Raw genomic sequence first — 64,491 nt, 5'->3', positions numbered from 1 at the left:
ACACTCTAAGTTCAAACAAGATAAATCCGCATCACTAAACATTCCGAGATCGAGGATTGTCACAAAGCGTCCAGCCGCGAAAGCCGCTCTCTCTGCCAGGACAAATAATGCAGTTTCATATATTACCATGAATTGTGGCTTTATCATGAAAGAATTGGTCTTCCCTTCATTCCAGGCCTAACAAAACAAAAGTACAAATCAATGCAACAGCATGCTCCACCAAAACAAGCCTCATAAAACACACTCCGCTGTCATGCTCGACCTTTTACCACGTCCAGATTCGCGTGTGACTAATCGCACATTATTGGCTAGTTCCCGGAGACTTTATCGCACTCTTTGACACACAGCTTAAGCGAGACAAGTTCATGTCCCGGTGGCATTAACAGGACAAAGGGCTTTCAAGCGTCGGCTAAACAAATGCGCTTTAATCGGGAACGCTTTGTAACACGAGCCCCGTGCGCCTGTGACACCCATCGTCCTCCCAGTGTGTTTTCACAGCATTGATTAAATCAAGTCTCCAGCAATTACATCACGTTTTTTAAAAGAAGGAGTTTGGCCTTTAGCAGAGCGCGAGGAGCTTTAATACAAGCCCGAGCACCGTACTGGGTTTACCCAAATATTTTCTCAGTTTCCAAGGGTAACCTTAACTGGACGGAGAGAACGAGCACCCAGGCGAAATGAGGCCCAATTAGCGAGGGACGGGACCTGGCCCATGCGGACACGCAGGGTTTAATCGGATAGAATTAATAGCCGAGGACGTGTCAGCTGTCGAGCTTACACTAGAGCTGAGTCACGTATAAACACCGGCGTGTTTACCATACCTAACGTTAAAACGGGAACAACAGAAAAGCCAGAAAGCGTCGATCCCGAGTCGTATAATCCTGTAATGTCTGTTTTTTACCTTGAGATTACAGTGTGTATAAAGAGGTCTGTGTGTGTGTGTGTGTGTGTGTAATACACCCAGAGAATGACACCCTGGCACGAGTGGACGCTGTTCGAACGCTGTCCCTTTCGAAGCCCACACGCTCCGGCGTGACATCACTGGGAGACTATTTGGCAGGCAGGCTGATGCCTGTGCGATGTGTAATGGAAGAAGTCGTCGTTGTGTTGGCCACAGTGCGCAAACGCACATCTGAAAGCTGTTATCAGCTCCAATGACATCAGCCCCTCTTGGCCTCTGCTTGTGCTGATCTCATTTGTCCTGTCCATTCACTCGTTCACAGTGTTTGTGTGTGAACGTGTGTGTGTGTGTGTGTTCAGGTCAGACCACTGGGAGGGAAGTAAAGCCTAAAACACCTCGTCATTAAGGGGCATCATTTCAAAATAACCTGTCATTACGGACAATCTTTCTCTCGAAGTGTTGCACGTTTCGTATGAAAAAATAAAAAAATTAAATACAGACAGCATCACTATTGTTATCTCCAGTCTCTCTTAGGGATAAGGAACCGAGCGAAGCCCCTGAAAGACGCATTTGAAAAGAGGAACTCAATGTCGCCTTCATGAGCTTGCCCACAGGCGCAGGCTGAGATGACAGACTGATTTATAGCACTTTGACTTCAGAGACTTCAGTATCAAAAAAAAAGAAAAAGAGGGGGGGGGGTTAACAAAAGCAGGATTTATGGAGCGGAAATTTAGGAGGAAACTGGAGATGAGATAATACACAAATGACTACACGACTCTTCCAGAAATATCCGCATATCTTCGTGTTAATTGTGCTGATTAATCACAGGGGCACTGAGCAAAGAGTCTGCGAAGATATGACACAAAACACGTCAGAGCCAAAGTTGAAGTCGAACCGCTAGCTAGAGAAAAGGAAAATATACAGGGACAAGCAGAAAGATTGAGGATCCTGAGGTAAAAATAAACAAACAAACAAATAAATATAAGGCTGTCAGAAAGGAGCAAAAATGTGCAACTCCAAATCTCTGGCTCATTTGAAACGTTTTTCATTTTCAAGAGACTTTTTTGTTTGTTTGTTTTGTTTGTTTGTTTGTTTTTTCATAAAAAAAAAGCTGAAAATAATTAATAATTATGTATGTATGTTTGTATGTATTTACTTATTTATTTATTTATTTTTGTTTTAATGTAATTTAATTTATTTATTGTTGTCTAATTTAATTTAATTTAATTTAATTATTTTTTATTTTATTTTATTTTATTTTGCATAGAAAAAAAGCTCATTGAGATTAAAAATCTCTTTTTAAGAGCGACAGCAGCCATAAATACAACGTAATCGACAGCACGATGAGAAGAATATCAATATTGGTCTTCCACAACTGAATCAAATCAAAGCATCTGCAGCCAGATGTTCATGTTTCTAAATCATTTATTGTCACTTTTTAGATCTCAGAAACTTTACAATTTAGTTCAATGAAATGACTTGACTTTGAAACTTCTAGTGAAGTGAATGGGTTAATAATGAAACTGGGGCTGAGGAACAGGAAAATGAAATATGGAAGAAAAGATTCTGCATCCAGTCAGCTTGTTACCGTATCGCTGCAGCAGTTTTCTCAGAACAGAGCGCTTTACCGTAACACGTGAGGAATAAACCACTTGGGGACGTGCCGTTATAGGAAATTAATCCACGACACAAAGCAGAGTTCCTCTCAGCACTCCAGTGTTGATTCTTTTCCAATAAAAATATCCTGTACTCCTTTTATCCGTCAGCAATTTGCCAATGAATACAACATCATTTATTTCTCAACGTGTACTTTTTATCCGTTTATAGTTACATCTAATATTGCTGAACATCGATGCGACAAGCCAGAGCTATAAACACGCCTTCCTCTTTTTTCTGTCTTAAAAGGATAATTAGACAAAAAATTCAATTTTTACTGAGATACTGACACAGCTGCTAATTTTTATACTGACTCTTAACACTTAAACCAGTGATTCTTACACTGACTCTGATACTTAACACGGACTCTATTACTAACTCTGATTCTCATACTGATCCTGACACTAACTCTGAATCGGACTCTGAGTCCTAACACTAACTCTAATACAAACCCTGATTCATATACTGATTCTGACTCTGATTCTATTACTTACCCTGATTCATATACTGATTCTGACTCTGATTCCTATATTGATTCTGTCACTGGATCTGACTCTGATTCCTAACATTGACTCTATTACTAACTATGATTCTTATATTGATTCTGACTCTGATTCTTAACACTGACTCCGTTACTAACTCTGATTCTTATACTGATTCTCTCACTGATTCTGACTCTGATTCCTAACACTGACACTATTACTAACTCTAATTCTTATACTGACTCTGATTCTTATACTGATTCTTATACTGACTCTGATTCTTATACTGATTCTTATACTAACTCTGATTCTTATACTGATTCTTATACTGACTCTGATTCTTATACTGATTCTCTCACTGATTCTGACTCTGATTCCTAACACTGACACTATTACTAACTCTAATTCTTATACTGACTCTGATTCTTATACTGATTCTTATACTGACTCTGATTCTTATACTGATTCTTATACTGACTCTGATTCTCATACTGATTCTTATACTAACTCTGATTCTTATACTGATTCTTATACTGACTCTGATTCTTATACTGATTCTTATACTAACTCTGATTCTTATACTGATTCTTATACTGACTCTGATTCTTATACTGATTCTTATACTGACTCTGATTCTTATACTGATTCTTATACTGACTCTGATTCTTATACTGATTCTTATACTGACTCTGATTCTTATACTAACTCTGATTCTTATACTGATTCTTATACTGACTCTGATTCTTATACTGATTCTTATACTGACTCTGATTCTTATACTGATTCTTATACTAACTGATTCTTATACTGATTCTTATACTGACTCTGATTCTTATACTGATTCTTATACTGATTCTTATACTGACTCTGATTCTTATACTGATTCTTATACTAACTCTGATTCTTATACTGATTCTTATACTGACTCTGATTCTTATACTGATTCTTATACTGACTCTGATTCTTATACTAACTCTGATTCTTATACTGATTCTTATACTGACTCTGATTCTTATACTGACTCTGATTCTTATACTGATTCTTATACTAACTCTGATTCTTATACTGATTCTTATACTGACTCTGATTCTGACTCTTACTCTATTACTAACTGATTCTTATACTGATTCTCTCACTGATTCTGTCTCTGACTCCGATTCCTAACACTGACTCTATTACTTACTCTGGTTCTTATACTGATTCAGCCATAAATACAACATAATCAATAGTAGAATGAGGAGGATATCAGTATTGGTATCTCAATATCAAAAAAATAAATCGCAGCTTGTGACATTACAGAGAAATCCTCCCTCCTGAAGACTTTCCTGCTACTATTACCGACACTGGAGACTCCTTCCTTAAATCTCCTTACAGAAAACTACCCGGTAAAGGTTTTTTTAAACCCTGTGAATGCTGTAACTATGGAAACAGGAACGTATCAACATGCGCATTTGTAGGAACTAGTCTCCGAGCTACCATTATAGAAAACTAACCTGACCAATCAGAATGGAGAATTCAGCGGCGTTGTGATATAAATCATGACATTATATAATATCACCACGTCGCCCAGCTCTAGGCTGTGTACATATACAGGTAGCAGGTAGGCAATTGTTTGCTCTTAGACAGTAAATTGCCTGTATCGGAGCATTTCAGGTATTGCAACATATATTTTCCGCTGCATGATAACACACAACGTCGAACCAAACAAGAGCAGGCGACGCCGTCTCCGTCGCACTCTGTCATTACGAGCCGGATCGTGGCGTGACGTGCGTCTGTCACGGCCGCGAAGGAACGAGGCGAATGCACAGGAAAAAAAAAAAACACCCAGAAGAGCAGAAAGCTAGTCATTAACGTTTTTCCTGCCAGCATAGCGTGCGCTAACGTCCGCTCAAGACCAGTCATCAGCCTCACAGAAGCCTATAGATGGCACAAGCACACACAACATCCTTTAAAATGAAAATGATATAAATAATATAGTAAGCTAGTCATTTCTAATTAATATTTTTAAGCGTTTAGATTGCGGTCATTGCTTGCAACATTAACACCATGTTCTTTTTTATTTTTAGTAAAGTATAGGTATAAAATACAAATATATATCTTACATTTAAAACAATGACAAATCCTAGCAAAATAATTGAATAAATGTCTTTATTTTTTTTTTAAATACGTTTTAATTTTAGTAACTTTTCCCGTGTAGCTATTTAGCTATTAGCTATTATTAATACACTTCTTCCAATACTTTATAGTTTCTATAGTTAATCAGGGACATGTGCAGAGAACAGATAGATGTGTATAAACTACGTAACGTGTTTTCTGCTAGGAGAAGTTCATTTACATTGATGGAAGGAGACTCCAGTGTCAGCGTTTTAGTACCATAAACCCCTAACGTCGCATTTTCCGACAAAAAATATAATCAGGATGGCTACAACCAGCAGCCTATAGATGGGACAAGCGCACACAACATCCTTTAAAATTAAAATGATATAAATAATACAGTAAGCTAGTCATTTGTAATTAATATTTTTAATATTGTTTAGATTGAGGTGATTATTTACGGCATAATGTTCTCTCTCTCTTTTTTTTTAGTAAAGTATAGGTATAAAATACAAATATATATCTTACATTTGAAACAATGACAAATCCTAGCAAAATAATTTTATATAAAAAAAAACGATTTAGTTTCCCGTATAGCTAGTTAGCTATTATTAATACACTTCTTCCAATACTTTATAGTTTCTATAGTTAATCAGGGACGTGTGCAGAGAACAGATAGATGTGTAAAGACTACGTAACGCGTTTTCTGCAAATTTATCTGCGTTGATGGAAGGAGACTCCGGTGTCAGCGTTTTAGCGTACCATAAAGCTGCAATGTTGCATTTTTCGGACAAAAATATAACCGGGATGGAGAAGTTTACGCTTTCCACTAACTGGAAAACATGCTAAATTTCTTTTGTCTTATTCATTTAACGAAACACGGTGAAGGAAGAACCGTTTATAGCTACTATAACGGAAGGGAGAACGGGAACTAACTTTTTTTGTGTTCCCCGACGTTAAACGTTAAAGGTAAATTGATCAAAAGTATGATAAGCTTTGAATGCAGCATTTTTTTAGGGCTGGGATACAAATTCTTTAGCGCAATACTTGGAAGCTCATGGAGCGCCTGAACTGAATGAAGTGGCTTTTCAAAATTCCTCGCTATACACAAAGCCTCGTCGGTACAGGAAGAAGCCAAGAAGTGTGCAAAGGAAGTGCTCATTATGGCATTTCTATGCCCACCAGCAGCAGTTTGGAACACAGCCAGCATGGCACAGAAGTCTCAGCCTGAGTCAGCCTTACTGCTGCGTTATCTTTCACTGATCTATCACGTTTCTTAGACTTGAGATGAATGAGGACTACTTATGCAAATCGCATGCAGATAATATTGTTATGACCGCCCTCACAGCCGTCATGCTAAAACACCCTCATGCACACTTCGCACATACACAAAACAAAACAAACGAAATGACCGGCTTCTCCTGAGAATTCATCTTCACTCGTTCACCTTATAGGAAGTGAAAGTTTTCGCCTTTAGGCCAACACTAGTGCCAAGAAGCATAGGGGATATTTATGTGTGTTTTCATTTTACATTTACTCATCTGGAAAATGGTTTATGAAGCGATTTTTATTTCTCTCTTCGCGGGGGTTTCCTCTGGCTTGTATACACCACTATGATTATTACTATTATGGCATTATTACTGTGACAAATATATTTGAAATAACAAATTCTATTATACATAACAACATTACTATTAGTATTGGTAGTATGTGGTTACTATTTATACAACTGAACATCATTATGTCATGATTACTATCACTGTTATGTCACTATTACCATCATTCATCAGTCATTACTACTTATACGCCATTATAATTCTTACTACTGTCATTATTGTCATTAATAAAATTACTATTAAATGCCATTATCACTCTTACAATTATCGTTGTTGTCATGTCATTGCTACTTATATATATACACTATTAGACGTCATTATTACTATTGCAACTATATGTCATTACTACTTATAATAGTATATGTCATTATTACGCTCAGTACTATATGTCATTATCATAACTATTAACATTGCTATAATGTCATTACTACTTATACTATCAGATGTTACAGTTGCTACTATATGTCATTACTGTCATTATTACCACTACATTATGTCATTATTACCAATACTGTGAGCACAGATATGAAGTCATTGATATTTACAGTATATATACTATTAGACATCATTATTACTCTCACTACTATATGTCATAAGTGTCATTATTACTATTACCATTGTATGTCATTATTAGCATTACTATTAGAACTGATGTAAAGCCATAGCTACTTAGAATAGCTGTATATACAATTAGACATCATTATTACTATTACTACTATATGTCATTACTGTCATTATTACTCTCTGCTATATGTCATTACGATAACTATTAATACTGCTATAATGTCATTGCTAGCTATACTATTAGATGTCAGTATTACTATTACTACTATATGTCATTACTGTTATTATTATTATTACCATTATATGTCACTATTACCATTACTATTAGCGCTGATGTAAAGTCACTGGTATATATACTATTAGACATCATTATTACTATTACCACTATATGTCTGTCATTAATACAATTAATATTAAATGTCATTATGACTATTACTATCAGTGTTGATGTCATGTCATTGCTCCTTGTATTACAGTTATGTCATTATGATCCACACCAGATTATGTTATCGCCATAACTATTAGTAATGCCATAATCCCATTACTGCTTATACTATTATATGTCATTATTACTCTGTACTGTATGTCACTACTGTCATTACCACTTATACTCTTTTATGTCATTATTACTCTCTACTATGTCATTACCATAACTATTAACTATTATTGCTATAATGGCATTGTTCTTCTGTTATTAGACATCATTATTTCTATTCCTACTGTATGTCATTATTGTCATTAATCATATAAATCATTACCATTACTATTAGTATTGCCATTATGTCATTACTACTTATACTATTATACGTCAGTATTATTATTCCTACTGGATGTCATTATTGTCATTAATACAATCACTACCATATAAATCATTATCATTACTACTATTATGTCATTACTACTTATACCACTATATGTCATTACTGTCATTATTACCATGACTATTAGAGTAAATGTACTGTGATTGCTAATTACATATACCATGATACGTCATTATTACAACTCACTAGAAAACATTACCATAACTAGTAGTATGGCTATTATGTCATTACTGTTATTATTACAATTAGATATCATTATTACTCTTATAACTACATGTCATTATTACTATTAGTAGTGCTATGATGGTATTACTACTATCACCAGTTTATATATATATATTTTTATACCTCATTTTTATACGCCACTTCTGCAATTACACATAATGGTTGCCAGTATTGCTCATGTTGTTAGTATTTATAGTTTAGACGTCATTATTAATACTACTAATACTGTCATACGTCATTATTATAATTACAGTAGGTTTTTGCTATTATGCCATTACTACCATTACCAGTTATTTATTTATTTATTAAATTTTTACTGAACATTTAAATTCTTAAAATGCATTTTTTAAAACTATTTTTCTGTCGTATTTTAGCTGTTCATTTTGGATTGCTGTCTTATTACAAATTGCACCCAGATTTCATTATTTACTCATTTTATTTCGTGTAAATAAAGCTGTCAGTTACAGGGTACACCGCCTTTTCTTTTTCCTCAAGAGCGATGAAAAGTGTTGCAAAGTGTTTTCTGTAAAACACAACCAAGAAAGTACATTCATATGAAGCAGGTTTCTTTCAAGGTAACGCGATACAATATGATGTACAGTGCTAAAAGGTCATCGAGATAGCAGAAAGCTCACATGTGCTCAACATAACCACAAATTCTTCGAGGCCTTTCACTTCAACATTTACGTGCTCTACTGTAAATGTAGATGAGCTACAAAACCTCACCAAAACCGTCTTGATAAAGCAAACCCGCGGCAGTTTCTTTCACCTTCACACACCCTCACACCATCTTTTCTGAGAAACGCTCGAAGTTTGAGTGCTGTGCGCGCGCCTCCACACCGACATCACTAATTATCAGCCTTTCCCTCTGACAGTAACGCCGTCTGTTTGATGGTGTTATCGGCGGTAATTCCTGGTGTAGGTGGGTATTACTGTAATTAGGTGTCAATAGAGACATGCAAATTAATATGTGATAAACCGAAATAGCACTGGCAAGCAGCTAATCTTCCCCATTTCCACCCAGTCGCTTCAAATCGCACGGATTTAGAGATTTTCGACATTTTTAGTTCAGATGGGAACAATTATCGAGCAGGATTTTTCGAGAATCTCAGAGTGAAATAGGTCACGCAGGAAGGAGCATTCTCTATATCTCTTTCTCTCTATCTCTCTCTCTCTCTCGGTCTTTCTGGACGAACTCCGCCAAGCTCAGCCTACTTCCGCATGATCCGATCCTACCTACATTAGGGCTGAAGAAACGTTCGTTAGTTTCAGCTGAGTCAGTTGACTCTGATTTCCTCTTGTTTTGTGGCCCTAACCCAAGAACAATAAAGTATATGAGACACAAGTCTACAGCCATTGCATTTACTATTATTTCTTATTATTATTTATCATTTTATTTACAGATTCCCAGGATCCATACATTATGCTGAGGATTACCCAAGATGCACTGAGAATGTATGTTAAACCTGTTTAAATATATATATTAAAATCCCTGTTTGTTTCCTGGGTCAGGTTTTAGCTGAGTCCAAACTTCCCTTTTCTGTTTTTTGTTATTACTATTAATATTATTATTAATGATTTGTTGCTAAATAAGAGCTAATTCTAGGTACGAGGAACACATTATTTAAAGGGTACATATTTTGGGCCTTCAGAAAACACTTTATTTAAACTATGCCTGATTTCTGGATTTCATGAACACACTTCGTTTGAAGGTATCGGGCCTTCGTGACACATTCATAACACCTCATTATACATTCATAACACACACACTAAAGAATTCCAAAAGGCAACGGGCCTTTCACATTCAAAACACTTTATTGTTATTATTCATAACAGTGTAATTCTGAAGCAGCGCTAAATTCATACAGTCACGTCATTCATTTGAAGGGAACCTACTTTTGATGTTCATGACACAGTCATAACAACTTATTGAATGACTACCTACACTGGGCTTTTATAACACATTTAGAACACTTGATTTAAACTATACCTACTGATAGTTATTTATAGCACATTTATAAATATTTATTCAAAAGATTACAGGATACCTAAATTGGGCCTTCATAACACACTTGATTTTAACCTACTTTGGGTCTTCATAGGACTTTATTTAGAGGGTGCCTACTTTGGGCCTTCGTAATACATTTATAGATACTTTATTTGATGGATATTTATTAGGTTTTTATAACACATTCGTGAATCTTGCATTAAAGGTACCTAATTCGGGCCTTCACAACACATCCAAATCACATGGATAAAGGAAAACATGCATTTGGGATTGTTAATAAGAACAAACTAATATTTTAAAACAGATACCATGATAATAATGATAATTAAAGGTTATGATCGATTTGTGCATTGGTATTAATGTAAGTAGAATTCCAGAAATAATATAAACGATTTAAGAAAAGAGCTTATTGTGTTATACTTCCACCTTGTGGTGGAAAGCACACGTGTTTCCGTGCTTAGAAAAGCAACAGGGTTTCACAGCTCCATCTGACTCACCAGTCACTTCAGGTAAACTGTACATCACATCTGCTGGCAAAATAATCCCCACCAAAGTAAACATGATTAAAAATGCAATTATGAGCCAAAGAAAAACAACAAAAACAATGAGTAGGGCTTAAAAGGAAAGTCCCTCATTATGCCCTGAAAGGACTTCTTCAACAGGTGGTTACTGGCGCTGGTTTTTTTTCCCTACGTCAGTGAAACTACAAAAAAACGCTGCTGATTTGCATGCAGCATCATCCTCCTCTGTGAGGTAAACAATCATCCATGTATCCCACTCCTTGCATTATTATGTCACATGCACTTCATCTCAGCTGTCGATTCATCTTACTGTAACACATGAATTTCCCTGTTTTTGTCATACACACACACACACACTCTTTCTCATTCAACTCCACGTTCTGAAAATAAACAATGGAAAGATTATAGCTTCTAGAACTGTAATGAGTATGAATTCATATTTCTAGTGACAGGAGACATCGCCTACCTGTCCTGCAGATCAGTTCAGCACAGGTGAAGTGTATTTCCATTGAGTCCTAATTGCATTGAACTGACCTTACCACGCTCTGAATCTCCTCTAGTAGTAGTAGTAGTAGTAGTATGTGGAGCTGTTTACACCTGTCAGTAAACACGGTACCTCTTGAGTGTCACGTGTATCCCTAGTACACTACGTTTCCTGTTTAGTTCTGTATCTCGTCTTCCTGTTTACACCACAATCACAAACCCACCAGCCAGACACGAAGCCACAAAGGACTCATGCTGAGGCGAGAAGAAATTGTCTAGGAATCTAGTCACTATAAGTTGTTTAAGATGCAGGTTGTGAAAGTTTAGTGTTGATTATGGGTCAAATAAGCATCCTTGTGGAAAGATCTGCAATGATTAAACACACACACACACACACAGAGAGAGAGAGAGAGAGAGAGAGAGAGAGACAATGATGGTCAAATAGTCATCACTGTGGAAAGATCTGCAATGATTAAACACACACACACAGAGAGAGAGAGAGAGAGAGAGAGACAATGATGGTCAAATAGTCATCACTGTGGAAAGATCTGCAATGATTAAGCACACACACACACACACACACAGCATTACAGTAGAGCTTAAATATTTGAGGCATTTATTAAACATTTGTGATGTAATTAAAATGCACCTTTACTTATTATATTTGTATAACACATATCACAATTACATTTATTAGATTTCGTATGTTTATCTTCTTTCATAATAATAATAATAATCGTGTCCGAATAATCAGAAGAAACTACGCCACAACACAAGTAACGCACCAATCAAAGCCCGAGATTCACTGTCACGTGACCAAACGCAGCCATCTTAGAGCCTGGCAAAAAAAATATAAAAAAATAAAACACGCCACCGACGCAGGCGTGCGCGTGCGCGGGGAATTTCACGCATGCGCACTAAAAAGGTACAGCGAGTAACAGTTCTGTTATGAGACGGGACGAATTAAACAAACAAACAAGCTATTTTTTGTGTTGTTGTTGTTTTTTAAAGGACTGTCTTCAAAACCCTTTAACAACGCCGATTTCTAAACAATGGTGCAGTCCTGTTCGGCGTACGGATGTAAAAACAGATATCATAAAGATAAGGACATTTCGTTTCACAAGTAAGTCGGACTTCACGAGCTCACCGTCAGAGAGTCGATGCGTCTCTTTTCTCTCTTTTCAGATATAAAACAAAGAGGAGGGGGAAAAAGAAAGGAAGAAATGGACACCAGGCATCCCGGAGCCGCAAACTCTGTACATCTTGTCCTTTCCTCGTGACGTGTGCTGGCTTACTCACCACTTTCTCATTATTTCTCCTCGGGTTCAATCCCAATTCCTCCTTGCCAAGTGCACTAGGTGGACTAAGGTGTGTAACAGACACACGCCCTAGTGCACTCACTGTTCAGGTGGGAGCTGTTTGGGACTCAGCCAAGACAATTTCTGTACGTCTGAAGCTTCATTATTGTCACATCTTCTCTCCTTGTGCATGTGGCTTTCCTCAAGGTTTCATCCAAGCTTCCAGAAGGTGGATTGGTGACTCCTTCCTCTTCTCATCCAGGGTTTTTCGAGTGCATACAGACCAGGCTCAAGGGTTTACTTATTTATCACCTAGCAATTCAGAACTACTTTAACACCCGATGCCACGCCGGAGCTCTGAGGATCAGGAGATGTTTGCTCCTGGTCCAGCGCTGACTTCCTCTTCTATCCTCGGGAGCACTGGAATGCACCCAGTTCCTGACAGGGCAACCTGTCTGAAGCTTCCAGTGCATGTCAAAAAAAATCTCATTTATTGTCACATCTTCTCTATTTGGGCATGTGGATTTCCTCCAGGTTTCATCCAGACTTCCTAAAACATGTCAGAATGTGGATTGGTGACGCCGTGAACTGTCCTTAAGATGACTTCCTCGTCCGGTCCAGGGTGGATACAGGCCAAGATCAAGTGTTTACTGTCCATATAACAATTCAGAACTACTTTAACACCTGATGCCACATCAGAGCTCTGAGGATCAGGAGATGTTTGGTCCTGATCCAGCGCTGACTTCCTCTTCTGTCCCGGGAGCACTGGAATGCACCCAGTTCCTGACAGGGCAACCTGCATGCTTACATTCACACTTAGGGACAATGTAGTCCAGTCAAATCCACATCCTGGCATGTTTTTGTGAAGTGGAAAGAAACCAGAGAACCTATAAGAGTCCCACACAGACACTGAAGAACGTGGGAAACGTCCCACAGAACCCTGGAGCTCTGAGGCGATGGCGCTACCTGATGTACAACGCACAATACAGAGTATATAAAAAAATAGGAGCTTCAGGCTAGTTTAGTCTCCGATCAGTTAGACGGAGAGTTTTGAGACCTTATAATATAATATATTTTTATTTCTTTCCCCCCCCCACATAGATTCCCTCTGGCGAGACCCGACCTCTGTGGGAAATGGGTGGCGGCGATGAAGAGGCGCAATTTCAAACCCACCAAATACAGCAACATCTGCTCACAGCACTTTACCAAAGACTGCTTCAAACGCGAATGCAACAACCGGGTGCTGAAGGAAAACGCCGTGCCTTCACTGTTCAGTTTGACTAAGCTACAAATGAAGGTATAATATCCAGATCACCATCCTTTTCAAAACACCATGTGATCACACAGGCTTCAACGCTAGCACTCACCTAGCGCTCCGATTGGTCAGGAGGTGTTTATTCAGTTTCTATAACAGCGTCTCATATGGTACTTCTGTCCAGTCTTGGGTTTGCATTAAAGCGCTTGTTCTGAAACCTTCGTTTCCATAGTAACTGCTAATTCACAGCGGTTTGGTGATGTACGTGCGAACAGATATAAAGAAATATGGTGACGTTTATTTAACGTTATTGGAAGGAGTCTCCAGTGGCAGCATATTGTTTTCTGACCACAGGAAATCCTTCCGGCGTCCGTCCTTCGCTCTTACTCACTAAAGTCCACTCAAGGTTTATTTATTTTTTTGTCTTTACTTATATTAAATCTGTATTTTTACAGTGTTTGCATCATATATGTTCAGGCGCAAAAGTTAGCGCACCCTTAAGACAATCGATGTCCAAGCAGAAAAAGTAAATAAATAAGATATTAGAATTAAAATATTAATAAATCAAGAACTTCAGCATTTCTCTTTTGTGACATAATGGAGACAATTAGTTAATTTTTTTTTATTAGTTTTTATCTTCAGTTATTTTTTCTATTATAACCAAAACACAAGGATGTGAAAACTTTTGCACTCCATTATTTATTTCAGTCAGAAAGGGTTCAACTTGTACGCTGTCGGTCATCTTTCAGGCTCAGTCGCCAGAGGAAGCCATCACTCCAAATCCGAGCTTCTCCCTGCCTCCACCCATCACACACATGCCGGAAGCTGACGTCCTGCAAACCTCACACCCCCGACCCTCCTCTCCAACCTCCTCCAGCTCCGTCCCAGCTCCGTCCCCGTCTCCGTCCGCCCCTCTGAAAGAGGAGGATCCCCTGAGAGCGAGCGCCTTCGTCTCCTGCGACCACAACTACACGGTGGACGACATGGTGCAGCAGAAGAGGCGGGTGGAGCAGCTGGTGGAGCAGCTGAACAAACTGCGCAGGAAGCTGAAGACGCTGCGGCAGAAGTGCAGGAGACAGGAGAGGCAGCTGGAGCGCTTCCGAGCCATGGAGGAGATCTCCAAAAGCGGGAACGACCTGGAACTCGGACAGAGCTACGTCATCCTGCCCAGAGAACTCCTCAGCATGAAAGGCATCCACACCGTCGAGGGTTTGTGAGACTTTGTGAGAGTCCGGTTTGTGTTTCACCGATTCATCGAGTGCCATAATGGCCAGGTCTTTTTTATTATTATTATTATTATTATTATTATTATTATTATAATTTTTACATTATAACACAAATTATTTCTGTTGATTCGACGTGTCGCAGCATATCTCCTTGAATGTAACACAGCATTAGTGACGAAGCTCGTCAGAGCCGTCTCTCGAAAGACTCCAATGTTACCTGACACCCCAGGAAGCTCCACCCGTTTAAGATGTTAAACGAAGTCTATCACAACAGGTTCGACTCGATCCAAACGATCAGATAGGTTTAACGTCGACAAAATATTTTGGGCCACACACAAAGGGCTGGAAAGTTTCAACGAAAAAGAGTAGGCTTTCAACAAAGGGATAATGATGCTGTTCAATGATGGCGTGTTTAATTAGAATTTAAGTGATATAAATGATCATATAGACAGTGATGAGATTTTGATAGTGATAAAAAAAAAAAACAGATAGAGGATAACTGTCGCACTTTATCTTCTTCAGATCAGATCTGGAAACAGAGATCATGTTTTCTTTTTTAATATCAGTATTTTTATTATTCATTTTGCTTTATTTCTTGAATTTGGTGTTACTGAGTTCCAGGATATATCCACATTTTATTTCTAATAATCGGCCTTTTTTTTTTTTTTTACTAGTAATATAGATTATAGACTTATTTATTTAAAAAAAAACATGAAGGTTGCAATTTTTTTTATTACTATTATTATTAGTAGTAATAGTATATTATTTTTTATTTTATTTTATTTTCCCTCCCCAATCCCCTTCCTTAACTTCACTTTCTATTACTTTAAATAATCCATTCCTTTATATACTTGACTACAAATCATGACTCCACCTGCCTTTCTGCTTAGCTTTGTGTTGATTTTATAAATACGTCACTGCTTCCTTTGTCAAATACACCGATCAGGCATAACATTATGACCGCTGACAGGTGACGTGAATGAGACTGATGATCTCCTCATCATGGCACCTGTTAGTGGGTGGGATATATTAGGCAGCAAGTGAACATTTTGTCCTCAAAGTTGATGTTAGAAGCAGGAAAAATGGACAATCGTAAGGATTTGAGCGAGTTTGACGAAGGGCCAAATTGTGATGGCTAGACCACTGGATCAGAGCATCTCCAAAACCGCAGCTCTTGTGGGGTGTTCCCGGTCTGCAGTGGTCAGTATCTATCAAAAGTGGTCCAAGGAAGGAACGGTGGTGAACCGGAGACAGGGTTAAGGGGCGGTCAAGGCTCATTGATGCACGTGGGGAGAGAAGGCTGGCCCGTGTGATCCGATCCAACAGACGAGCTACTGTTGCTCAAATTGCTGAAGAAGTTAATGATAGAAAGGTGTCAGAATACACAGTGCAGGACGGGTCAGGGCTGTTTTGGCAGCAAAAGGGGGACCAACACAATATTAGGCAGGTGGTCATAATGTTATGCCTGATCTGTGTACATTATTACATGTTCACTTTAAATAGGTCACAGTGCCGGTTTTAGTCCTTTAGTATTTGTTGTTTGTTTGAGAACTTTGTCAGTTTGTGCACATACATGGACCACAACATGGACCTCGTCTACTAACCTCTGTTAAAAAAAAAAAAATCTACGTATAATTATCTGTTGTGGTTGAAACAATCAAGCGATTGAAACACGTTTTGTCTTAAAGGAGCGGTTTGTCATTTTTCTGGCCCAGTAATCATTTCCTAATTGTATAAACACCATAAATCTATTAGTTGTAATATCACCCTTAAATAATCCTGAAGATTTGTTTTGTTTTAAGCTTATGTTTTAAAGTTTTCTGGCCCTGAAATGAATACAGATGAAATATTTTGTGTGTGTGTGGTTTTTCTTTAATATAAAATGCAGCTTCTCAGGCATTTGAGGGACATGTGATGAGATTGAACAGGCAGGAGATGGCACTAAAATGTTACAAACCGCTTCTTTAAAATGATGCACAAACCCACCGGAGTTTGATAAATATGATGTTTTGTTTTTCTGTTTTTTCTCAGATGTAATACTTGACCTTTAGCTATACTTTGAGATCCCATATGCTGGAAAATGCTTCACGATTCCATAGTGTGTGTGTGTTTCTTTTCTTAATATATGGCTGGACTGTAGCGACATGCTGACCGGAGAACATTCTGGATCTTCTGCCTGATATGAACTGATTAATAAACATCATGATTTTTTTTTTTGAACGGATGATTTCACACTCATCTGCTGGGACACTTAACTTTGCATCTCCGAGAGCTTTACCTGTGCTCCTGACGCTCATTTACACTTACTGCTTCTTTAAAACCTTTGTTACTGAATGAAAGCCATACACGTACACGTCTACTTGATCTTGGCGTAGGAGATGTGGTTTGAATCACAGCTGCCTTACCGTCTCTGTGCAATCTCTCAGTTTGGACTGACTCAATACACCATGTGGTCATCTCCACTTCCTGTTCTTCTTCCTGGTGCCAATTATTTCACAAAGCACAGAGCTCCATGATGAAGACATGCATGTGTTAATGCTGGAGTGGTGGAACTCAACTGTCCTGCACTGAGCCCTGACCAATGATCACCTTTAGAATGAACTGGAACACCGACTGAACCCCAGACCTCCTCACTCTTACAACATCGGTGTCTGATGCTCTTGAAGACAGATCCCCACAGCTACACCCCCAAGAAAAGCCTTTCCAGAAGAATGACATGCATTACAACAGCTAACAAGACCATCAACAAGTACATACAGTGGAACCCCGGCATACCAATGCCCCTCACTTACGAATTTTCACCTTAAGAATCGAAATTTTAGTAGGTGATTATTCGGGCGTTATTTTGTTACCATTTTGGTGGCGTGGGTCTTATGTTCTATTTTTAGCCCAAGCTTGGTGGCACGACTTCCTGTGAGGACCCTTGACATGGAATGCTTGGCTTGGGTCAGTTCTTTGTAAGCAGCCATACAGTTTACATACACTTCGTATCGGTCATATTGTTAGGCAGCTGGAACGGATTGTCTGCATTTACATTATTTCTTATGGGAAAATTTGTTCCGCAATACAAATTTTCACCTTAAGAACTCGCTTCCAGAACGAGTTACATTCCTATGCCGAGGTTCCACTGTTACTTTTGTGGCTGCGTCCCAATTCGCTTACTTATACTATGCGCTAAAAGTGTGCACTCTTTTTTTTTTTGTGAGCTTTTTCTTCATTCGTTATTTCTTATATAATTGACATTTTATCAATTAATCCCACCTCTCTAAATACATCCTACATACAGTCACAAAGCTCCTCCTCCTTCACCAAGGCACTGTAGGTAGCTGATAAAGCGTCCATCGATCCAACAACTAGAAAGACTCATTACTACGATTTTTTTGGGATGCACTTCTTTCTGATCTGTTTGGTAGGAGATTTGGGATGCAGTTGATGGTCAGGGATGCACATACTTTTGCTCATGTACATATACAAGTCTAAATATTGATATACTTTAATATATTTTCATGTTACGTTAAGCTTTGTAACTTACAGAGGTTATAGTACTTGTTTTATTTTAGAGCAGCGTTAAGTGGTACAAAACAAACAAATAATAGAATCAGAAGTCAAATAACCGAAGGGGAAAGGACGCTTTCTGTGTGTTATATGAGGCTAGTCGATTTATTAACCTCGGATAATCTGGGCAGTAAGTGACGGCCGTTAGCTGGCGCCATATTGAGGCTAAAATTTGTTGCAGTAATCACTCGCGTTTCTGTTTTCTGCTACAATTTTCCCTTCAAGGGAACAAGGGGTCCTGTAAGCACTGAACGTGTCTTGGTGAATCAGTGGTGGAAAATTATTCGATTTTTAACACTAAATAGTGTTTGAGACAGCGACTTTTTCCCCCACTTTTCACTTTTCTTTTATTCCAGCTCTTTTTCAGGACTTTTCCATTCAAGCCGCAATCACAGAACCGGGTGCTAACAAAAGAGAAGTTCTCAGTGTGTGTGTGTGTGTGTGTGTGTGCGCTCTTGATGAATGCTCTGTCTTCATTCTGCTCGAGTTACTCCTCGTGTTCAGACTGGCCTGCTGATGAATGACACACCCTTTAATAAGAAGCCAAGTGAATTAAAAAAGAAAAGAAGAACAGTGCAGTCTTTCTATCATGTGCTTGGAAAATGTATTTCAGGGATTAGAAGCAGTTTGGACTTTTATACAAGTCAGTAATGATCTAAAAGAAAACATGGTAACACACACACACACACACACAGCTATACATCAAAGTCAGGGGTTTTATGGACAGTCAGCTCATCTCCTTCCTGTCATGGAGTCACATCTTCCTTTTGTCCTTCCTCCACTGTCTCTCCAAGAAGACACTCTGCCCTTTTCCTCTCGCACGCTCTGTCTGTCTGTCTGCCCCCTCATTTCCCCTGGCCTCGTCCGTCTTAAACAGATCCAGCTTGCTTCACTTCATGCCCTTCCACCTCGCTGCCCGTCTTTTTCTTCTTCTTTTTTTGTTTTTTGCTTTGTTAGGTTCTGCTGCTCGTCATTTATCTCCTCATCTCTTCCTCGTCCTCCTCCTCCTCCTGGAATATGTGTGTGTGTGTGTGTGTGGCTTTCTGAATCCTGCTTTCTAGACGTTTCTAACACACCTGATTTACTAATCTAGTCTTCCTAGCATTTCTGCTGCTGGATGTTCGGACTTTTTGTGGGGTTTGACTATAATTTTAATTAAAAAAATAAATATTTATACATCACAAGCTTTGAATTAGAGACATAACAAGTGACTATTACTTTTAATTAAAATAAAATAAAAATAAAATGTATTTGAATTATATTCAAATATATATTTCTTAAATGATGGAAAAAAATATACAGAAAGCATAGAACAAATTATTGCATAAATTTTAATTAATGGAAATAATAATAATAATATAAATCATATTAATAAAAATAATACATTCATGATTTTTAAATGGGAGGAAATTGAGAATTTTTTTCGTTTTTTTAATTTTAAAATATTATTTTTCAACAATTACTGTAATTGTAATTTAGCTTTTTTAATACTATTTAAAAAAAATATTAAATAACTTAATTTAATATTTAATGTTTTGTGTACATAATCTCTAAACGTCCACAAGATGGCGCTGTAACTGTTTAAAATACGCAAGTCCGCTAGTGTGTATAGCGCGCATGCGCAACACGGGCAAACAAACCGTTTCATGGCATGCCATTGGTTCCCATGGCTACGCACCATACTCTCGTACTACATAGTACGCGACCCGTCGCTAGAGGCTGCACTATTGTGATTATACTATCTAGTATGCTAGTATGTATCTGACCCGCAGGCTGTGTGAGCGGTGGCGCAGACGGCAAAGCGAGATTCACCACGAGAGAGAGAGGAGGATGATCACACGCGACTGAAATAAAAGTGCTGGATAAAGTGCAGTGGAGGTAAATAACAACACAAACTCGTGTTTTCTCGATTATAAGTTGTAAAATAGTTAGTATTTCCCGCAGTGTGCTTCCTCTGCGTTGTGCTAGTCCATGGTGTTTCTGTGGCTCTCCTGTAAACGAGCCTCTGTTGTGGTTTGCTGAAGCTTCAGGTTTTTAACAAACATTTAAGATGTTTTAGACACTTTTGGGTGCATTGTTTGATAAAAGTGCATCTGGGCTGATGATAAACCAGATGTTTTGTGTTTTAAGGAGTCGTTTTAAGCGTCATTTAATGGGTCCGCGTGACTGTTATATTATGCAACACGTTGTCATGTCAGAATTCTTAGAATTGATTACAATAATAAAATAACTTCTACACTGGAAAGTAAATATAACATCACCTAAAGTGTTTCCTTATCAAGTTAGGAAATCACTGAGCTCTAATTAACATTAATAGCAGTTCAATGTGCTGGTAATGAGCTTGGCTGAATCCCAAATGATTCCCCTGTTCCCTAGATGTGTCCACTACATTAGGGGTATATGTCCAGTAGTGCACTATTTTGCATTCAGCTGCCTTGCAAAAAACTTGTGAATGGAGCAGGAACCTATAAAACTGTATGCTGGGTCTGTAATACAGTATATACTCGGTATTTTAAATGAATAATTCGATTGTATTTATAATTAAAACAGCCTATGTGCACTTGCATTCCTTTTAAACCCCATTCCGACAGAGAGTCGGTTCATTTGTCTCGGCTCACCAAATACGAGTCGACTCCATAGAAACAGCTTCCCAAACGACTCGTTACAATTTCGTTCTACGATATTTCAACCAGTGATTGTTTTCTATGATTTTTATTTTATTATTCCTCCTTAATTATTTCCAACAGATATTATTTCACGAAATATTACATTTCGATGTGCGTATCGGTTCACCTAAAAGAGTCGGTTCAATGAGCCGACTCGTTTTCTAACAGCATATAATGACACTTTTTTTTGACGTTATATTTACCTGCCTGATGAACGCTATGGTGTTGGAGACTTCTCTGCTGTAATTTGTTATATTTTAGTATCATATTTAGAGTCGGAATATATATTTTGATCTGATGAATAAAATCACTCCAAAGTGTGCTGTTATAGGAAAATAATCAACTTCAGTAAGTTTAACGGGGGTAACATCATACCACCCTGCTGTTGATTACTTTCCTATAACAGCACATCACCGAATGTTATCCTGCACATGAAGTGAGATTCGGTATAAGAAGACAGTGGTTATGTGTCGACATTCATTTTAATATCTCATGGATCTAATGAACCATCAGCTTCTGCGTGTCCGAAACGGTCCGGGTTCGGGCGAGAACAGAAATGCAGCCAGGTGAAATTACAGTAATCCCTCAAATGTCAGACGTGTGAGTGAGTGGATTCTGTCTGCCGTGGACATGCATGGTCACTTCAGTGTTCGGTCCATCAGACGGGTATGAAACTCCATACTGTACGATAAGCACTACTTCCTGTCTGATTCACGCGGCAGGAATTTCACACTCGAGTTAAACATTGACAGCTTCGATCGCCGGAGCCAGATTTACAGCCGTGAACTCGCCTCGTGCCTTCGAGCGAGCGAAGCTCATCCACGTAAAGTGAGCCGTGGTTTTTTTTCTTCTCTTTCAGAGTTCTGTCACTACTCGTTTTATTGCTTTTACACACAGCGGTAAGTAAGCACCCCGGTGTTTCCCCCGGACGGCAGCCTGTAAAAACCCGTCCGTCCGTACGGAGGAAACGCCGTGGCTTGGCATCGCTGCTGTACTGTTAGTGTTTATTCACTTCACATTTCTCCCCCCTCCATCTGTGTGAAATCTCACGACAGGGCTGGGTGCAGCTCTGGAGGAAGGCCAGGGCACGTGTGTGTGTGTGTGTGTGTGTGTGTAAAGCGTTTTATTTACTGAGAAGATTTAATCCACACAGTCATGTGATCCTTTAATCCCACTCTCCGCACCCTGACATGGACCTGAGAGGACCTCTGTGTGGATGTTCATGGAGATCAGGGACCCCCGATATTTCTGATTAAAAACAATATAAAGCTCCATTCCTCTAAAAAACAAAGTCCACTTTAAACGATCGCCTGCTAAATCTTTTACCCGCCGTGGAATAAGAGGAATAAAACACGTGGAGCTGTAGGAAAAGTTATAGCGCTGCATCTGGTCACTGATTCTTTTTCATATAATAAGCCTGTTTCTGCTCCATGTCATCTCTAGTGGCCCGAAAAAACTGTAACGTCCACATTCTTCAGATTCCATCAGTGTTCTGCTGACCTCACTGGATGGACATCATGCAAATATCTACAGTTCAGAAACAGGACGGATTCTTCTAACGCATTCCGGATTCATTTAACACATTAGATTGTAGAGATCTCTCTCTCTCTTTTTGTCTCTGTCGCTCTCTGTGTCTCTGTCTCTGTCGCACTCCCTTTCTTTATCTCTGTCTTTCTCTCTCGCCCTCTCTGCACTCTTTTATTCTCTCTATCTGTCTCTCTCACTCTCTCTCTCTCTGTGTCTCTGTCTCTCTGTCGCACTCCCTCTCTTTATCACTGTCTCTGTCTCTCAGTGTGTGTGTCTGTGTCTCTCTCTCTATCTGTCTCTCACTCTCTGTCTCTCTCTCTCTCTGTGTCTCTCTCTCTCTCTCTCTGTGTCTCTGTCTCTGTCGCACTCCCTTTCTTTATCTCTGTCTTTCTCTCTCGCCCTCTCTGCACTCTTTTATTCTCTCTATCTGTCTCTCTCACTCTCTCTCTCTCTGTGTCTCTGTCTCTCTGTCGCACTCCCTCTCTTTATCACTGTCTCTGTCTCTCAGTGTGTGTGTCTGTGTCTCTCTCTCTATCTGTCTCTCACTCTGTCTCTCTCTCTCTCTCTCTGTGTCTCTCTCTCTCTCTCTGTGTCTCTGTCTCTCTGTCTCTGTCTCTCTGTCTCTCTCTCTCTGTGTCTCTCTCTCTGTCTCTCTCTCTGTGTCTGCCTCTCTCTCTCTCTCTCTCTCTCTCTGTGTGTCTGTCTCTCTCTGTGTCTGTCTCTCTCTGTGTCTGCCTCTCTCTCTCTCTCTCTGTCTGTCTGTCTGTCTGTCTCTCTCTCTCTCTCTCTCTCTCTCTCTCTCTGTCTGTCTGCCTCTCTCTCTGTCTGTCTGTCTGTCTGCCTCTCTCTCTCTCTCTCTGTCTGTTTGCCTCTCTCTCTCTCTCTCTCTCTCTCTGTCTGTCTGTCTCTCTCTCTCTCTCTCTCTCTGTCTGTCTGTCTGCCTCTCTCTCTCTCTCTGTCTCTCTCTCTCTCTCTCTTTCTCTCTCTCTCATGATCTTCAAGCTATCCTAACTTTACCCTTGAGCATGTATTCAGGCTCTGAGGTCCTCTTGGCCATGCACCGTGTCACAAAAGAATATTTTCTGCTCCGATTTCCAGCCTACATCCTCGACATCCTCCTCACACACTTATAAAATGTTATTTTAGTGTCTTTCTGTTTTCCTCTCTCTCTCTCTCTCTCTCTCTCTCCCACTGAGTCTGTGTCAGTAGCTTGTGAATTTTCCCTTTCATGACGTCGCATTTCTTTTCATTTGGATTGAAGCTGAAACTAAAATCAGGCAGTAAATGTAGGTTTGGAGCTGTGACGTGACTCGAGCACGAACAGTAGAGCTTCTGAGTTTAGGAGCAGGAAGTGACTATTTTTTGTTTTTTTGTAGTGAATATGCTTATAGGTTAAGGGTTGCTTATAAATTGCTTCCTATTCAAAAGAACACTGTGTAAGAAAAGCAAAGACACGTGTTTTCAGGCTGATTTGAAAAATTTGGCAAACTGTTCCATGGTCACAATCCTCACACACACACACACACACAGCTAATGTGGGATCAACCGGTCCTCTGTGTGGTCCTCATAAAGCCCATTGAAAGCCGAGGCTCTCTCAGCGTGAATGTTTAATCCCACGTTCCCACAGCCAGAGCCGCCGCCGCCGCCACCCGGCACGGTCACACCCTCCATCTTAAAGCCTTAACCAGCGTTAACGACGGCGGACTTAGCGCCGCATCACACGAATCACATGCTCATGATTCCTACACGCTTTGTGATTCAATGACGCACACAGCGTAATCTTTTACTTAGCCTCATGCTTCCAAGTGAGTGAGGTTTTACCTTTCATACACCGAGCATGAGGACAAATCCCAAATCACTTCACTGTCATGTTCACTACCTACAGCCCGTGTAGTGCACTAGATGAGGATTAGAACAGGATATAGTCGAAAAACGAAGGAGAAAAGATATGAAAATAAATTAAAGATCACTTTTATATCATTAAAAAAAGATAATATTAATAATATATTGTGTATATATATAATAATGTTAATAATAATAATATTTTGTTATTTGTGTTTTTAAATAACTTTGAGGCAAAATGATCTACTGAAACATGAAATTTTCTATGCATTTCTTGCTATTAAATATGTAAATTTGTGTTTAAAATATTGTTTAGATTTATTATTTATTTAAACGCTATTCAGTTCTATTTATTATATTTAGTCTGTTTTCTTCCTCTTAGGCCACAGCACTTAACTGGTCATTTTATTTATTTTTTTTTTCTTCTTTTATAAAGAAAGAATTTTTTTGTCCTTTTATAGTTACATGCACTGCTGTGAAGCACCATCGAAAGTATTTTATACATCAGAAGAGTAATACGTATAATATCGTTCCTTCACCAGCCTCTTTTCTTTTTCCCGTCTCGTGAAGTTAACAAGGCGGAAACGTAGAGTGGGTGGACTCTGAGGGCCACTGCAGGGGTCTGGACTTTCAGCCACGGAGGTTTTACAGCTTCCCATCCCACCCGCTCACATTCCCGCATACGATCAAAGAGCCGAAACCCGCAGGACGACCCGTCGTTATCAACCCCATTCGCGTTAACCTTTAACACCCAATTCCGCCTTTTACAAACCGATTGAAGTTCCTCATGTTGCCACAGATGTGGGTTTAAATGTTTGGGAATAAAGTCACACGGACCACGCCGGATGTTTCACCCAAACGGCCGGCCCTGTTCAACCAGAAAGGTACGAGCTGAAGACCGGAAAGACGACTGAAAATCTGTTTTTTTGAGTGAAAGAAGACATTCAGAGGATATTTAGATGCGTGTGAGGCTCGTCAGCTTTTCTAAAGGATTTACTGGTGTGGGGTAAAGCCAGTAATCTGTAGCCTTATGGCGGCATTTTAGTTAGTAGGAATATTGTGTTTAAAAAGAAAAACAAAGTGTTTACCAGAAGTAATTCATCTCAGGGTTTAAGATTCGGTGTTAATCAAGATACATCGTCAATTTGATTCATAGATTCTTTCGATTTTGATTGATAGATTCATTTAAATTTGATTGATAGATTCATTCAATTTTGATTCATAGCTTCATTCAATTTTGATTCATAGCTTCATTCAATTTTGATTCATAGCTTCATTCAATTTTGATTCATTTAAATTTGATTGATAGATTCATAAAAGTAATTGTGCTTTTCACTGATATTTAGGTGACATGTCATTTAAATGTTAGTGGATGTGACTTCACGTAACTCCAGCCGCTATAGACTGAACCACATGATAGTAATTACACAGTTATTACCGTTCTCTCAAACTCCACACATACCGTGAAATCCTTATTACGTCTTTTATCATAGCGTAAGTGATTAGTAAACGAAACAACACGCAACAGTGTTGAGGACACATGAGGCCTCGCCACTTGACATTTTCTTTCCCTTTTTTTATGCTTCACTTGAGCATCTCAGTGTCTCTGTGATGTTTCTCAACCACGTCTTTGTGTCTCAGCCGTGAAAATCAGCGTCGAGAACGGAAGTGGAGAAACCTGTCGATTAATCGGAAAAATATTCAGTCGTGTACACACATCGAAATGGGAAAAGACTAGCTACTTTATTTATTAATCATTTATTTATTTATTTATTTTAAATACAAAATAATTTATTAATTTTATTAAAATAATAATATAATTTATTTGATATTTTATGAGTTTTTAAAAAATAAATTTTGAAAATATTTGAGTTGGTGATCAAATGAAGCCACGCCCTCATTGTTGGGAAGCCCGCCCCCATCTGTAACCCATCATGACATTCAGGGTGAATTAAATACAGAACACAACACAGTGAGCTTCGGCTGCTTCTTCTGCCTCCTGCTTCAAATTATTGATGGATCCTTGATGAAGGTATTTCGTTCTCTTGGTTCTTTTTGTCGTCTGTTTTGTTTGTAACTAACAAACATCTTCGTTTACGAACGATTTCCATCATAAATGATTAGTCAGTGAGAACAATGCCTTCATGAGCAACGTGGATAAAACTTATGATCCAAAATTTGTTTAAAAAAAAGTTGTTTTTGCTTAAAAAATGTGGTGTGGTGAGGATTTGTTTGGCCAAAAAAAAGAGTCTGTTTTGATAAAGAAGTGTTTGGTTGTTTGGAAAATGTTTGTTGGGTAAAAAAAAGTTTGGTTAAAAAAAAATCTTTGGGGAAACAAATGTTTGGTTGTTGGAAAGAATGTTTGGTAAAGTTTGATAGAAAATGTTGTTGGGTAAAAAAAAGTTTGGTAATAGGTTTGGTTAAAATGTTTGTTGGGTAAAAAAGTTTGGTAAAAAAGTTTGTTTGGAAAACAAATGTTTGGTTGTTTGGAGAGAATGTTTTGGTAAAGTTTGATAGAAAATGTTAGGTAAAAAAAAAAGTTTGGTGGATCTGGTTAAAATGTTTGGTAAAATCTTTTGTTTGCTAAAAGGGTTTTTGGGTTAAAACTGTTGTTTTGTAAACAGGTTTGGTTACGAGCTTGTTCGATTAAAGAAATTTGTGTAAAAATATTAAGTTTAAAAAAAGTTGGTTTGTTAAAAAATGTTGTTCATTATAAAGAAAAATGAAGTATAAAAGTTTGCTGGGTAAAAATTTTTTGGTCTCTTAACTAAACGTAGTGTAAGTGCTGAGTGTCGTAGGAGGCGGAGCTTCAGTCATTCATCCACCTTCTAATTATAATCAGTTTCTGTTTTTATATTGTGTTAAAGTTTGTACCCAGTTTTAGTGCAGATTGAGTTTTTAAGGTGGAGCTGAAACCAATTTTAGTGCAAAAGTCCTGCTGACACCCTGCTATTAGCTTATCGTGGCTCTGTGGAAGAACCCCAAATATAATCTTTCACTTTACACACCCTGGGGCTGTGTGTGTGTGTGTGTGTGTGTGTGTGAGAGAGAGAGAGAGAGAGTAAAATGCACCTGAAAGCTTGAGGGGAATTCCACGTAAACAGCACCACACTTCCCAACACAACACACCGCTTTTGCTTTTGCTTCTCGTCGGAATTTGAAAGAAGAGGGAAGGAGATTTTCTACAAGCGAGTCCACTAATTAGCTGAAGTCAAACCAAAACAGTCATCATGGTTCATGAGGTTGTAGAGAGATTTGTTGTGTTTGTTGAAAGCCGCCGTGACTCTGGGAAAGTGGCGTCGTGAATGATGTGAATTACTGTGGTGCCACGACCTGTCGAGATCTTACTGTTTCTATGGTAACAGCTTACACGGGGACTTGGGGACGACCCGAGGAGATGGAAGGAGTCACGAGTGTCAGCATTGTGTTTACAGTCCTCAGGATTTTGTGTTCGTTCATTAATATTCCTGCGGGTTTTTTCTGTTTTAAATTCCCAACATTTTTAAAATTTCCCAAAATTCCCAACAACATTACAGTAAAATTCCCACCAATGTTACAGTAAAATTCCTGACAATGTTACAACAAAAGTCTGAACAGTTTTACAATATAATTCTAAACAATGTTGCAGTGAAATTCTCAACAAGTTTCCATTAAAGTTCCCAACAATGTTACAGTAAAGTTCCAATGTTACAGTAAAACTTTCAACAATATTCCCATAAACTTCCCAACAACGTTACAGTAAAATTCCCAACAACGTTACAGCAAAATTCCCAACAATGTTACAGTAAAATTCCCAACAACGTTACAGTAAAACTGTCAACAATATTCCTGTAAAATTCTTAATAATGTTACAGTAAAATTCTCAGAAACATTACAGAAAAATTCCCAATAACATTACACTAACATTCAAATGTTACAGTAAAACAATATTCCTGTAAAATTCTCAACAGGGTTACAGTAAAGATTTCAACAATATTCCCATAAAATTCTTAACATTATGGTAAAATTCTCTACAACGTTACAGAAAAATTCCAATGTTACAGTAAAACTGTAAATGATATTCCTGTAAAATTCCCAATAATGTTACAGTAAAATTCCCAATAATGTTACAGTAAAATTCCCAATAATGTTACAGTAAAATTCTCAATAATGTTACAGTAAAATTCCCAATAATGTTACAGTAAAATTCCCAATAATGTTACAGTAAAATTCTCAATAATGTTACAGTAAAATTCCCAATAATGTTACAGTAAAATTCCCAATAATGTTACAGTAAAATTCTCTTTGATGCTGCAGTAAAATTCCCAACAATTTTACAGTAAAATTCTCTTTGACGCTGCAGTAAAATTCCCAACAACATTAGCATTACATCATAATGGTTAAGTTGCTGTGAGGAGAGAAACAACTTTGTTATTAGACAAAATAATAATCATGAGGGCTGATTTCAGCAGTTTCTCTCTCTCTGTCGTATCACGCCATCTCATCACTGACTACTGAGAGTTTTTATCATTTCGTTCACTTTCAGTGTTTTATTGCATTATGATTTCTATATTATCATCTGATTCACCAGGACCTGCGTTGGCTTACAGGAGGTTTAGCAGCACAGGGGAAGTGTTGGTAGATTTGCTGACCTCAGATTGATCTAAGCGTGTCTCTGGTTGTTTCTCTGAGTTCCACACAGCGAGGCCAAGCGTGCAGAGACACGTCCCCATCACGCCGATGTCTATCAGGACAAAAGCCTGAATTCCACTCTTATGTAGTTGAAAAAAATCCCCATTATAACCTACTTACGCGTGTGTGTGTGTGTGTCCTGTCTCGTCATGCCCGAAGGTTGTAGTTTGAGTTAAAGTACACAGCCGTCATGTTCAGAATCGAACTATAAATCCCAGCAGAGACAAGATCTTGCTCATCTGCCTTGTGGTTACGTCTGAAAACCCAAGTGATTTAATATGATGTTAATATGAAGACTATGAATAGTCTAAGATCTCATCTGTTTGGTCTTTTTGTCTTTCTGTCAGTCAGGTGACCATGTTATAAAGAGGCCCAACACCAGCTGAGGAAACCTCTACTTCATCATCATCATCATCATCTGTCTACTAAGTCCCCTTCATCCTCTCTTTGTCTTTCTCACATCCACCTTTTAACCCTCCATCCCTTTCCCCCTTTCCTGAAGCCCCACTTCTTCTCTTCCTCGCCCACCCCTCACCATGTCCATCGCCCTCAAGCAAGTCTTCAACAAGGACAAGACCTTCAGGCCCAAGCGCAAGTTCGAGCCAGGTACGCAGCGCTTCGAGCTGCACAAGCGAGCTCAGGCATCACTCAGCTCGGGCGTGAACCTGCGGGCGGCCGTGCAGCCGCCCCCCGGCGAGGACCTCAACGACTGGGTGGCCGTCCACGTGGTGGACTTCTTCAACCGCATCAACCTGATCTATGGCACCGTGTGCGAGTTCTGCACAGAGAAGAGCTGCCCGGTGATGTCCGGCGGCCCGCGATTCGAGTATCGCTGGCAGGATGAGCACAAGTACAAGAAGCCCACGGCGCTGCCGGCGCCACAGTACATGAACCTGCTGATGGACTGGATCGAGGTTCAGATCAACAACGAGGACATCTTCCCCACCAGCGTAGGTGAGTGTAACTATGCTCTGATGTTAAGATTCTCATCAATGTGAGTTCTTCTTTTTTCTCAACTATGAATTGCTTGTCCTGGACACCCGGGCTACTGTCTTGCCCACCTTCAGGACTTTATCATCACTACAGTTCATTCATTTAAGACGATCTGATCATTCTAATCCCCAAATCCCAACCACTCCTCCTGTCTCACACTGAGAGCTCATACTGTATCGCTAACATGTAACACTATCACGTGCTGCGTGTTAATTATTCAAAGCCATCAGATCCTCAGAGACGCGCCGCTCTCGCTCCCATCAGCCTCCTTCTGCAACCCGAACCAGCCGAGTCTTTATCATCCGCTCCGGTCCGCCATCTGCACTTCTCTCCCCCTCTTCTCTCCTCAAGCCTCTGTTTTAAACCCCCTCACCACTATGAATTATTCAGTCTGACGCGAGCTGGGGCATACCACTCTTCTGTTTGTGTTGGGGGAAAAAGTGCATTATTTAGAAAGGCTGGAAGAAAAGGCCAAGCCCGTGGCGTTTGTGTGGCGGCGTTAAGACGCGAGACCGGACAGGGGTTGTGTTAGAAGGACATCAAGACATCTGCAGCTGCTTTGAACTTTGTTTCTAGGTGAATCACTTATATTGTTTTATCCCACATTTCTCGAATGATTTTTTACTACGGTTTATGCTAGCATTGCTAATTTGACTATGCAGGTTGTTTCCATAGTAACAACACAAACCAGGATCATTGATAGTGTGAAGTTTATAGCCGCTATAACATAACATAACGCTGATTATACAGTATATATAAACCACTAAAACGTAGTGCCATCTTTAATTAGTTGATTGATTAATTGATTGATTAAAAATGTAAGCATGGCCAGGTTGCTGTGAGAGCAGTGAAACTCGTCAGCGCTTGCTGTTATGGGAAAACTTTACGTCAGGACACAACCAAACACAACTCAACCCAACTCAACACAACCCAACATCACTGATTATTTTCCTTTAATCAGTTGTAATCCTTATACATGATGTTGCTCAGAGAAGGTTCTGGAATTGTAATGAATTTGATATGTGAAGGTCTGTGCTTTTAATTAGTAATCTATTAGTGAACACCTGTGTGAGTGTGGGATAATAAGACACCCACGTCTTTCTCATACACTTGTTACACACACACACACACAGTGATGTCACACACTTGCCAGAGTACACTTCAGGTTTAGAGAGTAAGTAATATGATGTTAGGTGTAGATTGTAGAGGTCTCTCTCTGTTTCTGTCTGTCTCTCTCTCTCTCATCCAACCTGCACATCCTGCTCTTTATCATCCAGCTGTGTGTCTGATCCTCTTCTTTACTATCTCTCAGTAAACACACACTGCACACAGACTGAGAGCAGAAAGACAGGAATGAGACGAGCTGCTGCTCAAACACTCGTCAGCGTCAGGTGGCCTGAAAGATACAGGATGCCGTTACACACGCAAACGCTAAGAGGATTTAACAAAGACTTACTGAAACACACGTTTACCACGGATCAGTTCAGCTGGACCTGTTTGCTGAGTAAACTTTAGTAGTTCATTTGGTATTTTTTTGTAATTAAAATGGTCTGAAAGTAGTGTTTCAAACTCAAATACTAAAAAAGGTTAGAATGAATGAATGAATGAAAAATAAATAAATAAATAAATAAATTGAATTGAATAGAATAGAATAGCAGCAACAACAAAAAATGTAAGTAAATGTAGGAATATGTAAAAAAAAAAAAAAAAAAGTATTATTATTATGTGGCATTTTTAAATAAAGGTTCAAAATCATTAACCAAATAAATCAATAAATAAATAAATAGATAGATAAAATAGCAACAACAACAATCATACAATGTAAAAATATGTAAAAAAAAAATAAAATAAAATAATATATATATACAAAAATTATTATTATTATTATCATTATCATTATTATTATTATTATTATGTGGCATTTTTAAATAAAGTTTCCAAAATATTCACCACATAAATAAATAATAATTATTAATATAAAATATATAAAATAATATATATATTAATATATGAAAAATATATAAAATTAAAAAGAAAATACATATAAAAAATGTTTTAAATAAATGTGGCATTTTTAAATAATAAAACAATTATATTAAATTTTTATTATCACAATAATGTGATAATCTTGTTGTATATAATGTTTTTTTTCTATTTATTAATAATTTATTATTGATGTATTTGTAAAATAGAAATATAAAAACTAAAATGGAATCAGTAATAATGTTTTTTTAAGTGACTGTGCAGATTGGAGTGATATCACCGTCCTGGAAAATACAGGCTACAGTAGATGTACCTCTGATATCCCACAATGTCTATATAATCCACTGTAGTCCAGTTGCCATGGTGACCGTATCATTCATTCCACAGACGCTAATCATTTCATTTAAACTACATTATCATCCGAGTCCGACGTAATGATCCGACATCCGAACGGGATTTGAGGATTTGGGAATCCGCTCCCCAATCAGCTCTCCTGAGGCGAGTCAGCTGCAGGTCAAAGGTCACGAGTGTGGCAGTGAAATCATTGCTGAGAGCTTTGTCACCGTGGGAGCTCCTGAGGAACAGGAAGTTCCTGCAGGCAGGATGTATCATGACCCCAGGAGGCTTGTGTGACCTCTGACCTCCAGCTACTAGGCTCAGAGCTGAAAAAGTCACAGTGTAGTGAGAAAAAGCACATAGCTGGGTTAAGTCTAATGTTTAATCTCTCTCTCTCTCTCTCTCTCTCTCTCTCTTTAATTCTGTCAGTCTTTCATTTTCTCTTTACATCTTTGTCTGTGTCTTTCAATTTGCCATCAGTTTCTGTCTTTCTTTCTGTCTATTGCGCGCTCTCTCTCTCTGTCTCTCTCTCTCTGTATCCCTCTCTCTTTCTCTCTCTCTCTTTCTGTCTGTCTGTCTGTCTCTCTCTGTATATCTTTCCCTTTCTCTCTCTCTCTCTCTCTCTCTCTCTCTAATTCTGTCAGTCTTTCATTTTCTCTTTCCATCTTTCTGTCTGTGTCTCTTTCAATTTGCCATCAGTTTCTGTCTTTCTTTCTGTCTATTGCGCGCTCTCTCTCTCTCTCTCTGTATCCCTCTCTCTTTCTCTCTCTCTCTTTCTGTCTCTCTCTGTATATCTTTCCCTTTCTCTCTCTCTCTCTCTCTCTCTCTCTCTCTCTGTATCTCTCTCTCTCTGTATATCTTTCTCTGACTCTCTCTCCCTGACTCTCTCTCTTGCTCTTTCTTTGTCTCTTGCTCTCTCTCTGTCTCTCTCTAGCTCTCGTTAGGGCACAATACAGTGTGCATTTTGGATAATGTCTCCTTCTCTTAGTCAAAAAAAGACACTCAAGGGTGTGTGCGTGTGTGTGCGTGTGTGTGCGCGTGTGTGTGCGTGTGCGTGCGCGTGTGTGCGTGTGCGTGCGTGTGTGTGCGCGTGCGTGCGCATGCGTGTGTGTGTGTGTGTGTGCGCGTGTGCGTGTGTGTGTGTGTGTGTGTGCGCGTGCGTGCGCATGCGTGTGTGTGTGTGCGTGTGTGCGCGTGTGCGTGTGTGTGTGTGTGCGCGTGTGTGTGTAGCACTACAGGAGTGAGTGATTGTTAGAGTGCTTATTAGCTTTAAGGTCACATGACCTTCATGCTACTCCACCTTAGCCTCGAGCGAGTTTCTTGTCTTTCTGTGTCTCCAAACGATCCCTCGCTTCATGCTGCAGAGAATCAGGTCACACTCTTCATCACATCACACTCTCCAGTGTTGTGGTTTACTCATGGACATATATCATCCTGCTGACACACACACACACACACACACACACACACACACTGCGAGATCCAGTTGCTCTGTTTAAAAAAAAAAAAAAAGGGTATTTAATATTTGTTTGATTATATTTCAGCACCACACCTCCTGGTTCCCACCATCACCATGTCTGTAAACACACACACACACACACACACATACATACATAAACACACACACACACTCACACACTCCATCTGTTTACTGCCAGCCTGCCAAGTTCTCCTGCATCTCTTTCAGTTGAACCTCAAATCTGTTTATTGTCATTTATTTAAACAATCACTCGTGTGCTGCACCGAGAATCATTATTACATGTTAAAACATTTTAGTCACTGTGTTTGTGTGTGCTGTCGTTATTTATTAACGGTCAGGAGAGAGAGAGAGACAGAGAGAAAGACAGAGAGAGAGAGAGATGTAGACAGAAAGAGAAAGACAGAGAGAGAGAGAGATGTAGACAGAAAGAGAAAGACAGAGAGAGAGAGATGTAGACAGAGAGAAAGAGAAAGACAGAGAGAAAGATAGAGAGAGAGACAGAGAGAGAAAGACAGAGCGAGACAGAGAGAGAGATGTAGACAGAAAGACAGAGAGAGAGAGATGTAGACAGAGAGAAAGATAGAGAGAGAGACAGAGAGAGAAAGACAGAGCGAGACAGAGAGAGAGAGATGTAGACAGAGAGAAAGACAGAGAGAGAGAGATGTAGACAGAGAGAAAGACAGAGAGAGAGATGTAGACAGAGAGAAAGAGAAGGACAGAGAGAGAGAGAGAGAGAGAGGCAGAAAGAGAAAGACAGAGAGAGAGAGATGTAGACAGAAAGAGAAAGAGAGAGATGTAGACAGAGAGAAAGAGAGAGATGTAGACAGAGAGAAAGAGAAAGACAGAGAGAGAGATGTAGACAGAAAGAGAAAGAGAGAGATGTAGACAGAGAGAAAGAGAGAGAGAGAGATGTAGACAGAAAGAGAAAGAGAGAGATGTAGACAGAGAGAAGGAGAGAGATGTAGACAGAGAGAAAGAGAAAGACAGAGAGAAGGAGAGAGATGTAGACAGAGAGAAAGAGAAAGACAGAGAGAGAGAGAGAGATGTAGATGGAGAGAAAGATAGAAACAGAAAGACAGAGAGAGAGATGTAGACAGAAAGAGAAAGACAGAGCAAGACAGAGAGGGAGAGAAACTGATATATATATATATATATATATATATATATATATATATATGAGAGAGAGAAAGACAGACAGAGAGAGAGAGAAGAGAGTGAGGAGTGAGAGAGAGACAGAAAGAGAAAGACAGAGTGAGAGAGCGAAATAGAGAGGAAAACACAGAGAGAGAGAGAGAGAAAGAGACAGGGAAAGAGACAGCATTCAAATAAAAAATAAATAAATAAATAAGAGACTCTTTACAGGTGTATTACAGATGTTGTAGGGCGCAAAAGTTTCTATGGTCTTTTTATGGAAAAGTTTTTATTAAAAAAATTGATCACTTATTCCCCATACTCTGGACTCACCCCTGTGTGTGTGTGTGTGTGTGTGTGTGTGTGTGTGTGTGTTCAGTCTTTTTGTCTAAGAAAAGCCACACGACAGACGAGTGTTTAAATAAAAATTCGACACCAGAAATGGGTTCGATATCATTTACAAACCATGTGGAAAAATCTTTTTTAAAACTTTTCTATGAATACGTTTCTCTTAGTAGGCGTGGGAAAAACTGAAATAGGTACGAAACACTATAAATCCCACAGCCCTGGGGCACGAGTGTTATTACATATTTATAACAGGAGAAGTGAGTGGTGAAGGTTAATAGTTTTGGTCACAGTGAAGTGTGATCATCTCAACAGCTCCAACATCCTTCACACTATCCTTTTTTAACAGTTAAATAAGAAGTTATGCAATGACCGTTACATAATACTACAGTTAGTTAGTGTGTGTGTGTGTGTGTGTGTCTGATATACAGTAGGTCAGGAACAGAGGAGAGAGAAGACATGAGGTGCTGCAGGCGTCTGAAATCCCGCATGTCTTCATCTAGACTGGCCTAGATTCTCTTCTCGTGTGTGTGTGTGTGTGTTTGTAGCCCAGTAACCCAGTGGAGCCAGGGTCAGGAAAAATAAAGATGTTTCGATGTAGAGAGCAGGTTGTTGATCCACATTAAACACACACACACACTTATACTCAGTGTAGTCATATGTGTAGGTCGCCACACTGAAAGTGAAAGGAGGTTTTTAATGAGGCATGTTGTCAAAGATTCATGATGATTAGAAGTGTGTGTGGGTGGGGTGTGTGTGTGTGTGTGTGTGTGTAAGAAAGAGAGCGAGAGAAGGAGAGAGCAACAGAGAATTTTTATTTGGCCTCTAGCCAAATAAAATATATAGATCTCAAGCTCTTACTGAAAAGACTAAGCCCCTAGCCAAAGGTCTGAGGAGCATTATGGGAATTATTTTATATCTGGTTGAGTCTTAATCAAGGTTAAAATCCGGGTTTAAGTATCCTTACTAGAACTGAAACCGGTTCCGATAGTCTTCCAGTGCGTGTTTAGAACAGTGTGTACCCTGGTCTCTTGTAATCTACAGGCCAGTTTGAGTCATCATGTGAGATTATCAGGAGCTGATAAGAGGATAAAGAGGTGTTTATGGACCCAAGGCCAGCAGGAGGACCTGGAAAAATGAATAAGGATGAATATAAGGCTGTAGAGAATTCAGGTCAGCCTAGCCAAGTCTTAAGCTGGGTTTAACTTCGTCAGAAGTGGGAAGCTGGAGCTCGAAATTTTCTGAACTGTCAAGTAGGTAGAAAGTATAAACCTCCGGATGTTACTCTTATTAGTTATTAACTATAATGAGTAATGAGTATATTTATAAACTTTATAATCAGTGTAGTTTATGCACAATTTCATATGTTTGTATGTTGTTAGTGAAGGAGGCGTGGCCTTTCTGTGCTTGTTATTGAAGGAGGTGTGGCTTTTCTGTGCTTATCAAGGAAGGAGGAGTGTCCTTTCTGTGTTTGTTAGTGATGGAGGAGTGGCTTTTCTGTGTTTGTTAGTGAAGGAGGCGTGGCCTTTCTGTGTTTGTTGGTGAAGGAGGCGTGGCCTGTCTGTGTTTGTTAGTGAAGGAGGCATGGCCTTTCTGTTTGTTAGTGAAGGAGGTGTGGCCTTTCTGTGCTTGTCAAGGATGGAGGAGTGGCCTTTCTGTGTTTGTTAGTGAAGGAGGCGTGGCCTTTCTGTGTTTGTTAGTGAAGGAGGTGTGGCCTTTCTGTGTTTGTTGGTGAAGGAGGCGTGGCCTGTCTGTGTTTGTTAGTGAAGGAGGCATGGCCTTTCTGTTTGTTAGTGAAGGAGGTGTGGCCTTTCTGTGCTTGTCAAGGATGGAGGAGTGGCCTTTCTGTGTTTGTTAGTGAAGGAGGCGTGGCCTTTCTGTGTTTGTTAGTGAAGGAGGCGTGGCCTTTCTGTGTTTGTTAGTGAAGGAGGCGTGGCCTTTCTGTGTTTGTTAGTGAAGGAGGCGTGGCCTTTCTGTGTTTGTTAGTGAAGGAGGCGTGGCCTTTCTTTGTTTATTAGTGAAGGAGAAGTGGCCTTTCTGTGTTTATTAGTGAAGGAGGTGTGGCCTTTCTGTGTTTATTAGTGAAGGAGGTATGGCCTTTCTGTGTTTGTTAGTGAAGGAGAAGTGGCCTTTCTGTGTTTATTAGTGAAGGAGGTATGGCCTTTCTGTGTTTATTAGTGAAGGAGGTGTGGCCTTTCTGTGTTTATTAGTGAAGGAGAAGTGGCCTTTCTGTGTTTATTAGTGAAGGAGGTGTGGCCTTTCTGTGTTTGTTAGTGAAGGAGGTGTGGCCTTTCTGTGTTTATTAGTGAAGGAGGTGTGGCCTTTCTGTGTTTGTTAGTGAAGGAGGTGTGGCCTTTCTGTGTTTATTAGTGAAGGAGAAGTGGCCTTTCTGTGTTTATTAGTGAAGGAGGTGTGGCCTTTCTGTGTTTATTAGTGAAGGAGGTGTGGCCTTTCTGTGTTTATTAGTGAAGGAGGTGTGGCCTTTCTGTGTTTATTAGTGAAGGAGGTGTGGCCTTTCTGTGTTTATTAGTGAAGGAGAAGTGGCCTTTCTGTGTTTGTTAGTGAAGGAGAAGTGGCCTTTCTGTGTTTGTTAGTGAAGGAGAAGTGGCCTTTTTGTGTTTATTAGTGAAGGAGGTGTGGCCTTTCTGTTTATTAGTGAAGGAGAAGTGGCCTTTCTGTGTTTGTTAGTGAAGGAGGTGTGGCCTTTCTGTTTATTAGTGAAGGAGGTGTGGCCTTTCTGTGTTTATTAGTGAAGGAGGCGTGGCCTTTCTGTGTTTATTAGTGAAGGAGAAGTGGCCTTTCTGTGTTTGTTAGTGAAGGAGGTGTGGCCTTTCTGTTTATTAGTGAAGGAGGTGTGGCCTTTCTGTTTATTAGTGAAGGAGGTGTGGCCTTTCTGTTTATTAGTGAAGGAGAAGTGGCCTTTCTGTGTTTATTAGTGAAGAAGTGGCCTTTCTGTGTTTATTAGTGAAGGAGAAGTGGCCTTTCTGTGTTTATTAGTGAAGGAGGCGTGGCCTTTCTGTGTTTATTAGTGAAGGAGGCGTGGCCTTTCTGTGTTTATTAGTGAAGGAGGTGTGGCCTTTCTGTGTTTATTAGTGAAGGAGAAGTGGCCTTTCTGTGTTTATTAGTGAAGGAGGTATGGCCTTTCTGTGTTTATTAGTGAAGGAGGTGTGGCCTTTCTGTGTTTATTAGTGAAGGAGGCGTGGCCTTTCTGTGTTTATTAGTGAAGGAGAAGTGGCCTTTCTGTGTTTATTAGTGAAGGAGGTATGGCCTTTCTGTGTTTATTAGTGAAGGAGGCGTGGCCTTTCTGTGTTTATTAGTGAAGGAGAAGTGGCCTTTCTGTGTTTGTTAGTGAAGGAGGTATGGCCTTTCTGTGTTTGTTAGTGAAGGAGGTGTGGCCTTTCTGTTTATTAGTGAAGGAGGTGTGGCCTTTCTGTTTATTAGTGAAGGAGGTGTGGCCTTTCTGTTTATTAGTGAAGGAGAAGTGGCCTTTCTGTGTTTGTTAGTGAAGGAGGTGTGGCCTTTCTGTTTATTAGTGAAGGAGAAGTGGCCTTTCTGTGTTTGTTAGTGAAGGAGGTGTGGCCTTTCTGTTTATTAGTGAAGGAGGTGTGGCCTTTCTGTGTTTATTAGTGAAGGAGGCGTGGCCTTTCTGTGTTTATTAGTGAAGGAGAAGTGGCCTTTCTGTGTTTATTAGTGAAGGAGGTATGGCCTTTCTGTGTTTATTAGTGAAGGAGGCGTGGCCTTTCTGTGTTTATTAGTGAAGGAGAAGTGGCCTTTCTGTGTTTGTTAGTGAAGGAGGTGTGGCCTTTCTGTTTATTAGTGAAGGAGGTGTGGCCTTTCTGTTTATTAGTGAAGGAGGTGTGGCCTTTCTGTTTATTAGTGAAGGAGAAGTGGCCTTTCTGTGTTTGTTAGTGAAGGAGGTGTGGCCTTTCTGTTTATTAGTGAAGGAGAAGTGGCCTTTCTGTGTTTGTTAGTGAAGGAGGTGTGGCCTTTCTGTTTATTAGTGAAGGAGGTGTGGCCTTTCTGTGTTTATTAGTGAAGGAGGCGTGGCCTTTCTGTGTTTATTAGTGAAGGAGAAGTGGCCTTTCTGTGTTTGTTAGTGAAGGAGGTGTGGCCTTTCTGTTTATTAGTGAAGGAGGTGTGGCCTTTCTGTTTATTAGTGAAGGAGGTGTGGCCTTTCTGTTTATTAGTGAAGGAGAAGTGGCCTTTCTGTGTTTATTAGTGAAGGAGAAGTGGCCTTTCTGTGTTTATTAGTGAAGAAGTGGCCTTTCTGTGTTTATTAGTGAAGGAGAAGTGGCCTTTCTGTGTTTATTAGTGAAGGAGGCGTGGCCTTTCTGTGTTTATTAGTGAAGGAGGCGTGGCCTTTCTGTGTTTATTAGTGAAGGAGGCGTGGCCTTTCTGTGTTTATTAGTGAAGGAGGTGTGGCCTTTCTGTGTTTATTAGTGAAGGAGAAGTGGCCTTTCTGTGTTTATTAGTGAAGGAGGTATGGCCTTTCTGTGTTTATTAGTGAAGGAGGTGTGGCCTTTCTGTGTTTATTAGTGAAGGAGAAGTGGCCTTTCTGTGTTTATTAGTGAAGGAGGTATGGCCTTTCTGTGTTTATTAGTGAAGGAGGCGTGGCCTTTCTGTGTTTATTAGTGAAGGAGAAGTGGCCTTTCTGTGTTTATTAGTGAAGGAGGTATGGCCTTTCTGTGTTTATTAGTGAAGGAGGCGTGGCCTTTCTGTGTTTATTAGTGAAGGAGAAGTGGCCTTTCTGTGTTTGTTAGTGAAGGAGGTATGGCCTTTCTGTGTTTATTAGTGAAGGAGAAGTGGCCTTTCTGTGTTTGTTAGTGAAGGAGGTATGGCCTTTCTGTGTTTGTTAGTGAAGGAGGTGTGGCCTTTCTGTTTATTAGTGAAGGAGAAGTGGCCTTTCTGTGTTTGTTAGTGAAGGAGGTGTGGCCTTTCTGTTTATTAGTGAAGGAGGTGTGGCCTTTCTGTGTTTATTAGTGAAGGAGGCGTGGCCTTTCTGTGTTTATTAGTGAAGGAGAAGTGGCCTTTCTGTGTTTATTAGTGAAGGAGGTATGGCCTTTCTGTGTTTATTAGTGAAGGAGGCGTGGCCTTTCTGTGTTTATTAGTGAAGGAGAAGTGGCCTTTCTGTGTTTGTTAGTGAAGGAGGTATGGCCTTTCTGTGTTTGTTAGTGAAGGAGGTGTGGCCTTTCTGTTTATTAGTGAAGGAGGTGTGGCCTTTCTGTTTATTAGTGAAGGAGGTGTGGCCTTTCTGTTTATTAGTGAAGGAGAAGTGGCCTTTCTGTGTTTGTTAGTGAAGGAGGTGTGGCCTTTCTGTTTATTAGTGAAGGAGAAGTGGCCTTTCTGTGTTTGTTAGTGAAGGAGGTGTGGCCTTTCTGTTTATTAGTGAAGGAGGTGTGGCCTTTCTGTGTTTATTAGTGAAGGAGGCGTGGCCTTTCTGTGTTTATTAGTGAAGGAGAAGTGGCCTTTCTGTGTTTGTTAGTGAAGGAGGTGTGGCCTTTCTGTTTATTAGTGAAGGAGGTGTGGCCTTTCTGTTTGTTAGTGAAGGAGGTGTGGCCTTTCTGTTTATTAGTGAAGGAGAAGTGGCCTTTTTGTGTTTATTAGTGAAGGAGAAGTGGCCTTTCTGTGTTTATTAGTGAAGGAGAAGTGGCCTTTCTGTGTTTATTAGTGAAGGAGAAGTGGCCTTTCTGTGTTTATTAGTGAAGGAGAAGTGGCCTTTCTGTGTTTATTAGTGAAGGAGGCGTGGCCTTTCTGTGTTTATTAGTGAAGGAGGCGTGGCCTTTCTGTGTTTATTAGTGAAGGAGGTGTGGCCTTTCTGTGTTTATTAGTGAAGGAGAAGTGGCCTTTCTGTGTTTATTAGTGAAGGAGGTATGGCCTTTCTGTGTTTATTAGTGAAGGAGGTGTGGCCTTTCTGTGTTTATTAGTGAAGGAGGCGTGGCCTTTCTGTGTTTATTAGTGAAGGAGAAGTGGCCTTTCTGTGTTTATTAGTGAAGGAGAAGTGGCCTTTCTGTGTTTATTAGTGAAGGAGGTGTGGCCTTTCTGTGTTTATTAGTGAAGGAGGTGTGGCCTTTCTGTGTTTATTAGTGAAGGAGAAGTGGCCTTTCTGTGTTTATTAGTGAAGGAGGCGTGGCCTTTCTGTGTTTATTAGTGAAGGAGGCGTGGCCTTTCTGTGTTTATTAGTGAAGGAGGTATGGCCTTTCTGTGTTTATTAGTGAAGTAGGCGTGGCCTTTCTGTGTTTATTAGTGAAGGAGGTGTGGCCTTTCTGTGTTTATTAGTGAAGGAGAAGTGGCCTTTCTGTGTTTATTAGTGAAGGAGAAGTGGCCTTTCTGTGTTTATTAGTGAAGGAGGTGTGGCCTTTCTGTGTTTATTAGTGAAGGAGGTGTGGCCTTTCTGTGTTTATTAGTGAAGGAGAAGTGGCCTTTCTGTGTTTATTAGTGAAGGAGAAGTGGCCTTTCTGTGTTTATTAGTGAAGGAGAAGTGGCCTTTCTGTGTTTATTAGTGAAGGAGGTGTGGCCTTTCTGTGTTTATTAGTGAAGGAGAAGTGGCCTTTCTGTGTTTATTAGTGAAGGAGGTGTGGCCTTTCTGTGTTTATTAGTGAAGGAGAAGTGGCCTTTCTGTGTTTATTAGTGAAGGAGAAGTGGCCTTTCTGTGTTTATTAGTGAAGGAGAAGTGGCCTTTCTGTGTTTATTAGTGAAGAAGTGGCCTTTCTGTGTTTATTAGTGAAGGAGAAGTGGCCTTTCTGTGTTTATTAGTGAAGGAGGCGTGGCCTTTCTGTGTTTATTAGTGAAGGAGGCGTGGCCTTTCTGTGTTTATTAGTGAAGGAGGTGTGGCCTTTCTGTGTTTATTAGTGAAGGAGAAGTGGCCTTTCTGTGTTTATTAGTGAAGGAGGTATGGCCTTTCTGTGTTTATTAGTGAAGGAGGTGTGGCCTTTCTGTGTTTATTAGTGAAGGAGGCGTGGCCTTTCTGTGTTTATTAGTGAAGGAGAAGTGGCCTTTCTGTGTTTATTAGTGAAGGAGAAGTGGCCTTTCTGTGTTTATTAGTGAAGGAGGTGTGGCCTTTCTGTGTTTATTAGTGAAGGAGGTGTGGCCTTTCTGTGTTTATTAGTGAAGGAGAAGTGGCCTTTCTGTGTTTATTAGTGAAGGAGGCGTGGCCTTTCTGTGTTTATTAGTGAAGGAGGCGTGGCCTTTCTGTGTTTATTAGTGAAGGAGGTATGGCCTTTCTGTGTTTATTAGTGAAGTAGGCGTGGCCTTTCTGTGTTTATTAGTGAAGGAGGTGTGGCCTTTCTGTGTTTATTAGTGAAGGAGAAGTGGCCTTTCTGTGTTTATTAGTGAAGGAGAAGTGGCCTTTCTGTGTTTATTAGTGAAGGAGGTGTGGCCTTTCTGTGTTTATTAGTGAAGGAGGTGTGGCCTTTCTGTGTTTATTAGTGAAGGAGAAGTGGCCTTTCTGTGTTTATTAGTGAAGGAGAAGTGGCCTTTCTGTGTTTATTAGTGAAGGAGAAGTGGCCTTTCTGTGTTTATTAGTGAAGGAGGTGTGGCCTTTCTGTGTTTATTAGTGAAGGAGAAGTGGCCTTTCTGTGTTTATTAGTGAAGGAGGTGTGGCCTTTCTGTGTTTATTAGTGAAGGAGAAGTGGCCTTTCTGTGTTTATTAGTGAAGGAGAAGTGGCCTTTCTGTGTTTATTAGTGAAGGAGAAGTGGCCTTTCTGTGTTTATTAGTGAAGGAGGTGTGGCCTTTCTGTGTTTATTAGTGAAGGAGGTGTGGCCTTTCTGTTTATTAGTGAAGGAGAAGTGGCCTTTCTGTGTTTATTAGTGAAGGAGAAGTGGCCTTTCTGTGTTTATTAGTGAAGGAGGTGTGGCCTTTCTGTGTTTATTAGTGAAGGAGGTGTGGCCTTTCTGTTTATTAGTGAAGGAGAAGTGGCCTTTCTGTGTTTGTTAGTGAAGGAGAAGTGGCCTTTCTGTTTATTAGTGAAGGAGAAGTGGCCTTTCTGTGTTTGTTAGTGAAGGAGAAGTGGCCTTTCTGTGTTTATTAGTGAAGGAGAAGTGGCCTTTCTGTGTTTATTAGTGAAGGAGGCGTGGCCTTTCTGTGTTTATTAGTGAAGGAGGTGTGGCCTTTCTGTTTATTAGTGAAGGAGAAGTGGCCTTTCTGTGTTTGTTAGTGAAGGAGGTGTGGCCTTTCTGTTTATTAGTGAAGGAGAAGTGGCCTTTCTGTGTTTGTTAGTGAAGGAGGTGTGGCCTTTCTGTTTATTAGTGAAGGAGGTGTGGCCTTTCTGTGTTTATTAGTGAAGGAGGCGTGGCCTTTCTGTGTTTATTAGTGAAGGAGAAGTGGCCTTTCTGTGTTTGTTAGTGAAGGAGGTGTGGCCTTTCTGTTTATTAGTGAAGGAGGTGTGGCCTTTCTGTTTATTAGTGAAGGAGGTGTGGCCTTTCTGTTTATTAGTGAAGGAGAAGTGGCCTTTCTGTGTTTATTAGTGAAGGAGAAGTGGCCTTTCTGTGTTTATTAGTGAAGGAGAAGTGGCCTTTCTGTGTTTATTAGTGAAGGAGGCGTGGCCTTTCTGTGTTTATTAGTGAAGGAGAAGTGGCCTTTCTGTGTTTGTTAGTGAAGGAGGTGTGGCCTTTCTGTGTTTATTAGTGAAGGAGAAGTGGCCTTTCTGTGTTTATTAGTGAAGGAGGCGTGGCCTTTCTGTGTTTATTAGTGAAGGAGAAGTGGCCTTTCTGTGTTTATTAGTGAAGGAGGTATGGCCTTTCTGTGTTTATTAGTGAAGGAGGCGTGGCCTTTCTGTGTTTATTAGTGAAGGAGGTATGGCCTTTCTGTGTTTATTAGTGAAGGAGGTATGGCCTTTCTGTGTTTATTAGTGAAGGAGGCGTGGCCTTTCTGTGTTTGTTAGTGAAGGAGGTGTGGCCTTTCTGTGTTTATTAGTGAAGGAGAAGTGGCCTTTCTGTGTTTATTAGTGAAGGAGGTGTGGCCTTTCTGTGTTTGTTAGTGAAGGAGGTGTGGCCTTTCTGTGTTTGTTAGTGAAGGAGAAGTGGCCTTTCTGTGTTTATTAGTGACGGAGGCGTGGCCTTTCTGTGTTTGTTAGTGAAGGAGGTGTGGCCTGTCTGTATTTGTTAGTGAAGGAGGTGTGGCCTTTCTGTGTTTGTTAGTGCAGAAGGTGTGGCCTGTCTGTGTTTGTTAGTGAAGGAGGAGTGGCCTTTCTGTGTTTGTTAGTGAAGGAGGCGTGGCCTTTCTGTGTTTGCTCGTTAAGCCGATGCTCATTAAGGAAGAAAGCCTAAAGGAAGAAGATTAAACTCGTCAAAGATTCTTAAGATTCCTCCCATTTATAATTATTTGTAAACTCTAATCTGTCAGTCACGCAGTTGTTGACTAACAGCAAGCCTGTGTTTGTTCAGCTAACATTTGAACAGACTGTGTGTGTGTTTCAGCCAGATCGAACACAGAGTCCGTTTCACACGGCTACGCCAGCTTTTGTCCGGCCACAATGCGCCCCAATTCATGGCTTTCCCCGCCTACACTCGGACGTACATTTGCGGGCACTTCCCATGGAAATAAGCCTCCTCATTTATTCCACTAGCCTCTAGATTGTAATCAGGAGCTTTTTCCAGTCAAAGTGCCACAGTGTTGTCGGTGCTGACGGCGTCTTGGATCCAACCCTGAACACGCCCACACTGAGAACATCTGGAATATCACAGACGCTACGCTAAAGCATGTACGGGAATGACACCGTACATCATATACGCTCTAATCTCAGGTGCTCCGCCCACAGACTATAAAGCATCTGATTGGCTGTTTATACTTCAGTGTGCACACTGCTCTTCTGATATGAGGGTAAAATTTGAGCACCAGGGCAATATTTGGAGCAGGATGTAGTCCTTGGTATAGGTGGTGAGCATGGCAGCTGAGTAGTAAAAGAATTATCTGGAGTAAATGACTCCAGATGATGTCATTATGTTTAGATCACAGTTTTATCATCTTAGCATCACATCGCCATGAAAATGTCGAAAGTGTTCTTCCCTAAAAAGTCCGTCATTGCTCAAAAATGCTTGCTTAAGTTTTGGTTTCAGTTCTTGTGCACACCTAGTCAGTAAAAGTACCTGATTCTCCAGCGATAGATAAAAAGCCTGGCTGGTGAAAGTGCATGCATTCTTCAAAATCCCGCCCCTTAACAGTGACTAACCAATCAGAGCTGCAGCTGCAAATCTGGACAGACAAACCCAGGAAGGATTTAGAGCTTTCTGATAAGCTGCCATGTTGTGCATGGGCTTAAATCTTATAAATCAGATGGCTGATATCCAATAAGTTTAAAGGATTAAACAATTTGTGGTACATAGAAAATTATTTTTTTTACTTAAAAAAGTCTGTTACACTTGTTAATGAACACGCATTTTGTGTGTGTGTGTGTGTGTGTGAGTGAAGAAGAACAGGATGCTTCCCTCGATTTCCATTGAGCGTTTCAAACTTTCTGAGTCAGCGCTGCCATGCTTAATTTTATCTTTTCTATTTTTTTCACTACACCGGGACATTTCCTGTCGGCTGGGTATAGGTGGGGGAAGAGTAGCCTGGAATATCCTGTGTGAACATTTTGTTAGTGCAGTGCACAGTTTAGTGCTTTCTCTGCTCCAGTACCATTACCAGACTCCATCACAAATGCTTCTGAGAAGTGACTGATATGAATCTGGGAATCCACTGGGAATTCCTGGTGTTTCAGAGCAGCCGGATGATCATATGAGTGGGTGGAGTAGCAAATACTACGGGCTGAGTGGTGAATTTCTGTCTTTTTGAATAAAATGGTAGCAGTGAGATGGGTGAGGCCTCTGTGCTTGTCAGTCTCAGTGAAAGAGGTGTGGTTCTAGAGTCTGTCAGTCTTGGTGATGGAGACGTGGCCACTCTGTGCTTGTCAGTGTCAGCGAAGCAGGCGTGACCTCTCTGTGCTTGTTAGTGAAGGAGGCGTGGCCTCTCTGTGCTTGTCAGTGTCAGTGAAGGAGGTGTGGCCACTCTGTGCTTGTCAGTGAAGGAGGTGTGGCCACTCTGTGCCGGTCAGTGTTAGTGAAGGAGGTGTGGCCTCTCTGTACTTGTCAGTGATAGTGAAGGAGACAAGGTCTTTGTGTGCTTCTTAGTAAAGGCGGTGTGGTCTCTGTGCATGTCCGTGAAGAAGGCGTGGCCTTTCTGTTCTTGTCAGTGAAGGAGGCATGGCCTTGAAAATACTGTGAATATCCTTCACTAATGGAGTTTTTGGGATATACACTGTCATTGTGGAAGGAAATACTGCTGTTTACTTTTGTGGTGTTTCTGGAATTGTCTGTCACATGACATTATCTGCCTTTTTTTTTTTTTGTTTCTCTCAGGAATTCCATTCCCCAAGAACTTCATTCAGATCTGTAAGAAAATCCTGTGCCGGCTCTTCCGGGTTTTCGTTCACGTCTACATCCACCACTTCGACCGAATCATCCTGATGGGCGCCGAGGCCCACGTCAACACCTGCTACAAGCACTTTTACTACTTCTGCACCGAGCTCAACCTCATAGACCGCAAGGAGCTGGAGCCACTGGTGGGTGATACAAACTTCTGGGCACTAAACAACCATTTTTAAAAGAAAGATTTGCCTCAAAATACACACACTGACTCAGTCAGGTGCCAGTCAGAAAGCAGATTCAGCGTTCCGTCTGGAGCAAAATCCTCCTGGTTTGAGGCTCACTTCTGCCCTCTACTGTTCATTCCTGCCCTTTACTGTTCATTGCCTGTAACACAGGCACCAGCTAAAATGAACTGATTACATCATGTCTGGAGAGTTCAGATCCATATACACATACGCACATGAAATCTAATAATTCTTTATGTTTAGTGTGTAAAAACCCGCCCCACTCTGCAGCCCAGTTCCACTCCACATTTTCTCACAAGTCCAGACTGTTGCTTCAGAGACGTTTACACTCCTGCACACTGCTCACATCACACATCCGGCTCTGCCTGGTTTCCCTGCAGCTCTCACGTATAGGACACAACGTCCCGCTAATGAGCGCCGGGGGCGTTGAGACACGGCCCAGAGAACAAAGACGACTTTCTTCACTTCAACATAAGCTCTCCTTGTGAGAGGGAGCGGCAAGAAGAAGAAAAAAACATGCTGAACATTGTAGGAAGAAGTAGTGTAGTGATGTGAAGGCAAATCTGTCATGTTGCACTTCTTAAGCAGGTCTGCTGTATTGTGTCTGAATGCGTAAGGGGGGACAGTATACCATTACTACTCCTGACCAATCCCACAATGCATTTCAGCATGAAGTGATAAGGCCTAGGGAATATAGAGCACTGAATAGTTAATAAGTAATTAAGTAATTATTGAATTTTAACGCATTCTTATCTTCTTTCGGAATCGCAGAAAGAGATGACGTCACGGATGTGTCTTTAAAAGCCCCGTATCAGACCACGTGGACCTGAAAATAACTCGGAGGGTGTCTCAGATGAACAGATGAACTCGGACAATGCGATGCTGATGAAGTCTGACGTAACGGGAATAAAAAGCGGGATGCAGAACGAAGCACGGATGCACATTCAGAGCAACAGCACCGCCCGCTGGTGAGACATAGCACGTGTGCGGTGCGCGTCCTCTAGGTGGCGCTCTAATGCAGTAATAGGATCATGCACTACTCGAGAACTTTAACTATGCAGCATGGCTGGAGGGGGAGACGTGATGGATGAGAATAATCATTGTAAAGTTACTCACTGTCTAATGACTGCGGAGGATTAGTGGCTTTAACCACCTGGTGAACACTAATGGGGTGTGTGTGTGTGTGTGTGTGTGTTCGGTTTCTTCTCTTGAGGTTCAAATAATCAGTGAGATGATTTTATTGATTTGTAATAATTTAGTCTTTGGAGATGATTAGAATGATGATGATGATGATGATACAGAATCTCTCTCACACACACACACACACACACACACACTTTGCATCCACTTTTGACTGTTAGTAGGTTTTTAATCACGCTCCTACTTCTTTTATTTTTTTAACTATGGGGAAATGCAGGGATTTTTAACTATGCAGGACTACTTCATGGACAAACGTGGGACTGAAATTGTGGGAGATTGTGAGTGAGAGAAAGATTATAGTGTGTGTGTGTGTGTGTGTGTGTGTGCACAGTGTTCAGATCACTTTACATTCCTCTTGTCTTGCCCACTAGTGACCACTAAACAGCGTAAAACCGACAACCTCTTCTAATTAAATTTTAATTTTTTGTGCTTTTGTTTGTTTGTTTATGATTGCTTCTTCCTCAGAGGGGCTTAACAGAACCTCAGTTCACTCCAACTGAATCCATGAAAAGAATTTTGGATTGGTTTCCTAACAGCCGGTCTTGATTTGCGAGGTTACGCCTTAAGATTTGGAACAAATAAACGAGCAAATAAACTCCACATAACATCGAGTTTTATAAATAAATAAATAAATAAATGTAGGTTGTCATAGTTACAGAAGTTCAGATTTAAGTTGTTTTTCTTGAGAGCACATATTCAGCCCAAGGGGTCGTTTTTAGTGTTTGAGTGCAAAAGTTTGCGCACCCCCACTCTGAAATCAAGAAACATTTTTACAGGATTATTCAGACTCTTCTGTTGATTTTTTTTTTTCTTTTCCAGACTCCTTTCCAGAGTTTTAGTCGAGTCGAAGTGTTTAAATAGCGTGTAGGAAGTGAGAGGACGGCTAAGCTAAGCACATAGGGCAGAACCAGCGAGGGTGAGCGGTAAACATGAGCAAAGTGTATCGGTGTAATTGAAAAGTTTTGAGAGCAAGTGGACAGGAAGCGTGTGAGTTTAGGGGGTCAGTGCTCACAGAAGTAGGTATTTTCACACAGCGCAGGTTCAGTTGATCCGTGTAACATCATTAATTGTATACGAATATGAGTAAACGAGCGCAGGACCTGATAGTAGTACGATTGTCGATGCGTCCAGGGGCGGACTTAGTGATTTGGGGGCCCTAAGCGATTCCAGGTATGGGAATCTCGCACATGTGCAGTACGATAGGAACGTTCCACTATTTATGAATCATGGGGGGGACCCACATTAATGTCAAAATCTTAATGGTTATAGACAGACCATACAAGATATGATAGAAAAGTAATAAATACTATATACTAGATTTATATAGGCTTCTTGGTATTGGTCAGGGCCCCCTAATACTCCGGGGCCCTAAGCGGCTGCCCTAAGTCCGCCCCTGGATGCCTCCCTGTTAAAATGAATGGTGAAACAAACACAAAGACGTTTCTGAATCCGATATAAATGAGATAAGATGAACCTTTATTCGTCCCACAGTGGGGAAATTTCCAATGTGGAATAGTTTTTAAATTCAGCTCACCTTTAATATTTTTTGTTTGTGAATCTCTCTTCTTGTTTGTGATTTTCTTTTCTTATCCTCATCGGTTTCCTCACGTCTTCCTTCCAGATCTGATCTCTTTCCATTCTTGGTATTGGTAACCATGTTCCTAAATTCTTCTTTTCTCATGATTTGTGGTCAGTATTTCCAGATTTTTCCTCACGAGATTGTGAACGATTCACGCCTTATAATTAAGACTCGTACGAAGTGTGTTTTCAGTCACTAATGAGGTACATTTGAATCCATCCCTTTGTTAGAAGCAATGTTGAGATAAGCTTGGTAATAAATATAACTATGTTTTTAATGACATTAAAATGAACTTGGAATCAATATCCCGATACACAGATTCTTCTGTTTTTATTCCCCATTCAGAAACTGGGGGGGTGTAAACTTTTTGCATTTGTTCCTGCTACAGCTGATCCACAATTATAATCCTCAGTGGTCAAGCTTTGAGTGATCTGAATGTTTACTTAAAGGTTTACTTAATTAAATGATGAGTGGAGATTTTAGTGTGGCTCTGTCTGTATTACTAGCTAGCTACCTAGACAAACCATGAAACCGGGCATCACACTGAATTTATCTTGTCCATCTCCGGTCTGGTTTTATTCGGGGAGTTTAAAATAAACCATGAAAGTTTTTCCTCTAAGCCTTGGCTCCATGCAGAACTCCTCAATAGGACAGAAATAAGGAGCCAGCGTTTCTAGCTCGTGTCTCCAAATCTCCGCCGTGTCTCCTGTAAGCTCTTTAGAGAACGCACTCTCCCTGATTGCCTGTTTTACTCCGGATAGTGTGTATATCTGCGGCGTAATCCCTGCTCGGGCGTTTCAGATGATCCTTCTACGCTCTGAGATGAAGATTAGACCTCAGACTTACCTTCAGCAGGTTTTCCAGGACAGATTTGTAAGCCGAGCCGTATATATATATAAGACCAAGCTTTCCAGAGAGACCAGACGGGATGGAGAATCTCTCGATGCGCTCTTCGTAAATAAGCGATGCCCTGCGGAGAACTCTCCTCTCTTTAGATCTTCACGCATCAGGACGTCTCTGACTCGGAGATGGGGGAGAAATCCGAGTCGTCGGGGCCACCGCTGTGCGTCCAGATCCTCTCCACCGTGGCACTGGTCTGCTTTGGGCTCTACTGCATCACCAAGGGCGTCTCTTTCGGCTTCTTCAACTGGTGGTACATCCTCGGAGCCGCCAGTTTGGTGGCCACCGGATTTGCTGTGTTCAGGGTCTACGAGGTGTTCGCCATCCTGGCGCAGAGGGAAAGGGCCGAAGCCGACTCGTGCAGAAGAACGCCCTGAAAACGGTCCGGATCTTTCACTTACGATTATTAACTGGACTTGGACGGACATTTCCTTAGAAGGAGAGGAACTTCCTTGAGATTTGAAATAAATTCCCAGCATGCTGTGAAAATGTTTCCGTGTAGACTGGAAATGCTGAGGTTGAAACTTCCGATCCTGTCAGAAGTCGAGGACTGACAATAATTGTGTATCGTATTATTTACGTTTTTGAACGTTTTTTGTGCAATATTCCCAGATGGACATGGATGAAGATGGATGGATGAAGCCTCGACATTGGACATGGAGACTGTTTCAGATCTTACTTAATGACACCTGAGAAAAATAATCACAGCTAGAAATTCATGGATATGAGGCTAAATATGAGATATAGGCAAGAGATGGCTGATTAAACTCATGGGCTTGATAGATTTCCAACTGTTTCAGTACTCTGATCGGCATTTTAGATGAAGGTGCTAAGTGCTTTGAGTGAGTTCTAGCCTGTTATATTTTATTGTAGTTTTTAGTTATTAAAACTACTTCCTCTTCATGCTTTCGTGCAGCATTTTGTGGCTTGTTGAAGAATCACGTTATTAATAAAATAAATAAAAATAATAAAAATAACCGATCATGTTATTCCCTTCAGAAGAAAGTAAGAAGAAGTAACATCGCTGAGGTTTCCTGCAAACATTTGTTCTTGGAACAATACTCGAAAACAATTTCCAGAAATGGTTTAAGGTTCTTAGAAAACATTTTCAGGATCCAAACTAAAGGGACTCGGGCAGCCGAGTCACCGCTTGGCTCCGGATCCGTTTAACACGTGTTGTTCATGAACTTTCTGGGGGGAAAAAAAGAAACTATACGAGAGTGGTGAGAGGTTTGAATCCTTCATTTATCCAAGTCTCTGGTTGGAAGTGACATCAGAGTCACGTGAGCCATCGTTCAGCTCGTATATAATCTATAAATCAGTTGAGCGTGTCGAGCTTCCCTCTGATGTTCCGTGATGTTCTTTATAGCACACAGCCAAACAGTAGCTCTGTGGAAGCCTGTGGGTTTGAACTTCTGACCTTCCGACCTTCCCAGTAACTGCTGAGCTCAGACTAATCGTAGGTTTTATGCTTAATCGGCTAAAATAATTCCCAAAATAATGAGGCACAAATCTAACAGCGCAGTGCGAACGACAATAACAGGAAAGCGTGAAGTAATCTCCTGATATGTTTACGATCCTTGAAGCTATTCTTTTCTCAAGAGTTTTGGATGATTCGATTAATAAAGGTGATTTAATAGGGTTAAATAATAATAAGAAGAAGAGGTGTATATATATAGAAGTTATATTTTTCCAATCTGTATTCACTGAAGTCGCTGTATTTCATAATCCTCTTCCCCAAGCGACAGCATTTCACAACAAGAAGTTTATTGGTCCTTTAAAAAGCTATTGAAAAATTCTCCACCATGTTTACACAATGCCCAATATACAGCAGCCATCAGGTTCAAAATGGCTGCTACGTCCAGCTTAGGATTGTGAACACACATCTACAGTTGGGGCAGTTTTCAGACTGCAGAACAGCACACTCGCTCCATCGAACACTCGCTCTTTCAAACATTTACTCGCTCGCTCAGGATCACGACAACACACACACACACACACACACACGCATGAGAATACACAGCTGTATGATGCGATACTTTGGTAAGTAATCACAATAGCAAAAGAGGAAGACACAATCTGTGCAAAAAGTCCGTGAATCCTGACCGCAGGATCGCATAAAAATTTATGATACATGTCCGAAGTGAACAGCGATGCGGCCGCGCACAAGGCGAAATCAGCCGGCTTCTTCGGCAGAGCAGTCGATTCCAGCGTAGGTGAATTTCTCATACAGCGTCGTGTTCACGTACGTCTGAGAGAGAGAGAGAGAGAGAGGGGACGAATGGGAATCATTAGCTGTAATCGTTTTTTGGAGTTTATTACATATTGCAAATTTTTAGGAAGTTGGGTTCAGAGCACAGCAGAGGGCCTTGATCAAGGGCGCTACAGGGGGTCAGTGCTAGGGTTCAAAGGCCTAACCTTCTGGTCAGTAACTGGATGTGGTAGCTTAGTGGTTAAGGCGTTAGACCACTGCTTGGAAGGTTGTGAGATTGAATCCCAATTCCACCAAGCAGCCACTGCTGGGCCCCTGAGCAAGGCCCTTAACCCTCAGTTGTATAAAATGAGATAAATTGTAAGTCGCTCTGGATAAGGGCGTCTGTCAAATGCCAGAAATGAAATGTAACTCAGAGCCCATGATGATTTACACGCTGAAGAAACTTTCAGTGATGAAAATGAATCATGATTCAGTGATTCGTTTACGCTGAGTCAATTTCCACAAAGCCGGCAAAAACTCCTTCGACCTGACATGGGAAAAGCTGCGAGTGTTTCTCCACTGCGCCTTTAAAAACAAAACACGACCTGATCCACGTAGAAACCAGCGTCTCATGGGGTTCATCTACATTTCTACCAACTTTAGAGACAATTAGACCTGGACCAGGGCATGATTTATTTTCTGATTAATAGCAGAAGCACTGACGGGAGTTTTATCGTTCTTTTTAATTATTTTACCGTGTCCATAGTGACAACTCATTTCTATCAGACGCTCCATACAGGCTCCAACAAGATTATAAGGGGAAATATGTGGTTTTTAATCCAGACAGATGTTTTATATAAAAAGGTGTTTTAAGGAGAGTTTTAGCGATAGTGATACCAAGCTCTAAGTAGAAATGAATAAAAAAAGTGTCATATCAGTAATTCATAATGAATATAATCGCTGGCGGTGGCGTAAGAGGAATAAAACACTTCAAAGCATGCTGTTAAAGATAAATAACCAGCTCGAGATTTCAGTGAATTGGGAAAAAGGCAGTTTTGCTTCGCTGTGTGTCGCTGCGTCACCTTTCTCTCCTCCAGCATGCGGCTGAGCGACACCAGGATCTGAGCGAACGACGGTCTCTCGTAAGGTTTCTCTCTCCAGCACTGCCTCATCAGCTCATAGCTACAATACAACAGATCACACACAGAGCACTGAGTACAGATATATGCTGCAGGAGCAAGTCCTAAAAACCTGGAATTAAAGTGAACAGGTTTTTATGGTTAAATAACATGGTGAAATAAGCTTAAGATCTTTTCACGCTTTGTTCTGTGATATAAAATACATCAGTAAAGCTGTCATGTATCTTGAAAAAGATGGGTCTGATATGAGCAAGTGGCTAACTGATGTCCAGGACGTTAAACCTTCAACACAACGAATAGGAAAAATCTACTACGGCAGCCTGGTTGTGTTTATATTAATAACACACTCTTACACACGTCCAGCTCCGACACAGTGGATCCGTATGAGGGAAAATATTTTTAATAAAAGACTCAAAGCTTAGTGGTGGTGATGTTTAAGTTCGTTTATAGCATCCAAAAGCTTTTTACTTTTGGTGATTGTACACCAGGCATAACATTATGACCACCTGCCTAATCGCGTGTTGGTCTGCCTTTTGCTGCCAAAACAGCCCTGCACTGTGTGTTCTGACCCCTCTCTATCAGGACCAGCATTAACTTCTTCAGCAATTTCAGCAACAGTAGCTCGTCTGTTGGATCGGATCACACGGGCCAGCCTTCGCTCCCCACGTGCATCAATGAGCCTTGGCCACCCATGACCCTGTCGCCGGTTCACCACTGTTCCTTCCTTGGACCACTTTTGATAGATACTGACCACTGCAGACCGGGAACACCCCACAAGAGCTGCAGTTTTGGAGATGCTCTGATCCAGTGGTCTAGTCGCCATCACAATTTGGCCCTTGATGAACTAAACATCACTTATTTATTGAAAGCCATTAGAATAATACGTCCTCTCTGCCGCACCGTATTCGTGTGTTTATGAGGTAAAGGTCTAAAACACACACTCACACTTCGTCATCACAGTTGAGTGGCTTCTCCAGGCGATAACCCTGAGGCAGTTTCTCATAAAGCTCAGCACAGGTCATGCCACAGTACGGCGTCCCGCCTGCAACACAACGGAATCAGTATTAATACAAATATTTATCTTTATCAAGAATACATATGGAAGGAAAAAGAGGTCGTGTTTTTACGGCTGTGTTATACACTATTGGAGGAAAAGTTTGTGCACCCCTAACCATCATACCCCTTTATGACCATACAAGATTTTTCACACAAATTTGGAAAGACACCATTGTATAAGAATGATTTATGTATATGCTGTAGACATTTACATACAATTTCCCTTCATCAGCATGACAATGCCCCTGTGCACAAAGCACACTCCATGAAGACATTTTGATTAGAAGTAAGTCCTGAATCTGGACGTTAAAGATGCATGCATGCACGTAATGACCAGGTGTCCAGAAACCTTTCATACAGTGTATATCATTTCACCAGCGAAGAAATAACACACAACACGGCTGTTATAGGAAAACACTCAACAATGCTGCGATGTGATGTTACTGCTCTGAACCATTAAAAACATTACGTATTAAAGACACGTCTTACTGTTTTGCCCGTTTAAAGTGGCATGATGAAAATTTACAGCTTGGCATGGTACTGAGCTTCCAGAAAGCACAACTAATACAAATCTGTGCAGTTCTTATCAACCTTCACCTTCTGACCAATCAGATTTAAGAATTCAGGATTTGTGAACTCACCTAAACTCACCACCTCCCAGAGCAGCACTCCATACGACCACCTACAGGAGAGACAGAAGTGCTGTAGATATCAGTGATGGGAAGTGCGAATCATTTTACTGACTCTTTGAGAATCTCTTTTGGTCATTTAGCAGTGTATCATCACAGTGTTACGTGTTAATAGCCAATTGCCTCGACACGCCAACGTTGATCACATTTAGAACAACACAGTACTATAAAAGCCAAAGCAAGACTGACCGGAACAAGAACAGAACTCTTTTATATTTCATAAAGTGTTCATTGCACATGTCTTTTAATAAGTTCATGAATATTATACAACATTGCATGAGTATTATTGACTGTAAGATTCTGGAAGTGATCAAGTGATGAACGACTCGGGCCTGAAGACTCGGGAGACGAACGAATCATTTCAGTTTCCGTTACAGACTGCGTAGCCGAAGCATATGAGGCTATCACGTGATGACCGAACGACTCGGGAGATGAACTAATCATGTTTCCCGTACAGAACCTATAGGATGATGTGCATGAGCGGTCAATACAACATGAACGAATCGCTCTCTGAGACGAGTCGTGTTAAGGATTCGTTCAAAACGACACATCACTAGCAGATATTAATCGCTAATTTCATTGACTGAAAACATCATTCTGACTTTCTTTGTTAGAAGGATCTGGAGTTTCTTACACATCACTGTTGGTTGTATAAACGCTGTAGTTGAGAGATTCTATGGCCATCCATCGGACAGGTAACCGGCCCTGTACACACACACACACACACACACACAAACACAATTGGTTGTCTGTTTATCTTTGCAACATATAAGCAATGATTATATGTGTAACAAGACATTACCATGGTCTTCTTCACGTACACTTCTTGACCACGCGAAAGCCCGAAATCTGCGATTTTTGCCACGTAGTTTTCTCCCACCAGGATGTTCCTGGCTGCTAAATCTCTGTGGATGAACTACAAGAAGCAGCGAATTACTCTCAGAATAATATGAAGCGATGCTCTCGCTCTTGCTCTCGGATTTCATCCTGATCTTTCTTCACAGCGCGATCGAAGTAACCGTGATTAACGTAAACGTTTCAGTCGTTTCCGATGAAAATCGGCGTGAGAAATTTCACAGTCTAAGGGCAGAGGTCGTAAACATAGGATTGTAGCTGTAGTGAAAGTGGTGGAACCTTCAGGAAAGAACTGTTCAGAGAGATATGTGTGGAATTTCTTACCTGTGATATTCATATCTCGTAAAACAGAAGCTCTGTGTGAAAAGCGCTGGAGCATTCCTTCAAGCTCACGATATTACATGATTATGTACGTTTGACTTCATGATATATTTTTATGTGGAGTTTTTAAAAATGTTGAAGAATATTTCCCGGCACTGTTTGTACTTCAGTCTCCAGAGTGGAGGTTAATATGAAGCTCATATGAAAGTAGACCCTCGGGACTTTAAGAAATTTGTAGCGTTTCAGAAGTGTTTGTTTTTCCCTAGCATACTGGATTGATAGAAAACCTCCAAAACTCTTATTTTTTTCCACACAAATGTTTCTATCTGCAAAGCAAATGTTGATATTAAACCCATTTCCTCTCTCTGGGATGCTCCGAGTGCTTGATCCTAACAGCTACAGTTTGAAGGTGTTAATTTTATCCAGTAAAATTCTGCGTGAGGTTATCCAACAAGGGAAAAACACACTGAAAGCCAACAGACTCGTTTTAGATCAGACTCACAGCCAGAAAAATCAATCATTTGTTGATACTGATTAAAATAGTCAGAGGATTTTCCGAGACATCTGGATTACTGACCTGTTTCTGGCTCAGGTAGTCCATGCCTCGGGCCACGTCGGCGGCGAAGTGTAGCAGCTGCTGCGAGGACAGCGTGGAGGCCGTGCTGTTGGCGATAGCGAAGGCCGGGTCCGTTTCCAGCACGCGACTTTTCCTCAGGAAATCTAACAGGTTACCATGAGGAGCGTACTCGATAGCCAGGTACAAATATCCTGAAAGAGACGCTGTGGTTAATCTTCATCAGCTTTGAGGTAATTCTTCATTTCATGATTCAAACTACAACCCCGGGCTTTAGTTGTGGATCAGTCAGGGCAAGAGAAGAACTGACGGGAAGAGGAAAAAATTGGGAAAGGGAATAGCGCTTGGACAGTGAAAAGTGATACGGATACACACCTCGGTGCTCGCAGGCTCCCAGCAGGTTAATGATGTTAGGGTGATGACCGAGTTTACACAGCACCTCCAGCTCACCCGCAAAGTCCCTGTGATCATCTTTAGACGCGTATTCTGAGAAGCAAAACTTATGAGTAAGTATTATATAACAAAAACACGTCACAAAAAATACAGTGGAACCTCAGCATTGGTATTTTATTCTTAAGGCGAAAGTTTGTATTGCGTAACATAAGAAATAATGTAAATGCGGATAATCCGTTCCAGCCGCCCAAAAATATGACCGATACGAAGCGTATGTAAACTGTACGGCTGCTCACAAAGAACTGACCCATTCCTTGGCCAAGTAGTCCATGTCAAGGGTCCTCACAGGAAGTCGTGCCACCAAGCTTGGGCTAAAAATAGAACAGACCACCCACGCCACCGATCTGTCAACAAAATAACGCCCGAAAAATCACCTAGCTTTTGAACGCATGATGAAGGCAACGTTGGTATCTTTCAAAACAGCTTTCACTGACTGAAAAAAAATTCATAAACTCGATTCGGTTGGCTTGGCTTTCCACTGACGCAAGTTCTGAACGGCTCCCGGACGCACGAGCGACTTAGCCGGCGTCCGGTTCGGTTCGTATGCCAAAAATGCTTCGGATGCCGATGCAAATTTCTTGCAAAATTTCATTTCTTAAGGCGAAATTTCGCAAGGGAGGACATTCATATGCGGAGGTTCCACTGTACACTCTCTTTGGAGAACGGATTCCTTTCAGAAAGCATGGCCAGTTTCACTCTCACAGACGGCTGTGGCATCATCAGGATATAAACTTGCAACACATTTTTATTAAAAAATTTCTCAACAGCTTGAAATGAAAGGGGGTGAAGACATCGCATAAAAACACTGCAGTGAACACAGCCCATAACTGGCTCTGAATAATATTCTCTCTCTAAACAAAGTCAGAATGGAGTGATGATCTGTATCTGACATTTTATTATAGATAGATAGATAGATAGATAGATAGATAGATAGATAGATAGATAGATAGATAGATAGATAGATAGATAGATAGATAGATACTTGTTCAATTAACAAGTAAATAAACACAGTTAAATAAATCATATGTCACTGTGGCTGAATAAAATAAAAATAAAATAAAATAAAATAAAATTTGTGTTTGGGTAAAAAAGGTAAAAAAAAAAGTATTAAACATATATTTAAAATAATAATATTGAAAATGGAAAAAAAACATGCTTTGTCATATTCACTTTTACAAAACATAAATAGAGTTCCACATAATTATTTCTAAAAATGTATTAAAATAAAACATCATTTCCTCTCATGTTTATTTGGAATGCTTAACCCCACATTGGTTTCAGTCTCACCCTAATCACAGCTACATCCATCTGCTTCCTTTATTCCCAAATAGAAACAATTAACAGTTATTAAATTAAAACAGGTCAAAAGTAAAAACACTTGAGAGCATTAAAGAGCACTACGCTCCTGACCTTTCATCCTTTTGATAGCGGCGTCCATCCTCAGGCCGTCCTTCTTGATGCGAGCTTTAAGCACCTGGCCGAAGTTCCCCTCTCCGATCACATCCTGGAACTTGATGTCGCTCCACTCCAGCATGGGGTAAGACACGGCCTGCGTCGAGTTCGACACTTTCTTGTGAGTGTTTAAAGACCCCGAGCTGAACTGGACCACGGGTTCTTCTCTCTGAGAGACGAGAGACACCGCATTTAGAGACAAAGCGGCTGTGCGGTCGATTAGGAAGGCTGTGAGTTCGGATCTGAAATACTGTATGGCTGATATTGAGTTTGAACACACACACACACTTCCAGTTTTCTGTACATTTCCATGAATTTAACTCCAGCTATAACATCTTGGTCAATGTAAGATTTGTTACTCAGCAATAAAAGCGTAACTAGTTTTCTGACCTCCTCCACACACACACACACAAACACACACACACACGTACACACACACACACACACATACACACACACACACCATGCGTCTCTGAAAGTTGGCTCTCTTGAGCTGCAGCACGATGCAGAAGGCCAGCAGGATGGTGAGGCAGGTCATTCCAGCAGAACCCAGAATGGCATAAAACAGCATGTTTCCATCCACTCTGTTGTACCAGCCTGAGACACAGAACACATAACGCCGCTTTAAAGAAAACCGCTGTGTGTGAGAGAAAGTATGTGTGTGTGTTTGTAGGACTCACGCATGCTCTCATGAAACGCTTGTGTCCTCACGGAGACTTGCTCCTTCTTCGTGCTCTCCCCCATGTTGTTAATAGTCCAGAGCTTCAGCAGATACTCAGTGTCAGCCCTCAGACCCCTCAGCATGAAGTGCATGGAATTCTGGGACGGCTGCACCCCCAGATCCACCAGCTGGCTGTACGCCGCCTCCTCAGCCTCCTGGTAGCGAATGATCACCTTGGAGATGGAGTGACCCTCGGTGATGGACCAGCTCAGGATGGCTGAGGAGTCGGTGATGTTGGAGGCGGAGACGTCGGACGGAGCAGGGGGAAGTTCTGAGAGAAAAAGGGGGAGGAGTTTGGAGAGAAAAGATGTTCTGGGTGATCCTAGATCCTTTAAAGAGGATGTTATATACATTACTTCAGAAATATCAAAAATAAAGTCCTAAATGATGCTCTGATTGATGGAAATGCTTCTTCGGATGTCCCTGTGGGAAAAATCTCTAGAGGAATTCTGCAAATGTTTTCCGATGAGAAAATGTTCCAAGCAGATCATTTTTAGGACGGTGAGAACTCTAATTGTTCAGTGAATCCTTAAAGAACCCTAAAGAAAACCCCTTTTGTATATACTGTATATATGGTACAAAATTATTGCACAGGATTTTCTTTTTATTATTTAATGCAACTCAATAAAGTTCGGTTCAACTGTGCTGGTATTTGGTACACACACACACACACACACACACACATACACACACATACACACACATACACTCATCCCACTCTCCCCATTCACTAATGGAGAAGTATTCACTCACAAACCTGATGTATTTCATTACTGCTTTTGAATTTTGGATAGATTTTTGTTTATTTTACTTTACTTTAATAATACTTTACTTTACTTTTATAATACTTTACAATTTGTACTGAAAATGTTTAAGAAATTTACTAAAATAATTTCCATTTTAAATTTTTTTATTATAATATATATATATATTTAAATATTAATACATATTTTTATCTTATTTATTTATTTATTTATTTATTTAATCTGAAGACACTGCATAACTGGTTTCGAATTATATTCTGTATCTGATGCCAATATGAAATTTTATTATAGACAGACAAATAGATAGATAGATAGATAGATAGATAGATAGATAGATAGATAGATAGATAGATAGAGAATGTTTAAGGAATATAAAACATCTTTATTATAATTTTTATTATAATATATTTTAAACATATTTTAATTCAATTAAATTGAATTATTTTAATTTAATGTAATTTAATTTATTTTAATTTAATGTTATTTAATTTAATTTAATTTTTATTTTATATTACTTTATATTATTATTATTTTTTTATTTTTTTATTTATTTATTTATTTATTTTATTATTTAATATGAAGACTCTGCATAAAAACATTAGTGGACATTAGTGTCATTATTACATTAACAGCATATATTATTAACTCTATTATTCCTTTACAGCTGGCTAATAATTGGAAAATTGATTCCAGATGTTAAATGAAATCATGTAGACAAAAGTTAACACAGTATTCGAGGTCTTAAATCTCCGAGCCCGTCTTGTGTCTGATTGGTTCATCATTTCACAGGATCTAGTGCCTCCTCCATCCTTACACCAAAGCAAAATGTCTCTATATTATATCTTTACATCTATTACACGTTGATTCTCACTGAGCCGCTAATTTACCATCGCTGAGGGTCCAGGCGGTGACCGTGGGACAGATCTGGTCGGCTGTCCTGCTGCTCAGACTGACCCTGCACTTGTACTTGTGTCTGGGTTTCAGTCCGTGGAGCTGAGTGCCGGTGGAGTTTAGAGGCAGGTTGAAGGGCTGTGGGGTGTTCACGCTCTCCGCCTCGTCACACACCACGTTATAACACCAGTCGTCTTTAGCCATATCCGTGACTGGGGCAGAATCCCAGGACAGGATCAGAGAGGTCTGATTCAGCGGGGTCAGTTTCAGCCCTGTAGGGAGGGTCACATCTGCAGGACAGAGAGAAATGAGTCTCGATGTGGATTTACATGAAACATCACACTGGAAATAAATCTACACCTGTTTAATGATCATGTTAAATAATTAAATATGAAATAAATATACTAAATAAAATATTTCTTTATGATATAATACTGATTTTAATAAAGAAATAAAATCAGTACCAGAAGGCTATGCTGGAGAGATGCAGATATACGCATAATTAATATAAAAAAAGAAAAATATAAAATGGTTAATGGTTAATAAAAGTGTGTAATACAAACCGATTTGTAATTACTTTCTTTTCTTAATCTTTAAAAAATTAGCTAAACTTTTTTAAGATAAATTGATACGATATTAATATTTATCAGTGTTACTTACTCTACTACTTCACTTACTTTCTCGTTTTCTTGCAAAACTAGCGAGTTTTCATGTGAGCACAAAATAATGTTCAGTTTTCACAATATTATTAATTAATTAATTTGTTTGTTTGTTTGTTTCGCAAGGCTGTGTATTACTTCACGTAATTTTATTATTATTTAATATTGGCTCTGGGTATATATTAATGTACAGTTTTAATGTATATTTCAATTAATTATTTAACTATATATAGATTTTTGTAACTGATAACATTATTTATATATATATATATATATGTATGTATTTATTTATTCATCTATTTATTTATTTATTTATTTATTTAAAGTTAGCTAGCTTTTATTCACCTTTGGGCAACATGTCAAAGAAGTGATGTTTCTCTCTCTCTCTCTCTCTCTCTCTCTCTCTCTGTGTGTGTGTGTGTGTGTGTGTGTGTGTTACCAAGCTTCTGTGTATAGAAGATCGCCCGAGGTCCTGGATGTCCAGTCCCTCCAGGTCCTTCTCGACTTAACTGCACATGTGCAATGTACTGAGTCATGGGGTAGAGATTCTCCAGTTTCACCTGAGAACCAATCACTTCACACACACACACACATACACACACTTCACTTCACATACACTAATCATTCCATTCAACACACAATTATGCACACGTGTACACTATGGTCAAGAATTTGTGTATTGAGACTTATTTACTGCTGGAATAAGCTCCACTTTTCTGGGAAGGTTTGTTCACTAGATGTTGGATTGTGGTTGTGGGGATGAAGACCAAGGAGATGGTGGAGGACTAAGACTTTGACTGATACCATAAACATCATGGGTGAGGAGGTTGGAATTGTTGACAGCTACAAGTATTTGGGTGTACGCTTAAACAACAGACTGGACTGGAGGACCCACACTGACACTGCATACAAGAAGGGAGCGAGCAGACTGAGGAAGCTCTTCAGATCTTTCAATGTATGTAACAAGATGCTGGAGATCTTCTACCAGTCTGTAATGGCCAGTGATGTTTACTGTGTTGTGGTCTGCTTCAGCGCCAGGGATACCAGCACGATTAATGAGCTAATTCGAAAATCAGTGGACACTGGGGGCGTTTGTCATGCTGGAACATGTCTGTGTCTCGTATTTTCATTGAAGGGAAACTGTACTGTGTGATTCTAAACTCCTTTGAGGAAACCGTTACGTGTGTGATGGACAGGAGTGCACAAACCTTTGACCCTATACTGTATATACAAACATACATAACTATTCCTACAGATCTGACTGAAAAAACAATCTAGAGAACTGAACAAAAGACTAAACAGTTCCTGAATAAGGAAAACCACTGGAGGAGCAGTTGTCCAACAAAAGCACCGTCACAGAAAAGTGACATCATTCACATTGTTCTTCGGGGGCCGTTATTTATTTTGGATCTGAGAGTGATCAGAAACTTTTAGTTCATCAGATAGATATTTTTAAAACATTGTTTTGAATCCTGGACACAATAGAAATCAGTCCTAACGCGTGAGCTTTGCCGATTGACCTCTGACCCGTGGCATGAAATATTCCAGGGAGGGAACAGGGTATGAAGGGATTTACTGTTTGTTATAGAGACGGACGAAATAACATGAAACAAATAACATTTACATAAAAACTGATTAAAAACTGAAATAAAGGCTGATACCTTCCACCGTCTCCCACTTGGACGCATTGGCCTGCTTGTAGGTCAGCTTGACCGAAGTGACAGGTCCATCCCCGGTGTACAGATCCTTATTGACCTGCACTACCAGATGGTACGGC

At 40.2% G+C, this 64,491-nt stretch overlaps 3 protein-coding genes and 1 long non-coding RNA gene across 6 annotated transcripts in view; 2 read left to right on the top strand and 2 right to left on the bottom strand.

Moving 5' to 3' along the window:
• Positions 1-10,155: 10,155 nt before the first annotated feature.
• On the bottom strand, positions 10,156-12,673 carry LOC131348513 (uncharacterized). Its single transcript, XR_009203942.1, has 2 exons — positions 12,519-12,673; positions 10,156-11,737 (listed from the first exon to the last, which is right to left on the bottom strand). It is a non-coding gene; the product is annotated as an uncharacterized LOC131348513 (long non-coding RNA).
• Positions 12,248-17,370, top strand: thap1 (THAP domain containing, apoptosis associated protein 1). 3 transcript variants are annotated; one of them, XM_058383543.1, is made up of 3 exons: positions 12,248-12,494; positions 13,771-13,966; positions 14,674-17,370. In XM_058383543.1, the coding sequence occupies exons 1-3, from the start codon at positions 12,424-12,426 to the stop codon at positions 15,139-15,141; spliced, it is 735 nt and encodes a 244-aa protein (XP_058239526.1). In that variant the 5' UTR covers positions 12,248-12,423; the 3' UTR covers positions 15,142-17,370. The 3 variants fall into 3 exon arrangements, with proteins under 3 accessions (XP_058239526.1, XP_058239528.1, XP_058239527.1); XM_058383545.1 differs by lacking the exon at positions 12,248-12,494 and adding an exon at positions 12,692-13,640; XM_058383544.1 differs by lacking the exon at positions 12,248-12,494 and adding an exon at positions 12,692-13,659.
• Positions 17,371-20,249: 2,879 nt separating this feature from the next.
• LOC131348029 (MOB kinase activator 3B) lies at positions 20,250-49,105 on the top strand. Its single transcript, XM_058382556.1, has 4 exons — positions 20,250-20,583; positions 29,759-30,365; positions 47,014-47,216; positions 48,039-49,105. Exons 2-4 carry the CDS (start codon positions 29,948-29,950, stop codon positions 48,066-48,068), a joined length of 651 nt encoding a protein of 216 aa, XP_058238539.1. The 5' UTR covers positions 20,250-20,583; positions 29,759-29,947; the 3' UTR covers positions 48,069-49,105.
• A 3,507-nt stretch (positions 49,106-52,612) lies between these two features.
• Positions 52,613-64,491, bottom strand: part of tek (TEK tyrosine kinase, endothelial) — a 28,914-nt gene continuing 17,035 nt past the window's right edge. Inside the window, exons 10-23 of the mRNA XM_058382554.1 lie at positions 64,376-64,491; positions 63,154-63,288; positions 62,052-62,345; positions 60,360-60,671; positions 60,143-60,276; positions 59,638-59,848; positions 58,150-58,260; positions 57,778-57,968; positions 56,827-56,940; positions 56,659-56,729; positions 55,977-56,017; positions 55,225-55,321; positions 54,223-54,322; positions 52,613-53,197 (exon numbers count right to left, since the gene is read on the bottom strand). The exon at positions 64,376-64,491 is cut by the window's right edge and continues 43 nt beyond it. Coding sequence (XP_058238537.1) covers positions 53,123-53,197; positions 54,223-54,322; positions 55,225-55,321; positions 55,977-56,017; positions 56,659-56,729; positions 56,827-56,940; positions 57,778-57,968; positions 58,150-58,260; positions 59,638-59,848; positions 60,143-60,276; positions 60,360-60,671; positions 62,052-62,345; positions 63,154-63,288; positions 64,376-64,491 — 2,002 coding nt within the window. The 3' untranslated portion in view covers positions 52,613-53,122. The remainder of the gene's footprint in view (positions 53,198-54,222; positions 54,323-55,224; positions 55,322-55,976; positions 56,018-56,658; positions 56,730-56,826; positions 56,941-57,777; positions 57,969-58,149; positions 58,261-59,637; positions 59,849-60,142; positions 60,277-60,359; positions 60,672-62,051; positions 62,346-63,153; positions 63,289-64,375) is intronic.

Source organism: Hemibagrus wyckioides, linkage group LG28 (genome assembly GCF_019097595.1).
Source record: "Hemibagrus wyckioides isolate EC202008001 linkage group LG28, SWU_Hwy_1.0, whole genome shotgun sequence".
Taxonomy (NCBI): Eukaryota; Metazoa; Chordata; class Actinopteri; order Siluriformes; family Bagridae; genus Hemibagrus; species Hemibagrus wyckioides.
The sequence above is the reverse complement of the archived record's forward strand: the minus strand, read 5'-3'. Positions and strand labels throughout refer to the sequence as shown.

Bases quoted from the DNA above. Each gene is read 5' to 3' on its own strand.
- thap1 (XM_058383543.1), top strand. From the start codon at position 12,424: ATGGTGCAGTCCTGTTCGGCGTACGGATGTAAAAACAGATATCATAAA. The intron at 12,495-13,770 runs GTAAGTCGGACT...CCCCCCACATAG, and splicing joins AAGGACATTTCGTTTCACAA to ATTCCCTCTGGCGAGACCCG. The intron at 13,967-14,673 runs GTATAATATCCA...GTCATCTTTCAG, and splicing joins TGACTAAGCTACAAATGAAG to GCTCAGTCGCCAGAGGAAGC.
- LOC131348029 (XM_058382556.1), top strand. From the start codon at position 29,948: ATGTCCATCGCCCTCAAGCAAGTCTTCAACAAGGACAAGACCTTCAGG. The intron at 30,366-47,013 runs GTGAGTGTAACT...TGTTTCTCTCAG, and splicing joins CATCTTCCCCACCAGCGTAG to GAATTCCATTCCCCAAGAAC. The intron at 47,217-48,038 runs GTGGGTGATACA...TCGGAATCGCAG, and splicing joins GCAAGGAGCTGGAGCCACTG to AAAGAGATGACGTCACGGAT.